The 72,089-nt window shown below is 37.7% G+C and overlaps 3 protein-coding genes and 2 pseudogenes across 3 annotated transcripts; 3 read left to right on the top strand and 2 right to left on the bottom strand.

Moving 5' to 3' along the window:
- Positions 1 to 6,859: 6,859 nt before the first annotated feature.
- On the bottom strand, positions 6,860 to 7,712 carry LOC113311837 (prostatic spermine-binding protein-like). The gene is made up of 3 exons (XM_026560640.1): positions 7,509 to 7,712; positions 6,916 to 7,418; positions 6,860 to 6,863 (listed from the first exon to the last, which is right to left on the bottom strand). The coding sequence occupies exons 1-3, from the start codon at positions 7,710 to 7,712 to the stop codon at positions 6,860 to 6,862; spliced, it is 711 nt and encodes a 236-aa protein (XP_026416425.1).
- Positions 7,713 to 20,402: 12,690 nt separating this feature from the next.
- LOC113308839 lies at positions 20,403 to 22,881 on the top strand (annotated as a pseudogene).
- Positions 22,882 to 32,337: 9,456 nt separating this feature from the next.
- Positions 32,338 to 32,437, top strand: LOC113314558 (annotated as a pseudogene).
- Positions 32,438 to 54,833: 22,396 nt separating this feature from the next.
- On the top strand, positions 54,834 to 57,586 carry LOC113309074 (heat shock cognate 70 kDa protein 2-like). Its single transcript, XM_026557503.1, has 2 exons — positions 54,834 to 55,255; positions 55,631 to 57,586. The coding sequence occupies exon 2, from the start codon at positions 55,657 to 55,659 to the stop codon at positions 57,310 to 57,312; it is 1,656 nt and encodes a 551-aa protein (XP_026413288.1). The 5' UTR covers positions 54,834 to 55,255; positions 55,631 to 55,656; the 3' UTR covers positions 57,313 to 57,586.
- Positions 57,587 to 58,094: 508 nt separating this feature from the next.
- LOC113314393 (elongation factor 1-alpha) lies at positions 58,095 to 60,874 on the bottom strand. The gene is made up of 3 exons (XM_026563191.1): positions 60,750 to 60,874; positions 59,403 to 59,884; positions 58,095 to 59,300 (listed from the first exon to the last, which is right to left on the bottom strand). The coding sequence occupies exons 2-3, from the start codon at positions 59,862 to 59,864 to the stop codon at positions 58,419 to 58,421; spliced, it is 1,344 nt and encodes a 447-aa protein (XP_026418976.1). The 5' UTR covers positions 59,865 to 59,884; positions 60,750 to 60,874; the 3' UTR covers positions 58,095 to 58,418.
- Between the last annotated feature and the right edge of the window lie 11,215 nt (positions 60,875 to 72,089).

The following is a 72,089-nucleotide window of genomic DNA, read 5'->3' as shown; positions in this document are numbered from 1 at the left end:
GGAATAATTCTCTTCATAACTCTTTTCAGCACTTTGTAGCTCCTTTTTGGATGATTCACCTATTAGAGGCAAATAAGAGAAAACAAGAGTAATAATAAGAAAACGTGCAAGAATAATAGGTTAAACAAGTATGGAATGGATGCTAAAATCATATGAATTATGCACTTATCGCTGATAGTGATTTTATTTTTATCAATGATGAGATTATGTTCTTCTCGAAACTGGTCAAAAATTTGTTTTGTACTTGCATTAAAAAACGCCAATCTGTCATTGATACATCGAAGACCCAACTTACTAGACAAGTTAAAAATTTTCTTCCATCCCAATTCAATTCGGTTCCATCCCGCATGTGAATTATGGACTTCTATTGGCAACGCCTTATTATAGAAATCCTTCTTATCTGATACCTCCTTCGTAACTTGAATTTGATATGATGTTGATGCATTCAACAGCAGAAAACTCTTTGATCTATAATGACATCAGAATTTAAACTGGAAGAAGCTTTAGAGGAACGGTTTAAATCCTCCCAAAACCTCTTCCATATTGATCCACCTCTACCATTAGGGATACATATAAAGTTTCCTGATGAAGATAATGATGGAGAGATTTCATCTACCCTTAGGAACTCCCCGAAACTTTTCTCTAACTAGTGAATCTTAATGACTGTTTCATTAAATATCTTAGACCAAATTTTACCCACTTCAAACTCTCCCTCAAAAGCCATCAAAAGCACCGACGAGAACCATGGTATTGCCGATCTAGTAAGAAAAACATTAGAAGATTTGTTTTTGAACCTTTAAATACATTTAAGACCCGAGAAAGTCCATGAAAAAGTGAATGATTTAGATAGAAAACTAAAGGAGCAATCTGTGTTAGTTTCATGATCGTAAAGAAAAAACTTCAAGGAGACAATGAAAAAAAAACTCTACTACCTATTAATCTCGGCCTCAAGGGTAAGGATCGTAGATCCATCCTTGAACAACGGAGAAGTTCGGAATAACACACTCCTAGACTGCACAGAGGATTGAAACGATGAGGAGGTTTAGTTTTGAAAAATCGTCATTAGAATGAACTCCGCGATTTTTGGCAAGAGAGAGAAAATGATTGTTTGATTGAAAAAACAAAAAAGGGTTTTCGCAACTGAAGTAGTAATACTGAGTAGTAAATCCCTGTCCTAGAAAATCGAAGACACAGTTTTGTGTAAACATCACGGATGAACTAAATCCCAATTAGTTCATCCGTGATGTTTACACAAAATTATGTCTTCGGTTTTCTGGGACAGAGATTTACTACTCAGTATTACTACTTCAGTTCTGATAATTCATTTGATATTTTGTACTGCTGGCAATTACCATTACTCCGACATGTCAAATGAAATGCTCGGCGATAATGAGAAGGGGTTACTTTGGTGGAGGAAAGGATTTATTTAGTTGAACCTCGGGAGGGATGGGATAATATGAACAAATTTGTGGTATGGATTCCATGACTGGAGGAGTTCATTCAGTGACTTGTATTATTTCAAGCAAATCGTTAGGCCGACCTAGCGAAGCGAGGGACGGTTCTATATACGGTGACTTTGTGTCAATATGGGACATGACTGTTTTTTTCCAATTTCACAAAAAATATTGGATTTGTTTCAACGATGAAAGGACCTCACTACCCTTCCTTGATTTTTTTTCCTTCTTTAAACAGATGTAGATAATTACAATGTTGAGGACACTTTTGTAAAATGAAAAAAAAAACAGAATAGATTTAGAGGTCCTGGGATCGAATCCTAGACTCCTCCAAAATTTTTATTTTTTCCTCACTTTTTCTTCTTCTCTTCTTCCTATCCCTAATCTATTCTTTCTACCAAACAGTATTCGAACAGCAGTAGAAATCTCTCTCGAATCCTTTCTTCTTCGCGTCGAAATCGAAATCCAGTTTCATCTTCATAAATTTCACACCCTAAATCTCCATTCATCTTTACTCAGTTTCGACTTTAGAGTATAGAGTTTGGATTTGGTTGATTGGATATTCAATCTTTTCTAACCTGTAACCCTAAATTCAAAGTTGGGTGAATTGATTGAACCACCATCACCAAATTCGTCCTTTGCTTTCTACACCACTACCATAAAATCACCATTAACGGTATGAGTTTTATCAACTGTAAATCTCTGCTTTCAATTCGATGCTTAAATTTGTATAAAACTATGGGTTGAAGAGTTAATTATGGGCTGACCCATAGGGAAATCAGGAAAAGGCGTCTTTGGGGCAGCAAAAGCCTGGTTTCATATTGTATTCATTAAATGAAAATTTGATGGTTGGTCCTAAGCCCATTAAGTTAGTTATACTAGGGTCCAACCGTATTTTAGACTTATCACTAGGTCCATAGTTATTTGAAACAAGCAAAATGACCACATTACCCTAGAGCTAAACACGTGTGGAGAATGCACCACATTCTTACGGTTTTATTTCCCGTACTAAAACCACTGAAATGGTCAGAAATTCATTAAATGAATTTTAACGTTACACTACAGAGAGAATTTATTCAGAGAAAACAGATCTCAAAATCCATTCTCAAAATAGAAAATAAAACCCAAAATCATTCAGAGATTTTGCTTAAACAACGATTCTGATTCAGAGAAAAACCCTAAAAACCCAGATTCTTTCCTTCTGATAATGGTTAAAATAAGGAAAATCACAAGAACAATCCAAGAAGAAGAAACTATAATGGATGACAGCACTGCTTCTAGGTCATCAGAAGACGATTCAAGAATTTCAAGACGAAAATCAAAGAGGAAAAAGAGTAAGAAGGTTGTAACACCAAAACCAAAGAAGAAAGCTGCTAAAAGTTCATCTGGCGATGAATCTCCAGATGTACTAAGCCGAAAAGGAAGAAGACTGAGTATAAAGGCACCAAAACAGACAAAAGGTATTATTTCTAAAACTTTCAATATGTTTTTTTATGTTTCTGGGACATAGATCCACTAGTACATATGTGATGTACTGATGAAAAATTGATGAATACCTATCATAGTTTACATGCAACTTCTATCTTGTGTTTCTAGCACTTAGATTTGGTAGTACATAACTATAAAACTGTAGAATAATAATCAAAAGTGATTTCCAATGTGATTTGTTTGTTTCTGATACATAGAACCACCAGTACATATGTGAAGTACTTGGTTTTTTTTTATGATTTAGGGTCTTTTTTGCCAGTAGATAAGTCCAATAGTGAATGGGTAACATTGTTTATGTGTCTCTTTATCGTTGTCATTAGATAGCTCAAAAACTGTTGAGGCAATAATCTTGGATTGTCAGTACATAATTCAAAAATTGTTGAATAACAGTGTATGACATGCCTATATTTGCAATTCTGAGACATAACAGTGTTTATGTACTCTAAATTCAATAATTTTTTCATTATGCATCAACCTTTTTTTTCCTTTATGAAATAATGAACTTTGGATATGCAGTACATAAGACCAATACTGATTGTTTCTGTTTTAGAGATGATGATTGTGCATAAATGCTATACTGAAACAAAACTAATTAAATTTTGCAGGTAAGGTTCTGCCAAAATCTGTTAGGAAGTTTTACAGGTCTGGTTTCACAGCATTACATAGCCTAGTTTCCAGAATGAAGGCGAGTAATTATACATTGAGTGAAGCCCAGTTACAAAAGATAGGTGAATCTTCTTATGGACAGATTTTCTTAATGTTCGGGCACACTAAGTACACAGAAAAACATTGGGAAAAGTTAGAAGGTGTTGTTAAAAAGTACTTAAAGTGTTACAGAAGGGGCCGAGTAAATAATAAGCTCATATTTGAGTTTGTTAGAAGAGGTTCAACGCACATTGTCAAGTCGACACCAGAAAAAATGGGTGTAATGTTTGGAATGCCAAGAATGGCAGGAAGAAGAACTGATGACACCTTTTTGATGAGAGGCGACGGTTGGAGAAAGAAAACATTCTACATCAGACACTTTGGCAAGAGCAAGAATGTTACAAGACCAATGCTACAGAATGCAATCTTGAAGCTGCTCAAGCGTACTGGAATCAATAAGAAGAATTCTGAATCTGAAGGTGGTGAAGACAATGATAAAGAAAGTGAAGATGATACCGAAGATGAACAAGTACCAGACAGTGAGGATGATGAAGATATTGAGTATACGGTACCAAGAGTAGAAACTGAACAAACTACGGAAGATATGGTCAGGCTACTATGTCTGTTTATGTGTATTACTTTATTTTTTAAAACAAAAGATGCTCATAAACTCAAAGAAAAGTATTTTGGTTTAGTTGATGATATCGAGAAGTCAAAGAATGTATCTTGGCCCGACCTGATACGTAGTTTCTTAGAGAAGAAAATCAATCAGAATTACAACACTCCCGAGGACATCACTGGTTGTTTCGTCTATTTGCTGGTATGATTGCTAGTACAAGTTTTTTTTCTCAAGTACATATTTCCTGTACTGTCAATTTAATATTCTGTATTTGATTCTATTAATGTTACTTTGTCACAGTTGTTGTATGCGGAGCATACTCACTTGGTGAAACCACTGGCGTTACCAGATGATCGATACCTGCCAAGAGCAGCAAGGTGGAACATCAAAGAAATATATGTCGAGTTTCTAAAGGATATGGAGACTTCGCAATACACAGTAAGCCCCCAACAAAAACCAGTACATCTTACTAGGATAAGTTTTACTCCCTCCGTCCCACTCCTAAGTGACCTATTTGATTTTAGATTTTTTCCCAATGATAAGTGACCTATATCACTAAACAATGAGATATTCCGGAATTATCCTTTTAGTTAATTATAAATAATATATGAAATATGTATAATTTGATAGGCATGTTTATATTCGTTACGTAGGTGTTTTAAAATGCTTTTCAATTGTATGAAATTTGCGAACATCCGTGGAGTATTTTGAGAGATAAACCATTTTTAAATTTCACTAGTTATTATTCATAAGGGTATAATTGTAAAAAATGATTAAAAATACTATTTTCCTTGCTTGCCTTAAAAATTGTGCAAATTTCAAATAGGTCACTTAGGAGTGGGACGGAGGGAGTATATCATTATGCTTTCTTGTCATTTTGGTTTAGGAGACAATGATGCACCAGTACATATTTCAAAAACTGATTAAAGTGGGTCCATTAAATATAATTATTTATGTTTTCATACATGAAATGATTTTTTGTTTTGACAGTATCAGAAAAGCATTTTTATGTTAGACCAAATGATTGTGTGTGTTATGTACTATTGATTTGAGTATATATATGTTATACTGATACAAAAACTGGTGAACTTTCATTGTCTTTTCCAGTTCTCCAAGGAATTGAAGGAACCATATACTCCGGATGAGAAGGAAATGTTGAATAAAATTGCTGAAAGGCTTCCAGTTGAAGACGTACCAGTGGAAGAAGATTGGAAAGAGAAGTTCGAGGATTTGGAAGAAACGCATGAAGATTTGAGGCTTACAATTGCTTCAAAATGGGGTGAGTTACAGAGCAGCAAAGAGGACGGCCTCCCCATGGATGCGATTAAACTAGAAGAGCTTTTGAGTGATATATATTACAGGGCTTACCAACCTCCAGAATCAAACTCTGAAGATGAAGAATACACACGACAACATTCCGTCAGCAATTACTCCCTTAGTAACAGAGGTTGAAAAGGAAATTCAAGTTGATGCACAAGAAACACCAAATGCATAGAATACTACTCCAACTATGCCTGTTATGGGGAGCTCTGAAAAAAATCTCACACAATTTGATTTTGAGGTTTCACAGTTTAAAATTTGGGCTCGAATTGATTTGGAGCGAAAGGTGAAAGAGCTGCAAGAGGAAAAGAGCATGTCAGAACCGTCACAGGTAAGTTATATTCCTTCTAGTATTAGTTTTGTTTGTAAAAAACAAAACTTGTCAGTACATATCTACTATATTGAAAAAACATACAAGTGCGTATCTGCATTACTGATTAAAAACATATCACCTTATGTTGAATAACAGACTGAAAAGGCTCAACTCCAACAAACAGCAGCGACACAAGTTCTTGGTAATATTGAAGCGGAAATTGGTTCTCTTAGAAATAGACAGGTGAGCAAATTGAACGTTACACTTCTTATGGTTCATTTTATCCTTTGTCGTACTGTAAGGTGACTTGGTTTGGCACTTCATATATGTAGGGTGCATCTATTGAAGAAATGTTGCTGAATATGCAGTTTATGCCCTTGGTTTGTGAGTTGCCGAGTCTCAAAGAACTGCATACTGTGCCGATGGAGAAACTGATTGACTTGGCCTTCCATGGCAAGGGTATTTATACCGACGAGTACTCAAAGTATCTAGAAGCTGATATGGGAGATCCTTATCCATCCTTAGGAAGTATTTCTCTGGAGTACCCGTCGACTGGTAGTTTACCAAGCTTGGAAAAAATGGAATCTTCTCAAATCTTTGAAAAATATTATGCTAAAGATCTGGATCCTCCATCACAAGTTTCAAGAACAACTTTTGACTTAGGTTTAGGACCAAATGATCAAAATGTTGAAAATTGAGAAGAAGTGAAGCAACCTGCAATTGATCTAGGTGCAACTGATCCACCTCAAACCCATCTTGCAGCTGTGCCTGCGCATAATGAAGCTCCAGTTGGTATAGGAGCATCAGATCAAGCTCAAATGGATCCCTCGGCTGAGAAAGCTCAAATCAATACTGCACATACTCTTAATGAAGCCTCTGAAATTGTTTTAGCCGCAGTCGTACAAGCTCGTATGAAAGATGATCTTCAGCAAACTCAATAAGAAGTATGAACATGTTAGAGGAGTGCTAAAATATTCAAGTTTATAGAAAGGGTATGAGTTATAACATACTGGTGTACAACTATCTACACACATAAAAATAAATGACTGCCACATTTAATAAGAGTGATTTTATACCTTCGCTTTTCAGATTTTCCACCCTCGTCATCACCACCTTTTCTACCCTCTTTGTCAATGTCATCACCGCGCATATCACCACCTTTGCCACATTGCAGATCATCATCATGAATATCACCACCTTTGCCACCACCCTCCTCCTCATCCTGCTGATCATCACCACCTTTGCCACCACCGTCCTCCTCATCCTGCTCCTCATCACCACCTTTGGCACCACCATCCTCCTCATCCTGCTCCTCATCACCACCTTTGGCACCACCATCCTTCTCATCCTCATCACCCTCCTCATCCTGCTCTTCATCACCACCTTTGCCACCACCATCCTCCTCATCCTCATCACCCTCCTCCTCCTGATCCTTATCACTATCATCCACATCATCAGCTTTGCCACTTCTATTGCCTTCCTGACCTTCCTCCTCATCATCATCACTATCATCATCATCACTGTCATCCACATCACCAGCTTTGCCACTTGTCTCACCTTTCTCACCTTGCTCCTCCTCCTGCTCATCATAAGCATGCTCATCCTCACTTTGTAATTATTTGTTTAATGAAATGATTTCTTGCAAGGTTTCAACAAATAAATCAACAACATCCTTATCATTTTGCACATTCCTCAGATCAGCTTCATAAATTTTCTTGGCTTTTTCTTCAATGAAGCTAACAAGCTTTTGATGTTTAACTTGCAAGTCTGAAAGCTCTTCCAATGCTTTATCTCTTTGATGTCGTGCTTCGTACAGCTTTTCCTTCAGTGCATCTGTGCTATGTTGTTGCATGTTCTTCATGTACTCTTCCATAACTTATTGCTGATCATCACTCCAAGGTTTTACCCATCCAGGTTGCATCTGAAAACATGCCAAAGTATCAACATGGATAACAGGTGTACATCTTTTTACATCTATGTTACAGGTGTATATTGTTGTACACATGACAAAATTTTGTCACCATTTTGTAAACCTTATCAAGGTGTATATCTAATGTACACATCTAGGAAGAAATCACTATCGTAAGAAAGTTATCGAGTTACCTTTTTCATAGCTTCATTAATGTCTTTCTCTATTGTATTGCTGATGTCACTTATCACCCACCTTAGAAACCTAGGAAAACCTCGTTCATTGCTTGGCGTCATGTTGTTGTTGTGTTCACCAAACCAATACTGCATTGACAAACAGGTAAAAGAGTTAGAAATATTAGGACCCAACAGATACAGTGAACAAAAGCATGTAAATTGGTACAACTTAAAACTTGTGTAAAACAATGTACACATGTAAACTCAGCAACAGGTAAACCATACAACCATTAACTTTAAGTGGTTCCTCAACATTTTTCCTTATGCTATCCATTAAATATTTATGTATATGCACTGGCCAGTTGGTTTTTTTTCATTCTTTCGAACGATTCAAAGTAGAGAGCAAATTTTCTCTTAGTAATCCCGCTTACATTTCCTGTGGTAAAAAAACAGTGATGCACAGATACATCGCAAACAACACTAACAAGTCTTCAGCATTCCTCTCAATCTAGATATCCAACTTTGGTTTTAACTTCATTATACGCAAGATTTCATTCTCGACATCTAGTTTCCCCAACTTGGATTTTTCCTTCAGTTTCAATCGGTTTATTAGTGAACCGAATCTCTGCTCAGCTCTAGTTTTGGTACATTCTCCTTCAAAAGGTTCTGATCCCACCATTTGTAATTCAAAAATGAAGAACAAATCTTCTGGCATACTCTCTACTTCCACAAACTTTTTCTCCTTGGCAGTATTGAAAACAAAGACATTTTTTCCTGAATGATCATGGCGGAACTGGTTCACAATCTTCAAGATTGATTCTGGATTTGTAGTTGCAGGAAATCCTACACTACACCCCTCACAAGATTTCATTAACATTCAACTCATTTTAGATGAACAATCTTAATTTTATTGATGAATCTTTGAACAATCTTACAAGAAAAGATAAAGGAATCAAGAACCACCACTACTCTAGATTTTCTCTCTCCTATTTACTTGTTTCTCAATTAGAAAAAGATCTCTTTTTCCTTTACAACTATTTATAGGAAAATACGTAGTTGATGACAGCTAATCTATCCTTTATTTTCGGATATGGTTTGCGACATTCTCGCAACCTCACAAATATTAATCTCGCAAACTCTCTAATTTTCGCAGGACTCTCACATCTTTCTCATGATTCTAGCTGACGTCATTTATTATATCATTTGTGAAATTATTCTGCGATGTTGTTGTGTTGTGTTGTTAATTTCGCTGAGGCATTATTGCTGCGAGATTCTGATCCTACATCTTGCCTCTTCTCATATCTTCTCTGCAAAGTATAGAATGATGTGAGAAATGCCGCAGCTGTTCATCTCTTCATATTCTGCATTTATCACACGCATCTTTTTTCTCATATGTATCTTGACACGTCTCTTATAATTGCTGCCTTTAACTGTTTATATCTTTCCGCATTAATCGTGTTTATCTTCTCGATAAAAAATTTCTTCTATATATATTATTTCTCATTCTCTTTTTCTCTCTTTTTATTTTCTCTGCAACTTCACCGTTCTTCTGCAAATTCCATTATTGCAATTTTTCTTCTTTCTTTCTTCTTTCAATCTTTTTAAGTTCTTCTTCATCTTCATATTGTTCCCTCTGTAGATCTTCATCATTTGTAATTTTCTTCGAAAGAATCTTCCTGCTACTGTTTTCCATGGATTCATCAAGGTTAGTTTTCTTTTTTCTTCCTTATGGGTTTTGCTGAAATTAATCTTGGTTACTGCCTTATTTGATGTTGTTTATGTGATTCCCATACTGTTGTTATTTCAGCAAAAGCGCCTCTAACACTAAATTCACGGTTCAGAACCCTAATATTCCCAAACCGCAGCATAAGATTGTTGTACATAAAAGAAAGTCTGCGAATCAGAAGGTAGTAAGAAACATGATTATTCTCTAATAACAATATCGTTGCCTCTGTTTCTTATCTGGATTGTAATTCGCAGGGTGATAAGGATGTCAACAGACCTCTCAAGAAATCTCGCCACCTTAAAACTGTTGAAACCTCTGTTTCATTTCACTCACTTATTCCTTCTAAATTTTCTGCAACATCTTCGCAAGTTAAACCATCATCTCCAATTCGCGAAAAAGCTGCCTCAGACTTCATTTCTTCAACTGATCTTTCAATGATTGAAACCCCCATTATTGATCCTTCTGCGAATGAAACTTTTTCTCTCCCTATTGATAATATTTCTCAACCTTCTATCATTACCAGTTCTCCACCTGAGCATCTTCCCTTTTCGAAAGAAACTTTGGAAGGAATAGATATCGCTTTTAAAATCTTGTCTGAAGTTCTAGATGATGGCAAGAAGTCCCCAACTGATCCTGTCAAGTCTGGTATTTGCAAAATTCTAAGTAAGTATTTCGGTTCTGATAGAGTTGCTTCGCAAACATCTTTGGAAAAAGAGTGTAATGCTCTTCGTCTCGAAAATCAGAAGCTTCAAAATGTTTTGCTGGATAGCGACAATCTTCGCAAGAAGAATGATGAATTCAGAGGTATGATTTCCTTATCTGTATCTTCAACTTGCCTTTCTAATGATTTTATCCTTCCCATATTTAATTATCCTTGAAATCCCTCTTTCGCATGTTAAGCCTTAAACCAGAAACGAATAATGGAGAGATACCAATTTGAATCTGTTGTTGAAGAAGCCCGTGTTGATAAAGAAATTTTGATGGATCAATATAACCAATTATATAACGTATATTCATATTCTGTTGATCATATAAATAATCTTACCAATGAAAATACCCAATTAGTTCAGAGGCAAGACTTATTAAGTAATGAAATATCTCGCCTTTCTTACTCTTTAACTAAAGCTAATTTAGGGATGAAAACTTTATCAGCTGAGAATAAAACCTTATCCCAAGAGAAGCGAACTTGTTTAAACAAGATGGAAATATCTTCGCAACAACTTAGCATTCTTCAGAAAGTATGTGATGACCAAGAACAATCTCTTCGCTCTTTGATAAATGAACTTAAAGAAGTAACAGAGTCATCTATCGCTGAAACAGATACACTCATTCAAGGTAGAATAACTTTAAGTGTAAAGGAGAATCAGCTTAAAGAATAATATTCCAAATTAGAAGAATCTTATTCTTCTCTTGCGAAGAAAAATTCCTTTCTTATTTCTAAAGAGAAAAATCTTCAGTCTCGACTTAAAGGTTTAGTTGGAGATAAATTTGATGACGCAATGGACCGTTGGGAGAATAGTTGTTTGTCCTTGATTCAACACCTTATTTCGCAAAAGGAATGTAGTCATAATAATTTGAATGCCTTTACTATTTTTTCTTTGTCATATCTTTTTGAGTTCTTCATCTTATTGAAATTTTGTATTCTACCTTTCGCAGAGTCTGAGAAAAATCTTCATTCTTCCATTTCTGATCTGGAGGCTAAATATGCCTAAATTCCCAAAGAAAATGCATTACTTGTCTCTGTCCTTACTGGTTCTCGCGACCGAGCAGAAAAAAGACTTGATTATCTTGCTTATTTTAAGGATATTCAAGATAGGAATCATCAGTGAGCACTTCTTCGCCAAGTTCATGTACAGGCTGAAGTCCTTGTAAATGATATTTTATTGTCTAAATCTGTTCCTCCTACATCAATCGAACCCTTGGAAGTAGATGATGATGAAGTTCCTCGTCCTGCTGATAGTGATTATGATTATGAAAGTGGTGCAGAGGATAGCTTTTTGGAGGATGGAGAAGAAATTCCTTCTAAGGAGGCAACTTCTGGTGTTAATGAAAAATAAATCTCTTCTGAAGAAGTAATCGCTGGCGATAATCAAGGTGCTAATCAAGGCGAAGATCAGAATAGAATTGAAGGAGAACATGGTGCTAATCAAGAGGCTGGCGATAATGAGAATATTGGTGAAGAACGTCTACTATCTCCTTCTATTGGAATTAATACTGAAGCATGAGCTTCTTGTCTAGTTCTATCTTCTTGAATTGTCTCATCTTTATTACTTTTTGCGAATAATATTCTTCAACCAACTTTGGAATTAATTTTCCCTTTTAGTATTTTGCTGGTGAGAAAGATAATGCCTCTTGTTTATTTATTCCCATACTTGCCTCTCATTATCTTTCTTGCGAAAAATAATCTGTTATGAATACTTATAAATATGTGGTCTTATTTTGCCTTCCTAATTAAAGGTCTTATTATGCCACCTCTTGTCATTGCTACAAAATCGCAGGATGTTCTTGCACTTTCATGCAAGAACCCATTGATCTTGCCTTAACTTTTTCTTTTGTATTATTGCCTCTTCAGGATTGTTGACATTTGCGTCTTAAGACACTTATCAGCTCCTTAATGGAGGGTGCCGCCCTTATCTTCCCTCTGGTTGCCCCTTCAAGGAGGCGTACTTCTACCATACAAGGTTAGCTCCTCCCATCCAGTCTTAACAACAACCAGTTGTTTTCGCAACCTCTTATCCCTTTTACCTTTAGGGCTTATGGTTACGATACTGCACCCTAAGTGGGGTTTTCTTCGGGCCGAGTGCAGTATAAGCCAAGACTTGTCAAGAATGGCAAGGTACGCTTCAAACGCCCCTGGCACTCTTGACTCAACCGTGTACCTCGGCGCCTTGATCAGATTCTGCACTCCTTGGGAGAGTCCTTATTACCTTAGTCGCCCAACCTAAGTCATATATGCTTAAGCTGAGAATCCAAGGTGCCTCTCCCGGATGGGCTTTATTGACCCCAAATCTCCATGACTCAGGTTCCGGTGGCGGTGTAGCCTTTCCCTGAGCCACGTAACAGGTACCCCCTTATATGACGTACTTTAGGTCTTACATTTGCCTCTTGCGAAATTTTATTCGCGAACTAGGGTGTACGCAATAAAGGTTCGCCCCTTTCTTTTATCTCATTGTTCTATAATTATCTCTGCGAAAGTTTCGCACACCATGATTTTGTTTCGATATGAATAATCTTGCAATTGTTCTTTCATAGTTCATAACTTCTCAAAGCTTCTTACGGATAATATCTTTTTAAGTACAAACTATGGTCTGTCAAGTCTATGACCAACATCTCTACCTTCTGGATCCATTAATTTATAAGCTCCTGTTCCAACTATCTCCTTAATGATGTAAGGTCCGTCCCATTTTTTCGCTAATTTTCCACCATTTTCTCGTTGATATATTGGTGTCTCTCGCAGAACTAAATATCCTGGTTGGAATTCACGTACTTTGACACGTTTATTATATTCTCGGGATAATCTTCGCTGATAGTTCTCCATATGTTGTAAAGCTCTTTCTCTTTTTTCTTCTAATTCATCAAGTTTGTTTAAGATCAAACCCGCACTAATATTTTTCTCCCAAGCTTCTCTCTTTGTTGTCGGAATAACAACTTCTGTTGGTAACACCGCTTCAACTCCATATGTTAAATAAAAAGGTGACATTCCAGTAGCTTCTCTTCTAGTTGTATTATAAGCCCACACTGCATTATGTACTTGTTCGCACCATGCTCTGTGATGTCCTTCCAATTTCTTCTTTAATATATCTGAAATTGTTTTGTTTGTTGCTTTTACCTGCCCATTAGCTTGTGGATACAAAGGAGTAGACTTTCCACATTTTATCTTAAATGCATTAAGTAATATTTCTATGTTCTGTCCTTCAAACTGTTTCCTATTATCAGATACCAACTGCGCAGGAATTCTGAATCTGCAAATGATATTTTCGAATATGAATGTAAAGATATCTTTGTCGCGAATATGTTGTACTGCCTTCACTTCTGTCCATTTGGTGAAATAATCTGTTGCGACTATTAAGTATCTTCTTTGTCCAGAACCTGGTAAAAATGGCCCCACAATATCTAAACCCCATTTTCCAAAAGGCCACACACTGGTTGAAGATGACAATGGTGCTTCAGGTGCATGTATTTTCTTTCCATGCCGTTCACAATCTTCGCAACGTCTTGATATTTGTTTTGCATCTTCGTGCATGTATGGCCAGTAATAGCCTTGCATTTTTGCTCTATGTGCCAAAGATCTTCCCCCGCTATGATTGCCAGCATCCCCACTATGTAACATTTTTAGCACTTTTTCTCCTTCCTCTCGTGTCAAACATCTGAGTGATGGTCCATTAAAGGATTTTCGGTACAGCAGCCCATCTCTTAATTCATAATTTGTTGCGCGGCTTTTTAACTTGTGTGTTTCCAATCTATTTTTTGGTGTTTCTCCTTTCGCCAAATATGCCTGAAGTTTTGTTCTCCAATCTGCGATATTGTTCGTTTGTTCTTCTTCTTCACCGTCTATTATCATCACGTCCACTTCTTCTTCTTTATTGATTGAAGGTAACATAAGTGTTTGTATTTTTTATGTATCTCGTAGTTGGATCTGTCATCATGCTTGAGATGAAAGCAAAAGCGTCTGCGAGTCTGTTATCCTTCCTTGAAATGTGCCTCCATTTTATTTTTGGGATTTTCGCTGACAATTCTTCAACGAGCTTCTTATTTCTTCAAGGATGGTTCATTTGTAGTATACTCCCTTTATTTGGCGAATAACTAGCTGCGAATCACTAGTGATCCTGGCATTTTCTAGTTTCATTTCTATTGCGAATTTTAAGGCATGTATCACAGCTTCATATTCCGTTTCGTTATTAGTGGATGAATTCCAATCTGAATGAAAAAGCCATCTTCACTCCTTCTGGCGAAATTAAAACAATTCCAACTCCATTGCCTTCTCCATTTGATGATCCATCTACCAATATCTCCCATCTATTTGGTTCTGTTAATAAATCTTTTGGATCTCCGTGTTCTTCTTCTATATCCATCATTTCTTCTACCGCTTCATCTTCTTCTAAAGGAAATTCTGCCAAGAAATCTGCAACAACTTGTGATTTTGGTGAAGACAAAATTTCATATTTAATATCAAAGTGGCCTACTTGTGCATTCCTCTCCACTCTTCCTGATCTTTTAGAATTCTTCATCACTGATTCAATTGGTACTTTTGTTAATACCTTTATCTTGTGCGCTTGAAAATATATGCGGAGCTTAAATGATGCATAAACTAATGCTAAGATTAACTTCTCAATCTTTGAGTAATTTTCTCGGCAGTATTAAAAGTTTTGCTAATGTAATAGATGGGTTTCTCCACTCCTGCGTCTATTCGCAATAAACAACACTTAATGCATGCGACGTCGTCGCAAGATAGATCAATAATTCTTCTCCTGATTCTGCTTTTGTAAAATAGTTGTATTCATAAGATGTTCTTTGATCCCTTGAAAAGATTTTTCGCATTCATCAGTCCATTTGAATTTCGCCCCTTCTTGAGTATATCGAAAAAATATTTGCATTTGTCTGATGATCGCGAAATGAATCTCCCCAGCGAAGCTAAAAGTCCATTCAACTTCTGTACATCTTTTATTGTTGGGTGTTGGCATGTCACGAACTGCTTGCACTTTTTCTGGATCAACCTGTATTCCTTCCTTTGATACAATGTAGCCTAAAAATTTTCCCGATGCAACTCCAATAGTACACTTCTCAGGATTCAGTTTAATGTTATACTGCCGCATTTGTTCAAAAATCTCCCTCAGGTCCTGTACATGGTCTTTGGCTTCTTTACTCTTTACTAACATGTCATCCACGTATACTTCTAATGTTTTGTGTATCCATTTCGCGAACACCTTCTCTACCATTCTTTGTATGTCGCGCATTTCGCAAACCAAATGGCATTTTCGTGTAACAATATAAACCTCTAGGGGCGAAGAAAGCAGTATGTTCTTGATCTTCTTCAGCGAGAGGGATTTGGTTATATCCTTTGTACCCATCTAAAGACGATACCCTATCATTTCCCGCTGCGGATTCCACCATTTGAGGAATATCTGGTAATGGAAAACTATCTTTAGGACAAGCTTTGTTTAAATCAGTGAAATCTATGCAAATCCTTATTCCTTTGTTTTTCTTTGGGACAATGACCATATTCGCTATCCATTCTGGGTATTTAGCTTCTCTTATGATTCCTGCATCAAGCATTTTCTGTAGTTCTTCTTCTATTTGGGAATGGTAAGCTGTTGCGATTTTTCTTATTCTTTGTTTAAATGGTCTCACATTCTTGTTAATCTCCAACTTGTGACATGCAATTGATGGATCTATTCCCGGTATCTCATCCATGCTCCTGCGAAAACGTCTTTATATTCTCGCAAAAGGTTAACAGTTCTTTCTTCTTCTTCTACATCCATCTTGGTTCCAATTCTCAATATTAGAGGTTCTTTATAGTCCCAACGTTTACTTCTTTTGTTGGTTCTGCGGCAGTGTAACTGGACTTGGATTCTCCCATTGGTGTTGGTTCTTTTATTGTTTTCACAGGTCCTTCTCCTTCTTCCGAAATTTCGCTGGGTATTCCCTGCCTTCTTTTCCCTTATCATGACTCTAAATTCTTCTTCTTTCTTTGCCTCCTTTGCCAACTTTCTGCGAAATTGTTTCCTTTTTGCTTGTTCATAATGCTTTACTTCAATTTGATGACATAATTTCGCATTGTCAACATCTCCTCTGATTTCACCTATTCCATTTGGTGTGGGGAATTTAATACATTGATGCAACGTTGATACTACACTTTTATCGCATGTATCCATGGTCTTCCTACAACATATTATATGGCGATTCCATATCCACCACGCATAGTGTCACGTGTGTTTCGATCTCTCCTAGTGGAATTCGTACTACTATTTCTCCTTTAGGTTTTGTTGTGGATTTTCCAAAGCCATGAACAAGATATGTTGAATTGGACATTTCTTCATCTTTAAATCCCATTCCCCTGAACGCATGATAAATATTATATCCACTGAACTTCCTGTATCGACTAAAGTTCTGTTCAATATCCATTCTTCCGTGGATTTTTTGTTGTCCCCTTCTCTTTTCGCGTAATAGGCACTGTAATAACCAATGGAGATGTGTGGTTCAAATTTTCTTTTGGTATTTCTGCCGCCATGAATGTGATTTTTTGCTTTTCCCAATCTTTCAAGGGTGATGTCTTTTCTACTGCCATAACCTTCCTTCCTTCAAAATTTCGTTTATGTATTCTTCCTTTGATGTTTTCATGGAATTCATTAATCATTGTTTTTGTTATCATATTACACTCCAATCTTTTGTCATCTTCATTGACTCTAATCATTTTCTTTTAACTGGTTCACTGATTTATTTAATCACTTTCTTGATTTGAAATTTCAACAACAATCTTCAACTTTCGATCTTCATCTCCCTGTTTCTAGCGCCATTATGTAGTTGCAGGAAATCCTACACTACACCCCTCACAAGATTTCATTAACATTCAACTCATTTTAGATGAACAATCTTAATTTTATTGATGAATCTTTGAACAATCTTACAAGAAAAGATAAAGGAATCAAGAACCACCACTACTCTAGATTTTCTCTCCTATTTACTTGTTTCTCAATTAGAAAAAGATCTCTTTTTCCTTTACAACTGAATGACTATTTATAGGAAAATACATAGTGGATGACAGCTAATCTATCTTTTATTTTCGGATATGGTTTGCGACATTCTCGCAACCTCACAAATATTAATCTCGAAAACTCTCTACTTTTCGCAGGACTCTCACATCTTTCTCATGATTCTAGCTGACGTCATTTATTATATCATTTCTGAAATTGTTTTGCGACGCTGTTGTGTTGTTGTTAATTCCGCTGAGGCATTATTGCTGTGAGATTCTGATCCTACAGGACTCTTGAACCACATATCTCTCTTCTTCTCCTTTTTCTTTTCTGAGTTTTCCTCCTCCTTCTTTTCAGCTTTCTTGTTAACAAACACATCTACTACAAGCCAAAAAGGGCTCTCATTTTGTTTCTCTAACTGAAATTCTGTGAACCATACTTTGTCACGTCTCTTTTTACGCACTTCTCCATCCTTTTCAAAGTTCTTGTTCATAAACTCGTTGATTGCATTAAAACCTGATCTATAAGGTTTGTTTGTATCTACGAAAATAGACAATTGGGAATAAGAAAAGAGAAGCATAACACATGATACTGATACAAAAATGCTGGTGTACACACCAGTACACTGGTACAGATAGTGAGTAAAAAAAAACAGACATAACATACAAAAATGCTGGTGTACAAACCAGTACACTGGTACAGATAGTGAGTACAAACCAGTACACTGATACAGATAGTGAGTACACTAGGAAAGATATGAGTAAAAAACACATAACATGCCATGAATCACATTTAACATGCTATTAAACATAACATCACTAACACTTAGATTTGGATATGTTTAACTGCCATTTAACCATTATTTACATGCCATGAAGCACTGCAACAGCATGGCGGTGTACCGGTATTTACACACAAACAACAATTCTTACAAAAATCGCTAAAAAACAGACAGAACATGAAATGAAGCACTGCAACAGCATGATGGTGTACCAGTATTTACACACAAACAACAATTCTTACAAAAATTGGTCTCAAACACACAGAACATGAAATGAAGCACTGCAACAACATGGCGGTGTACCAGTATTTACACACAAACAACAATTCTTACAAAAATCGCTAAAAAACAGACATAACATGAAATGAAGCACTGCAACAACATGATGGTGTACCAGTATTTACACACAAACAACAATTCTTACAAAAATTGGTCTAAAACACACAGAACATGAAATGAAGCACTGCAACAGCAAGGCGGTGTACCAGTATTTACACACAAACAACAATTCTTACAAAAATCGCTAAAAAACAGACAGAACATGAAATGAAGCACTGCAACAACATGATGGTGTACCAGTATTTACACACAAACAACAATTCTTACAAAAATTGGTCTGAAACACACAGAACTGGACATGAAGCACTGCAACAGCATGGTGGTGTACCAGTATTTACACACAAACAACAATTCTTACAAAAATTGGTCTCAAACACATAGAACTGGACATGAAACAGTACAACAACATGGCGGTGTACCAGTATTTACACACAAACAACAATTCTTACAAAAATTGGTCTAAAACACACAGAACATGAAATGAAGCACTACAACAGCATGGTGGTGTACCAGTATTTACACACAAACAACAATTCTTACAAAAATTGGTCTGAAACACACAGAACTGGACATGAAACAGTACAACAGCATGGCGGTGTACCAGTATTTACACACAAACAATAATTCTTACAAAAATTGGTCTAAAACACACAGAACATGAAATGAAGCACTGCAACAGCATGGTGGTGTACCAGTATTTACACACAAACAAAAATTCTTACAAAAATTGGTCTGAAACACACAGAACTGGACATGAAACAATACAACAGCATGGCGGTGTAAAAATCTGTACACACCAACAACAAAACTCATAAAATTGCTCAAAAATATGCAGAACTGGACATGAAACTCTGCAACAACATGGCGGTGTACAGATCTGTACACATATACAAGAAATATCATAAAAATTACTCAAAAACAGACAAAATTGGACTTGAATTGTCACCTTTTTTTTTTCCTGTTAACGGTTGTTGAAGCCTTCGAAGTCTTTGATTTCTTCTTATCTGGTGATGTTTCTGGTACTGAAATTGATTTTGAAGGCTTTGTTGTCTTTGATTTCTTCTTAATTGGTGATGTTCTTGAAGTTTCTGATACTGATTTTGATGTTGAAACTTCTAATCCTCTCTTAGATCTAGTTTTTGGACCTGTTGAATTTCGAATTTCTTCTGCAGTTGGGGATGAAATTTCTTTTGAATCCTTCAATGCTGACTTCGATCTCGTTGTTGGTGAAGTTGATTTCTGGATTTCTGCTACTTCAACTGTTGGATTTTCTTCTTCTGTTTCTTCTTCTGTTGATGTTGAAAATTCAACTGTTGGTGTGTTTGTCTTTGAAACTACTTTGTTGCCTTTCGCCATTATTTTTCAGATTGTTTAACAATCTAGTTGTTTTGATTAGGGTTTTAGTCTGTAATTTTTCTAGGGTTTGGACGCAAAATTTCTTCTGAAGTTTCTGATAAAGCAAAAATGGTGCAGCTGAAGATTTGTCCGTTACGCCGGTTTTAATCAGTTTTTAATGAATGCTAACGTGTCGCACCCACGTTGATTGTTTCAGTTAGAAAACTGAATCATTTCATTGCACGTGTGCTTTAATAAAAGCGTGCGAGGGATAACATAGACTTTATACAATTCTTGGATTAAATTGTACCTAGTCAACTAAGTCTGGACTAATCTGTTTCTTTTGGGGCGGTTTTGGACTGAAGCCTTTTTTTCCGTTCCGAAAATTCCCTTGGCCCATCCACATGCTCACCCAAATCTCTAAATTAGCAAAAACCCATAGGAATAGCCCAATACCGACAAATGTCTGTTAACCTTTTCGGTCTCAATAACTTCACAAGAATTTTCTCTCTTCGTCTTCCGTAACATTTTAGGGGTTTAGAAATCTTGGGGTTAAGCCCTTCTTGTTTGAAACTAGGGTTTCAACATTTTAAGTTACAAAATGGTTGGAACATCGATTAGGAATAGATTTGGGTACAACATATTCATGTGTGGCAATGTGGCAACATGATCATGTTGAGATTATTGCTAATGATCAAGGAAATCGTACCACTCCTTCATATGTTGCTTTTAATGATGAGGAACGGCTGATTGGTGAGGCTGCCAAGAATCAAGTTGCTGTTAATCCTACCAATACCGTTTTCGGTAAACCTTTTACCTGATTTCATGGCATTATAGGTCTAATTTACATCTCTGCTTGTCTAGTTCCTGTTATGCATTGTAGTTCTTTGATTCTGGTTATGCGCTTTCATGGTCTCATTTGGTAAAGTAGAGAAAAGAAAACAGAGATACTTGTTTTGTGTTGTTGATGTAATGCTGATCTCATTTGGTAAATTAGCCAAAAGAAAGTTGGGCAGATTAAGATTATTTAGAGCTTCCGCAAGTAATGGAGTTCAAATTGTTTCTTGTTTAGTTGATGAATTGATTATCATAGGCCTCAAAATGAGAATTGGTATTCAATTTCAAACTCTTATCCAATTTGATTGCTGAATTGTGTCTTGCCGACTGTGGGTGCTCCAAGGAGATTGTTCAGCCATCGTGTAATCTTGGCCTTAGATAATCGTAGTTACACTCTTGAGGAAATTTCAGCCATGGTTCTTGTTAAAATGAGAGAAACTGCGGAAGCTTATATTGGTTCAAGTGTTCAGGATGCTGTTATTACCGTCCCTGCTTACTTTAATGATTCGCAGCGTCAGGCTACCAGGGATGCTGGTACCATTGCTGGCCTTAATGTACTGCGAATCATCAGTGAACCAACAGCAGCTGCAATTGCTTATGGTCTTGATAAGAAGGCAACTAATATTGGTTTGAAGAATGTTCTTATCTTTGATCTTGGTGGTGGTACCTTTGATGTCTCGCTACTCACCATCAACAATGGTAACTTTGAAGTGAAGGCCACATCTGGAGATACCCATCTTGTAGGAGAGGATTTTGATAACAGGATGCTGAGTCACTTTGTTCAAGAGTTCAAGAAGAAGCACAAGAAGGACATTAGTGGAAACCCAAGAGCTCTTAGGAGGTTGAGAACAGCATGTGAGAAGGCAAAGAGGAACCTCTCATTTGCTACCATTACCAGGGCAACCATTGAGATTGATGCTTTATATGATGGGTTGATTTTCATGCATCCATCACTCGTGCTAAATTCGAAGAGTTAAACATGGATTTGTTTGCGAACTGTTTGGAACCTGTTGAGAAATGTTTGGCGGATGCTAAGATGGATAAGAGCACCATTCACGAAGTTGTCCTGGTTGGTGGGTCTACTAGAATTCCAAAGATTCAGTCGCTACTGAAGGATTTCTTCGATGGGAAGGAACTCTGCAAGAGCATTAACCCTGATGAGGCAGTGGCTTATGGTGCTGCAGTGCAAGCTGCTATTTTGAGTGGTGAGAGTAATGAGAAAGTGCAGGACTTGGTGTTTTTGGATGTAATCCCTCTTTCTCTTGGTACTGATTTAATTGGAGGTGTTGTGGATATATTGATCCCAAGGAACACAACCATTCCCACCAAGAGGGAAAAGGGCTACACTACTGGCCACGATGAACAAACTAGCGTACTGGTTCAGGTGTATGAGGGTGAGAGAACTCGATGCAGTGGCAATACCTTGCTTGCTGAGTTTGAGTTAGAAGGTATTCTTCCAGCACCTCGTGGTGTTCCTAAGTTGAGTGTATGCTTTGAATTGGATGCAGATGGTATATTAAATGTGTCTGCCATGGACGAGTCAACAGGGAACAAAAAAATGATCACAATTACAAATGACAAGGGGAGGTTGTCAAAGGCTGAGATCGACAGGTTGGTCCGAGAGGGTCTCAAATACAAGTCAGAAGATGCAGAGCACAAAAAGAAGGTGGAGTCGAGGAACTCCCTTGAGAACTACGCATACGACATGAGGAACACGATTAATAAGATCAGTGGGAAGCTTGCTTCACATGATAAGAAGAAGATTTCTGATGCAGTCAACAATGCCATTCGGTGGTTAGATAGCCATGTATTAGCTGACATTGACGATACCACCAACAAGATGAAGGCGTTAAAGCTTGTATGTGAACCTATCATTACTAGGATATACAAGTAAAGTGGTGCTGGTTCTGAGCCAAAAATTGAAGAAATTCTCTGAAGTGGGATTGTTGTGCTCCTTTCAGTTCAACCAAGCTCTTGCCTTGACAATCTCGAAGTCTTTTCCTTTTGTGTGATCAGGTTTTTAGCTTTATATTTCTGACATACTTGTAAGTAGCTTTAGAAGTAGGCTATAAAGTTTTTCAATTTTATACTTTTGAGTATGATCAAACCTTTTGTCTGTCACCAGTCGGTCCTAAGTCTAGCGCATATCTTATGCACATGTTACATGCACTTCTGCCAATCTTTTGTCAACTTAATGTAAAAACTGCGATGGGAAGAAGTCTGTAATTTTAAGTTTCTCATCTTCCATTCGTCTGAAAAAAGAAAGATTACCATTTTTTAAACTCGGCTCTCTGTTGTTTTCTGGCAATTTTGTTGCTAAAGTACTTCAAATTGTGTAAATGACGCTGTGAGAGAAATCCATTCTGAGCAAGAACAATAAAGCAAGGATTAGTTGAAGGTATATCAGTTGAAGGAATCCATCCTGACATTGAAGTGTATTCTGTAATAATCAGCGGCATGTGCATGAAGGTATATCAGTTGAAGGCTGAAATATTGATGTTCCAAATGGAAAAGAATGGTTGCACAGCAATTGCTGCCATGTATGATACCATTACAAAGATTTTTTCTGTAAGCTGGGATGTCAGCTTCTTTAGCCTGTGGAGCAACCCGACCCATGAACCAAATATTCGACCATATCAATTTTTGAGCTACAGATAAAACCCATTTTATGTAATAATTCAATTTGTACTTTCTTTTTTCTTCTAGTAATGGTGGTAGTCTACCACCATTACCACTGGTAGTACTGAGTGAGGTTGTTAAAGAAAAAAAAAAGGGTTATTTGATGAAGAAGATTATATTAAAGCTGGTGATTTGTTCAAATGCTACAGAAGAAACCCATTGGACAAACAAATTCAGATAAGGTATGATTCTATGTTTAGTTTTTAGTTTTCGATTTTTTATTGAAATGTTTTAAAGATGGGCATAGGGTAGAAAGAGTTAACAAATTGGAGATTGAGTAGATCATTTGCTTCCCAAAGTGTAAATGAAAGATACATGGAAATCAATTGGTAACAGCCCTGTGTTTAGGAGTTCAAATAGCAGTGACAGGGGAAATTTGAGATGCCACATAGAGAGTGTTTGATAAATTGTCTCTGATGATTTTTCACAGGGAATTGCTTTCTTCAAGGCAAATTAGAAAATAGTTCAGAAAATCAGTTAGCAGAACTTACTAGATACCCTGCTGAGGACAGCTATTAGGACACATTGATCGGTTTATGATACTAAAGAATGAAACTAATGCTGACTACACTGAAATTTTGAGGAGTTCATCCATATTGAATTAATATGATATGTGACACATTATAGTCGATAGTCTTAGGATTGTCATACTTCTTATCAAGCTACACTGAGATGGCATATGCACCAATTGTTAATTGGGCATGGCCACGAAAGAAAGCTACATCAATATGATCTTGTATAATCCTAAGGAAAGTATGGCATGATCCTGATTGATGCATCCTTGACACGATCAAGACAAGTGCATGTTCTCAGCAATGCCTAAGCTAAGTGAAGATGGGATATTAGGCCTTTAATGGCCTATGCGTAAGTTCAAGACATGCCTTATGCCTGGACAAGACTCGAAAGCCAGTGATCCATGTAAGGTGCATTGGCCATATCCTTCAAGTCTTTAAAACCTCAGCAGAATAAGGTTTAAAGAGTGGATTTTCTCGAGGTTCAAAATTAATTAATAGAAGATAGGAATAAGAAATTAGTTACTCTTGCAGCTTGCATCCTCTAGGACATCTGGAAAACAAGATCTGAAAAAGTATTTGAGAATGCATCATCTGATTCTTCCAACTAGCATCATATATTACGTTAACTGTGACGGACCAAAAAATCATGCCTAGCGCGCCAGGTGCGCGGGCCATAACTTCTCCGATGCGCCATGATGATGCGGCTTATCGTGCCTTAAAGATAGGAAAATGCACTTACCCTTGTTCTATGAAGGGTTTAAACCCTTGAAGGCTATGGACGATGCACCTTACATGCATCACTAGATTCCGAGTCTTGTTCAGGCATAAGGCATGCCTTAAACTTACGCATAGGCCATTGCAGACCTAATACCCCTTCTTCACTTAGCTTAATTAGGCATTGTTGAAAGCATGCACTTGTGTCGCTCGTTCTAAGGGTGCATCAATCAGGCTCATGCCGTACTTTCCTTAGGATTATGCAAGCTCCGCTAACTTGCATATCGATGTAGCTTACTTTCGAGGCCATGTCCAATGCGCCATTAATACATGCATAAGTCGAACTCTTTGATAGGAAGTATGATCATCCAAGGAATGGAATGAAACTTGCTTCATCTAATTTGTCCACAATCATCTCTTGCGTCGAACTGCCGAGCCAGATGATATGAGAGGACAGAATGTCGCAATCACATCTAAATTAGATGATATGAGCGACAAAGTGCTGGACCGGCAATGCTGCAACTCATTGCGTCTGCCTACGTATTATTCCATACTCTAAAGGGATCAAGCACATATCATAGTTCATCCTCGAAGGGACATAAGCTTAATCCAACTCGTTTGCAAGGCCGTGGCCAAGCAATAATGGTAATAGCCTAGTCCGTGTAAGCCGTTCCATCAAAATGCATCCAAGTGATGCGTATTTGTCCTACAGCATGGCATAATGATACCCATTATGAAGGAACAGAAAATTACGCCTGCCACGCCTAGGCGCGCAGGCCATAACTTCCCCGATGCGCCATGATGATGTATGATATGGGCCTTAAATCTAGGAAAATGCACGTTCATTCGCCTTTGCAAGCATGCTCGTGGAGCATGATACAACTAATTTAGCTTCCACACTGTTCCAAACGTACCCTTGTCCGCGAAAGGGTATAAGGCCATAAGGCCAAGGCCAAGGCCAACGCATATCGCATGCTTCACTGGCTTTGCCTCAACATAGGAAATTCAGTGATGAATTTCCTCTTCACTAAGCTTCGGCATTTATGAGAGAATGCACTTGTCTTTCTCATGCCAAGGGTGCATCAATCAGGCTCATGCCGTACTCTTCTTAGGCTTATGCAAGCTTCGCTAACTTGCATATAGATGTAGATTACCTCCGAGGCCATGCCCAACGCCGTTGGTACATGCCTAAGTCGAACGGATTGATAGGAAGTATGAGCATCCACTACCTGGAATGCAACTTGCCTCATCAAGTCTGGCCACAATCATCTCTTGCATCGAGCTACCGAGCTTAGATGATATGAGGGGCCAAAGTGCTGGACCGGCAATGCTGCAACTCATAACGGTTGCCTACATACCCTTCCCTACTCTAAAGGGATGATGCACAGACCGTAGTTCATCCTCGAAGGGACAGAAAACTTAAACCAACTCGTTTGTGAGGCTGTGGCCAAGCAACAATGGTAATAGCCTAGTCCGTGTAGGCCGTTTCATCAAAATGCATATAGGCTATGCATTATCGAGCCCGTGGCATGGTACAATAATGCCCATGCTTAACTTGTTTCAATGGAAAGTCTACGGAGCTATAAATGAGGCTTAGGCATCATTTATACTTTTCCGGCTAAGTTAGGAAGCTTACTTGGTGCATGGTCCGCATATGCACTTTCAACCAACTACCCCTCCCTATATATGTTGACTTGACATTTTTACAACTTTGATTAGGGGAGCAAAAATCATTCATCAACTCCCATTTTTACTATTCATGAGCAATGATTTCGCATAATGATTGCGTACCATGATAGCATACAAAGATCGCGCACAATGATTGTGCGACGTTCTCTCGACCAGCCCTCTCTGGCCTGATGCACACTGATTGTGCGATATTGGCTATAAGCCAATAGCTTTCATTATGCGCTGAGGATGCACCGCAATGCTCTACGCCATCAACCCAACTGGCCTAATGCATCATTTGATACGAGATTTGTCTCTTGGCCAAATGCCAAACATAATGCGTCATTTTCGCACGATATTGACCTTAAGCCAATCTAGCTCTTACCAAGCAACAGAAGCTTTGGATGAAGCTTCCACTCAAGGCCATGGCGCATCTCTTAGCATGTTTCGTGCTAAAAACACGGGGTGTTATACCCATGCTTAATATACTCCATTGGTAAGGCTATGCAGCTATAGATGAAGCATAGCATCATTCATACTCTTTCGGCTAAGCTATAAAGCTTACTTGGTGCATGGTCCGCATATGCACCTTCAACGAACTACCCTTCTTTATATAAGTATTAAAGACATTCTTAAAACTTATATTAGGGAGAAAAATTACTTCACTAAGTCCCAAGGCCGTGATGGATGCACATTACTACCCTGGACAACTGCAATGTAGGGATGTGATGGTTGTACATTAAGTTCTGGCTCACAAGCCAGTTCCAATGTCCGGCATGATGGCTGAACATTTTCTGGCCCAGGTCCACTAAAGAGCCATGATGGATGTATTTCCGGTTTTGTCCCATAGGCCACTTCAATGTCCAGCTATGATGTTTGCACTGGTGATGTGATTTGTAGATAGTGGTAAAAGTGGTTCGATTCTCAGACTTGCGAAGGATAAAATATAGACTTAAATTCGAAAACTAAAATAGAAAAAAAACTAAAAATTGTCACAAACTCAACCAAAGATGATATTAATATTAAAAGAACACTGAGGCTAAGATTCCACTTTTTTCCAAGTTCAAAGTGATTTAATCCCAATATTTATATTTATGCAATTTTCTCGTTCAAGTTGATTCTAACTATTGCAACAAGTAAATTCTCAAAATAAAAAGTGTCAATCCGAAGCATAGAAACATCAAAAACCTAGGTCCAAGTATGCTCTACCAAAAGAAATAACAATTGCTTAACAAAAATCATTCAAACAATTTTCAACCAAGGAAAATAATCATAAAATAATTGCAAATAAATAACAAAATAGAATATACCACTTCTTGTTGGAAAAATAGCTTCCTCTATCGCCTCAGCAATGGGGTTTATCTCCTCATATTAATCACTTGCTCAAAATATTTGTTTATGATTCAAAAGTTGATTAAAAGATGAAAAACTATAACACTGATTATTTGCAACGATGTAATGGTGTTGCAAAACAAAGGACTGACTGTTACAAAGAAGTCACTGTGGCAGCGTTACAAATTTGAGACGTTGTTCTTATTTGCAACTTTTGTTCTTCAGCAGCAGCAGCAGAAACACGGGTTTTCCTGCAACTTGATCAATTCAGCTCTGTAGTGCTACAAACTCCTCTGCGACTGCTCCAATAACTTCGTAACCTTTCCTGGAACTTGAACACACCTTTTATACTGCTCAGAAACCTAAAAATAGCGATTAAATCTCTCTTTTTCTTTTCGTGCAAGCCACGGAAATAATCTTCTCTGCCAACTTCCTTACGCGTTTCTAAGACTTCCAAATCATCCGAAACTCTTCCTTAGATAGAATCTCATCTTAGGAAACAATCTCACGCCTTTAGTCTCCCTGAAATTCCTAAAATAATTCCATACAGTTTCCTTTTACAAGTCAACCTCTGTTTTCTTCTTCCGAATTATCCAGCCCAATTTGATCGATTAAATCACCCATATCAGGCCTGTTTAGTTATATCACGTCCAGCCCAACAAAAATCCGAGGTTGAATCTCCCTAAAACTTCTCAAAATTTTGATTTCTTAAACTGCAGGCTCGCTGGTTTTGTTTCCCGCCAAAACCAGAATTCAAATGATGAGGATGACCTCCCCCTATCCTGTGCTGGTCTCCCTTTAGCAACTGCTTGGAAATGGATGCCCCTTAGTAATTGGTTACCCTTATCCATTTGAGGGGTCGAATAGCAAGTGTCCTCCGGGGGTGCCCCGCGAACTTTTCGAGCAGATTTTTCCAAAAATGTTTATTGGCCAAAAATACCTACACACACATAAAACACCATAATAAGTACAAAAATGAGCACTATCAATATATAGAATCGAGACAAATTAGACACAAAAATGTGTCTATCAAATACCCCCAAACCTATTATTTGCTAGTCCTCGAGCAAATAAAATAAAATAAAATCCTAACTCACTCGCAGGCATCGTCGATTGCATTTAGCGTATGCAATAAGCCTTTAAACCCCTAGTGCCCTAGTGGCGAGTTTGTCTCGGAGGGCTTACAAGAGGTATACCCACAAAACCTATACTCCAGACCTAGCTATCTACCAGAACCTTGGAAGCACTAAAGAATCTCCTTGGTTGGCATACTTATTGACTACAGGAGAAGTACCCTGATGCGAAATTCCAATTGTTGTACACGAGTTTGCACTCAAGCATACTAAAATTCATATAAAGTGACAGAGCTCTACTCAGATAGTTGCACTATGGACATCAATATTCGGAGTCAAACCAATCACATGGATAGATTAAGAGATGGATATAGAAAAATAGATGGTTTTGATGTTTACTAAGTGAACGGTGTTTCCCATATCTGTCTGAAGGCCTCCGCCAAAATGAACCTATCCTAATGGATTGAGATACTAGTCTGACTAATATCAACACACTGGCATATACAAGGGAACCAGTGATAACCTAACTCTAGGTCAACACACTGGCATATACAAGGGTACCAGTGGTCGACTTTATTGAATTTATTCCTTTTGGTCAAATGGTCTGGTCTCAATTTTTTTTTTTTCATCTTTTTTTTTCAACTTTTTTTTTCATGGTATCTCAATCACTCTAATTCACCCTAGCATTGGTAACAACTTGAATCGTGAGCCCCACCTAATCACTTAGAGAAACATAGTTTAAAAACAAAAAATAAAAATAGAAGTGAAAAGGACTCAACGAGATATGGTGAAACTATCATGTTATTCTAACACTGAGCTCTGTGCTTTTATGAATAGACTCTTTAGATGTTGCCATCTAATCAGATTGGTTCCTCAACTCCTACAACCAAAATGCTTCCATCCACTTAGATTAGTTAGTGCGATCCTTAATACATAAATTTCTGCTCTGGAGTTTATTAATGCAACTAAAAAGTTTCTCCCATACCCCCAAACTTAAATCTAACATTGTCCTCAATGTTCTAAAGATGAAATTAAAAGCATGAACAAGGAGAAACTGTTACCATTGAAGCAAAAGAGTTAAGGAAAGATATTACCGTGTTGCATGAGATTGGGTTACCTCCCAAGAAGTGCTAAGTTTAAAGTCTTCAGCCAGACATCAAGTTTCATAAATGGCTAGTTACCTTTCAAATCATATATCAGTAGTCGAAATAACTGTGGGTCATCAAAACCAAATAAAACTGCCACTAATATGAAACAACTGCACAGGATCAGAAAAAATAACATAAGGAGCACAACCTCATTGAAAGTTTCTTGCAAGACAACTGGATTTATTTGGGGCCCATTGGGCTTCATATGAGTGTCTTGAAAAACAGATTCATCCGAAAAACGGGACTTTAATAGCTGGATTTCCTCCTGGACAGTATCAGGAGGATCGGGTTGAGGAGTCTGAATAGACTCAAGTGATACCTCATATGCATAGGCTCGAGTCCCAAGTTAGGGACTTCTACTGGGGATAATTGACGATCACTACCCCAAACTTAGAATTTTGGGTGTCTCTAAATAGACTAGTCACAATATTCCTAATTTCTAGACCATCAGGTTCTGAAAAAGGTCAATTGCTTTCTCTGATTATAATCGGGTGGTTCATCCTCTAAATTCTTTTGAGGTATACTAGCTGTAGGACTTATATGTTTCATATCCTGTATGGTCAACCCTAGAGTTTCCTTATTGTCTTGAAGCGATTTCTGGCCTGCTGTCCTGATCGGATGCTATAATCACAGGCAAAGTCTTAGATGGCCCTAAGAATGCAGATTTAGGGTCCAACTTAGGAGGCTCTTCTGAACAAGGGATTAAGGTAGACTCAAAAGCTTGTAATGGTTCGAACCTAGCTTTCCATTTATCAGTATCTAACATAGGAATAGAATCCAACATAGCATTCACTTGTTCAATATTGCTATCTTCGTCGAAATCCATGTTAAAGTGGGCTAGACAACTCTCTAATGGATCTTCCGATGCGATATTTGGTAATGACTCCTGAACTAAGGTTCCTATCATGTTCACCTCTTCAATGCACGTGTCATCTAGCTCAGAATGTAGCTTATTGACATTAAAAATATTTAACTCAATAGTCATATTACCAAAAGATAGATTCATAATACCATTTCGACAGTTTATGATCGCATTAGACGTAGCTAAAAATGGGCGACCTAAAATCACAGGTATCTGGTTCTCTGGGTCAGGGACAGGTTGGGTATCTAAGACCACGAAATCCACAGGATAAATAAACTTGTCGACCTCAATAAGAACATCTTCTATCACACCACGAGGAATCTTGACAGACCTATCAGCTAACTGCAATGTTATCTTGGTAGGTTTCAATTCACCGAGCCTAGCTTTAAGTACACATGGTATGGGAGTAAGTTCACACTGGCTCCTAAGTCAAGTAAAGCTTTGTGTACCCTGTGTTTTCCTATCGTACAAGCAATGGTAGGCGCACCTGGGTCTTTATATTTAGGAGTTGTGGGGTTCTGAATGATCGAACTTACATGACTAGCTAAAAAGGCTTTTTTAGGGACACTAAGCTTTCGCTTTCGCGTACACATATCCTTAAGAAACTTGGCATAAGCTGGAAGTTGCCTAATTGCTTCTAGTAACGGAAGGTTTATGGTAACTTTCCTAAAAACCTCCATTATGTCATTAAAGTTGGATTCACTCTTTGTTGGTACTAATAGCTGTGGAAATGGGGCTCTAGGCATAAAATAGGGCCTCTCAACCGAATTGACATCATCAGAAACTTTATCAGTCTCCTCAGCTATGGTTGGTCCTGAGGGGTGAACTACAGTATGCTCACTATCGGGCATGGTTACCTGATTGTCTACTACTCTACCACTCCTAAGGGTTCTAACAGCATTCAATTGATTCGATTTTGCACCTACTTCATGAACTCCTCTAGGATTGGGATTAGTCTGACTAGGGAACCTTCCGTTATCTCTCTCACTTAAGGTCTTAGCTATTTGGCCGACTTGAAGCTCTAACTTAGCAAGAGTCTGAGCATTAGTTTGAAAGTTCTGCTTGGTTTCCTGTTGAAAACTAACTTGGCTCTTTAATAACATGTCCTGGCTCTGTGCTAACATATCCTGGCTCTTTCTTAATATACTAAGAGATTCCTCTAAGCTCGTTATTCTATTCTCTGAAGAGTTCTGAAACTGACCTGAAGAGTTCTTATCTGAACCAAAACCTGGGGGAGCATTAGAATTACTAAACTGACCTTGACTCTGGCCTTTAGACCAAAAGGTTCGGATGGTTTCTCCAACCAGGATTATAGGTTTCTGAATATGGGTCAAACTTCTGACGGTTATCGAATCTAGTGTTATTATAGAGAGCATTGGCTTGCTCTTCATTATTCTGGCCTTCCCAAAAAGGCTCAATCTACCACTAGTGTGACCCACTTCTAAAGCTTCTAACCTTTTCGCTATAGCAGCAATTTTGGCATCTGATTCAAACTTCCTTCTACCCTATTAATGTTTCCTCTGCCTAGAAGAATTGTTTTCTGGGGTCCCTATTACTTTCCCATTGTTGGGTCTTTTCGGCGATTTCATGCAATATGTCATCGCATCATCAACTGTTTGGTTTTCAAACCCACCTGTACACATAGATTCTACTGTGGTTGTAGTGGGATAATCTAAACCCTCATAAAGGATCTGAACTAACCTAACCTTTTCTAAACCATGATGAGGACATTGGGCTAATAGATCATTGAACCTTTCCAAATACCTATACAAGGATTCTCCCTCCTGTTGAGAAAATGTGCAGATTTGCGTCCTAATAGACGATGTTTTGTGCCTAGGGAAAAACTTGTTCAAAAAGGAAGATGTAAGTTGTTCATACGTTTCAATTGATCCGGAAGCCAAACTATATAACCACGATTTGGCTTTATCTTTCAAGGAAAAGGGGAATAACCTGAGTTTCAAAGCATCATCATCAAGGTTTCTGATTTTTAGGGTACTACAAATTTCCTCAAAGTCCCTAACATGGAAATAGGGGTTTTCATTTTCTTTCCCTAAAAATATTGGGAGAAACTGTAAGGTTCCAGGATTAAGTTCATAATTTGCTTCAGTTTCAGATAACCTGATACACGAGGGACGAGTAGTCCTAGTAGGGTTCAACAAAGCTTTCAAAGTTGCCATTTCTGGTACTATTAGAATATCAGGGATTTTCTTCTCAAACGTACGTTCAAAAACGGAATCTTCAAGAATCGGGCTTTCTAAATTGAGGTAATCGAGACGCTTAGAACTACTAGGTTTCTCTTTAACAAATCTACCTAGGGCGTCTCTTTTACGTTCAGGCATGCAAAAGAATAAGGCCGACTCAACCAAATCAAACCTATTGATTTCTAGCAAACAGAAAGCATGATGGCTCCACTTAGATTGTTTCTAGACCAGCTTCTATTCTTTCGAAAAGGAACTCGTTACAATCTGAGCAAACCCCTCTGGAATCAATCCGAGTCAAAGTAAGTTGAATCGAGGCGAGGGAAGCTCAGTGGAGCTTTGATACCCAAGGCCTCACCGGTTACAAGGCGGCGCAGTCACGCATTCAACTCACAGAAACCTTCAAGAACTTCGAAGTATGATCAAAAGAGTAACCAATATTTTTTGAAAGACTTTCCTATTAAGCTCGTTACCCTATAGGTCTCGTTCTAGTCAATATTTTAGGCTTAGGTTCGCGTTTGGTTTCGTTTTCCTAAGGCGGGCAAGAAGAGAACGGTGATGAAATCCGAACCCTTATCTTGTATGGACAGTTCTTACCCTTTACTAGGAAATTAAAGCAGCCGTTTTCAAGTCCTCAACATATATGCAAACGAAGGAATACAGTAAACCCGCTAACAGGGGATTCGCGGGTGTTTCGAAAAACTTACCTCCCGTACCAGACGGGTGAAGAACCGCTGAAGTCGACTAGGGCCACAACTCCTATGTCATGTACGAACCCGAGGGGCCGAGGAGATATCGTAATCACCGTCCTTCCCTGCACACAGTTTGTATTTAAACTAACCCTTCCTTAGGGTTTAAAAATAATAATGTCCAAAGTTTAATGTCCAAGTGTCCAAAAAGAAAAGAAAAATTACAAAAATAGCAAACCCTAATACAGTTCTCTTTTTTTTTTTAATAAAGAAAAATAAACAAAACCCTAAAAAAAATAATAAAAAAGAAAAGAAATTGTCTTCTTTTCCGTTCTTTTCGCTTTAATCTTTCCCTCCAAGTCTTTATGCTTTAAGATCCAATCTTTACGAAATCGCCAAACTCCTTGGCTCAATTCTCTTTATGATCCAAAACCTGTAGACAAAAGATAAGTACCCAAAAACGTAAAAAAAGAACAAAAATAATAAAAACCTAAAAAATAAAAGAAAAATAAGTCTAAAACCCTAAAAGCAAATCCGCGTCGGCGGTGCCAAAAATTGATGTGATTTGTAGATAGTGGTAAAAGTGGTTCGATTCTCAGACTTGCGAAGGATAAAATATAGACTTAAATTCTAAAACTAAAATAGAAAACAAACTAAAAATTGTTACAAAATCAACCAAAGATGATATCAATATTAAAAGAACACTGGGGCTAAGATTCCACTATTTTCCAAGTTCAAAGTGATTTAATCCCAATATTTATATTTATGCAATTTTCTCGTTCAAGTTGATTCTAACTATTGCAACAAGTAGATTCTCAAAATAACAAGTGTAAATCCGAAGCATAGAACACCAAAAACCTAGGTCCAAGTATGCTCTATCAAAAGAAATAACAATTGCTTAAAAAAAATTATTCAAACAATTTTCAACCAAGAAAATAATCATAAAATAATTGCAAAGAAACAAATAAAATAGAATATACCACTTCTTGTTGGAAAAATAGCTTCCTCTATCGCCTCAACAATGGGGTTTAGCTCCTCGTATTAATCACTTGCTCAAAATATTTGTTTATGGTTCAAAAGTTGATTAAAAGATGAAAAACTATAACACTGATTATTTGCAACGATGTGATGGCGTTGCAAAACAAAGGACTGACTGTTACAAAGAAGTCACTGTAGCAGCGTTACAAATTTGAGACGATGTTCTTATTTGCAACGTTTGTTCTTCAGCAGCAGCAGCAGAAACACGGGTTTTCCTGCAACTTGATCAATTCATCTCTGTAGTGCTACAAACTCCTCTGCGACTGCTCCAATAACTTCGTAACCTTCCCTGGAACTCGAACACACCTTTTATACTGCTCAGAAACCTAAAAATAACGATTAAATCTCTCTTTTTCTTTTCGTGCAAGCCACGGAAATAATTTTCTCTGCCAGCTTCCTTACGCGTTTCCAAGACTTCCAAATCATCCGACACTCTTCCTTAGATAGAATCTCATCTTTGGAAACAATCTCACGCCTTTAGTCTCCCTGAAATTCCTAAAATAATTCCATACAGTTTCCTTTTACAAGTCAACCTCTGTTTTCTTCTTCCGAATTATCCAACCCAATTTGATCGATTAAATCACCCATACCAGGCATGTTTAGTTATATCACGTCCATCCCAACAAAAATCTGAGGTTGAATCTCCCTAAAACTTCTCAAAATTTTGATTTCTTAAACTACAGGCTCGCTGGTTTTGTTTCCCGCCAAAACCAGAATTCAAATGATGAGGATGACCTCCCCCTATCCTGTGCTGGTCTCCCTTTAGCAGCTGCTTGGAAATGGATGCCCCTTAGTAATTGGTTACCCCTTATCCATTTGAGGGGTCCGAATAGCAAGTGTCCTCCGGGTGTGCCCCGCGCAACTTTTCGTGCAGATTTTTCCAAAAATGTTTATTGGTCAAAAATACCTACACACACATAAAACACCATAATAAGTACAAAAATGAGCACTATCAATATATAGAATCGAGAAAAATTAGACACAAAAATGTGTCTATCAACTGGCAAGGCCAGCCTGTTCTGGACTGATGCAACATAGTTATGCGATATTTTCTCTAGACCAATAATATGGTAGTGTGTTATGTTAGCACTAACTTTTCTCCAGACCATCTACCCCACTGGCCTAATGCATCCTTTGATGCGAGATTGGCCTTTGGGAAATATAGAGTACAACTTACACTTTCTTGATGCCGTATTGGCCTTGGCCAATATTCCCACGCAATATGCCATTTTTGACAGCGTATTGGCCTAGCTCAATGTTCCTTTTACTAAACAACGGAAGCTTTGGATGAAGCTTCATCTCAGGCCATGGCGCATCTTTAAGCATGCGACATGCTAAAATCACGGCGTGTTATAATATTCACCCCTTTAAAGAGTTTTGTCTCCGAATTTAAAAAAAATAATATTGTGGACAAGCCTTTCAGTTTGGATTTCCTGAGCAAAAGTCACATACCAAATGCTCAGAGATCACGCAACGTTTCTTCAGTTCGTTATGGAACGCCAATTAGGACCTTATGAACAAACAACCCATACCACATACTCATGAATCCAAAAAGAGTCCACAACGTTACCAAGAATCTCAATTTCCCAGTTTCCAAAAGGATATCTCAAGCATGTATCATAGGTGGGAGTCCCATACCACACACTCAAGAGTCCCTAAAGTTCATAAGGTTGGTGCCAACAACATGTAGTACTGTATGGAACAGGATCTGATTACCCATCGTCCCTGACGATCATCCAGGTTGCCACTCGTAAGTAGGATGCTAGTCGGCACGACAACGCACACCGTTGGCCAGTTTCCAACGTGTGGGGATGATCAGTTCCATTTTAAAAAGCGGGGGTCTAACAACACCACCTAATATTTCGCTTAGCAATCTGTATGGCCTAACTCCGAAATACTTTGCTAAAGAATCAACTAGACAGTCAGACTCAATCTAGCTAATAAGTATCTCAAGGAGTTATTATCTCAATCTCTCGATTTGATCTTTACTCAAGAAAATAGAAACCTGCGAGTCTTTATCAAAGAGAGATAACTTGGACGGTACCAAAGACCAATGTCCAATGATCAATCAATATCAATCAACAACCAAAGGTTGGATTTCCAATTGATGATCACGAACGCACAACTTGTATCATTTAAATTATATAAAATATAATGCGGAAAAGAAATAACACAGACACCAGAAATTTTGTTAACGAGGAAACCGCAAATGCAGAAACACCCCGGGACCTAGTACAGATTGAATACACATTGTATTAAGCCGCTACAGACACTAGCCTACTGCAAACTAACTTCGGACTGATCTATAGATGAACCTTTACCAATCTTCCACTGATACAAGGTACAATTGTACTCCTACGCCTCTGATCCCAGCATGACACTGCGTACTTGATTCCCTTAGCTGATCTCACACACAACTAAGAGTTGTTGCAACCCAAAATCACAGACTTGATAATAAACGAATCTGTCTCACACAGAAAAGTCTATCAAAAGGATAAATCTGTCTCCCACAGATAAACCCTAGGTTTTGTTCCGTCTTTAGATATAAAATCAAGGTAACAAGAACCAATTGATAATCCGGACTTATATTCCCGAAGAACAACCTAGATTAATCAATCACCTCCCTACAATCCTTCCTGACTACACAAGCGGATTGTCGAGGAATCAAAAACAGTGAGACGAAGATGTTTGTGACTTCTTTATCTTGCTTATCGGAGAACTCTCACAATCTCAAGCCAATCAATCGATTGTACTCGTACGATAGAAGATGCAAGATCAGATCACACAACTACGATAAAAAGTAGTATCGGTCTGGCTTCACAATCCCAATGAAGTCTTTAAGTCGTTAACCCGATTTTAGAGAAGAAAATCAAGGGTTAATGGAGATCGACTCTAGCGAGCGCACTAGTATCATAAAGACGTGTGGGGATTAAGTTTTGCTCTAGCTAGATGTCTCTTATATATAGCCTTTCAAATCAGGATTCTGCCTTAGGTACAAAGCAAACTCTATCCACCGTTAGATGAAAACCTGATTTAGATTCAAGCCAATATCTCTCAACCGTTAGATCGAAATACATAGCTTGTCACACACACTTGGGTACACGTTTACTGGGTTTGAGAAAACCATGCCCAAACGAATACATGTATGTTGGTTCAACATGATAACCCAAAAGGTCAACCATATGAGCATCTCATATTAATCATGTTCTTATTCACCATAACTAGTTCAATTGACTCAAATGAACTAGTTAAGAGTTGTTCAATTTCTATGAGATCTTATGTAACTACACAAGACACAATTAAAACAAAGATGATTCGATTCGATTCGATTAGAATCGGCTCATGAATATTATATCCACGGTTTGCATAATGCATTCCTTAATAATTAATGTTTCATGTTCAGAGCACATCTTTAGATCATAACCTCTTAAGCTTACAAACAAGTTCGCGAACTTAAGTTAATCGGTTGAGTTTTCCAAACTCAGCAGAAATTCTCGAGTCGGGAACTTCCGCCAGTTCGCGGACTTAGCACACAAACGAGTTCTGGAAATCCCAGCAGAAATTCTCGAAAGAGAACTTCCGTCAGTTCGCGGACTGGGTTCGCGGACTTGGAAAGCCAATTCCACAATCCTACCGATTTCTCTTGATCAACAAAGTTCGAAAACTTCTGTTCAAGGAATACATGGTTATATAATCGAAACTCTCATTCCAATCATTGAAACATTCTCAGAGGACGATATTCAGTCGTGAAGAACAACAGACCTTTCTCGTCAGAGCAATTTTCAAAGTGGTTGAAACTTTCATGACTTTCGTCACTAGGTGAAGATAAACCTGATAAAAGCGAAACGCTTTACCAACACATGATTTCGAGTAAAAGATAAGCAATGAATACTCAACTCGAAATCTCAAGTGTATATGATCTAGTCTATATAGCATACGACTTTTGTCTGATAAGAAGTAGGAGAAGAATAGATAGACTTTCGAGTGATAGATAAGTTCAAGTCTTCACATACCTTTTTGTTGATGAAGTTTCACGGTTCCTTGGTGTAGATCTTCGTCGTTGTCATTTAATCACCATGAAGTCCTTGAGCTCAACTACACTTTTCCTATCCTAGTTTGAGACTTAGCTAATAGGCTAGAAATCAAGACTTTATAGTTTTGATCACTAACATTGACAAACATGCTTGAGATAGCAACGCATGCGAGGTTGACCGAGCTATGCTCTAACAATCTCCCCCTTTGTCAATTTTAGTAACAAAACTATTAATACATATGGAATAAAAAAAAGATAAACTTTAGTGGCTCCTATTCCATATTCTAATCTTCAACGTTCCATGAAATCTTTGTCCTTCCGAGTACTCCAATGACCCCAAAGGTTGTAAGTTTAGTATCACCGTTTTTGAAGATCCGTAGCTATAATAATGAGAGAAATCGAGATTCTCGATCATTATTATACAGTGTCATAGTATTATTATGAACATCAAAGTCCAATTGCATCACGACTTTAACAATAGTACTATGGTGATATGTATCACTCCCCCTTAGTCAATACTCCATCTCGATCATGGAAACCACTCCCCCTTACACAATGATCCGAAAACCATATGTATTTGTAGTGTGACCTACAATATTTCTCCCCCTTTTTGTCAATAAAATTGCAAAAGTACAAGAATGGGTTCATAATGAAATTTCCACAAGAGACATTTCATGACTAAAAGAAAAATACATACCAACTTAATTTAGATGCAATCATAAAGCCGAAGCTAAATGCATTCATCAAGTAGTTTTAAGATACAAGATAACCCCTATAAAATTCCACAGTCGCACTCCCCGCAAGATATTACCATTAAGCACAAGTTCAAAAGAACTCTCCTCCATTTGATGTCATTCCCAAAGGAACAAGAACAGCGACCTTAATTTCGAAAGAAAAGAATGATTTTTATTTGGTCACCAAAAACCATGTGAATGATTTTTTATATCCAAAACTCAACCAAAATACTCACAAGTAAACCCATGAGTATTCTAATTGGAATACACAATTAAATCAAAACCACAAAAGTGATCAATTTAATTGAAAGTGCTCAACATAAGTAAACTTATGGAGGTATGACTAAGGTAATCGTTCACATACTCAACATAAGGAAAACCTTACGGAATATACGACTACATCAACCAATAGAACATGATTAGTATAGCCGTTCATATACTCAACACAAGAATTTGTGGAGTATATGAAAACTCAACTAGATTAATTACAAGAGAACCTATAATTAATCTAATTGGAATACAAACAACCAAACTAATCACCGAAGTAACCAATTTAATTTTTTTGGACTCAACACAAGAGAACTTATGGAACCCCGACTAAGTTCATCATAGAAAATGACAACCTTAACCGTACATGTACTCAACATAAGAAAGAAAACTTATGGAGTACAAACTAAATAACCAAACTAGTTGATTAATTTAGTTCCTAATGCTCAACATATAGCATCTTATGGAACAACCAACAAGTCAATAAGAAGAATCGACTTAGTTGTATCGTTCTCAACATAAGACACACAATGGAGCCTTCACGATAAAGCATAATGAAATGGATCAATGAAGATCAATACCGTGGATAACATACAAGGATCTATTCTATTTTCCATCGTAACAACATACTAGACTTTATCCTTTTTACACAAAAGATTTTATCCTATTTTCCATCAAATACATGACTGTATAGGCTTAACTTTTGTATTTGTCAAAAGTCCATTTGTCCTTTCATCAATACGAATATTAATTCATGAACGACTTTACTTTTGACCGCAATATGGGACCTTCAAGTTCACGGACGCAAACAATACATATCCCATAAAAATATTGTAATATTCAAAACAGATTAATACTGCAATAACATCATCCTCCAATTATTTTTTAGAATTTAAAACCAATAAACTTAAAAAATAAACATAAGTAGATGAAAAGTAGCTATGTGTAGTCGCAATCTTAGTTATTCAAAACACTAGTTATTCTTCCAACTAATCCAAAAAGAAAACATACTAGGCATCAAGACAAACTCGTAATGCACATATAAGATGATTTGTCCTTAGATGGTAGAATCAATCTTTTTCGCTCGGATTTATACCAAGAATAGCTACCAAAGGCGTATAAAAAGATTTTATTAACAATGAAGATCATACAAAGTCACTAACGACCATGTACCATAGTTCACATAAAGTGATTGTGAACATTCAAGAATTCCATAGTAATATGTACTACTGCCTATTCTTGAACTCCCTTCTTTGTGATTCACCAACAACATTCTTGTAAAAGCTATAAATTAGCTTAGAAGAGTAGTACTCCAAGAAACCAGGTGCCCAATTCCAAGAGAAGTGGAACAAGTGACGAAATGGAGCCAAAACACTCAAAAACAAGAGACAGGACAAATACCAATCTTAACTCATCCAAATTCAAGGTTTCTCATCTCCATTTTGAAGATAATTCAAAAAGAAAGAGAATGCAAAAAGAATGAGGTCATTCTGGCTTTTACCGAATATCGACGTCTACAAGCAATTATGCATACGGGTTTGCAAACGAATTTTCATGACTTTGAGTAGTTTGCAAACTGGCTTTGCGGACTTAAACCCCTGGATTTTGATTTTTAAAGATGTTATGCATACTTGATATGTCTACCATGAAGTCCAAACATCTCGAACTATTATTTTCAAACCTACACATATAAGAACCTTAAACACAGATCAAGTTAAGTAGAAATAAACGATAATCAAGGTACATGGATCATTATAAGTACTCAAACAAGTAATGAAATAAAACTTTCTCAAGTTTATAGACATACCTTTTTAGAAACGTCCAATAGAATTCTACAGCCTTATCGAATATAATCTGTGCGCCCCAGTTGTTGTGCTTCCCTCACCGTATACATAGCAGGGCATTTCTAGGTGAGGATGCACTTTCAACACAAACAATTTGTGTTGAAGTGAACAATGTCTTGCTCACCATGACACCAAGAAAGAGTTTCTTTCAAACAACTCTTAAATCTTGTAGTGCTGAGAAACACCCAAGGAACTGTTTTTATAAGTCTATCAAAGAACTTCAAGAGAACCCAAAAATATTTGTGTTTCTGGTTTCTTGTTTTCCAACTTATAAAAAACAGTTTCTGCATATAGTTTTTAGTACTGCGAAGGGGAACTCTTTTGATAAAAAGAGACGTCATAGATTCTTCATAAAAGAAGACAATACTACTATCTTGATAGGAAGTATCAGGAATTGAGCAACGAATAAATTCATGCTTTGAGGTGATACACTCAGAAGACTGAGATTTAAACTCCTCTTGTAATTCGTTTAATTTATCACAACTAATTGGATTACCCAGAGGAGGAGCATTGCTCTCACTGATTAGTAAATCAATATCAACCTCAACATGAATATTATTCATCATAACTTGATTTATCCTGTCAAGAGATTCTTGCTCTTTCTGGAGGTATAACTCAACATCAAGAGATAAGCTCTCAATCTTCTTTTCAAGCCCTGAAAACACTTCAAGGGATTTTAAACCTGGTGGAGGTTTAGATAGAATTTCTTCTACAGATTTTATCAAATCAGTCATGGAAGAGAATTCTGAAATCCCTGGATATGGTGGTGCATTTATTGAGATAACACTATTGTCCATAGAGTCCGATCGCTACAAACACAGACTTGTAAGGTCTTAAACGTGTTTGCCTGCTCTGATACCAATTGAAAAAGCGGGGGTCTAATAACACCACCCAATATTTCGTTTAGAAATTTGTATGGCCTAACTCCGAAATACTTTGCTAGAGAATCAACTAGACAGTCGGACTCAATCTAGATAAAAAGTATCTCAAGGAGTTATTATCTCAATCTCTTGATTTGATCTTTACTCAAGCAAATAGAAACCTACGAGTCTTTATCAAAGGGAGATAACTTGTACGGTACCAAATACCAATGTCCAATGATCAATCAATATCAATCAACAACCAAAGGTTGGATTTACAATTGATGATCACGAACGCATAACCTGTATCATTTCAATTATATAAAATATAATGCGAAAAAGAAATAACACAGACACCGGAAATTTTGTTAACGAGGAAACCACAAATGCAGAAAAACCCCGGGACCTAGTCCAGATTGAATACACACTGTATTAAGCCGCTACAGACACTAGCCTACTCCAAACTAACTTCGGACTGATCTATAGTTGAACCTTTACCAATCTCCACTAATACAAGGTACAGTTGTACTCCTACGCCTCTAATCCCAGCAGGACACTGCGTACTTGATTCCCTTAGCTGATCTCACCCACAACTAAGAGTTGCTGCAACCCAAAATCACAGACTTGATAATAAATGAATCTGTCTCACACAGAAAAGTCTATCAAAATGATAAATCTGTCTCCCACAGATAAACCCTAGGTTTTGTTCCGTCTTTAGATATAAAATCAAGGTAACAAGAACCAATTGATAATCCGGACTTATATTCCCTAAGAACATCCTAGATTAATCAATCACCTCTCTACAATCCTTCCTGAATAAACAAGCGGATTGTCGAGGAATCACAAACAGTGAGATGAAGATGTTTGTGACTTCTTTATATTGCCTATCGGAGAACTCTGACGATCTCAAGCCAATCAATCGATTGTACTCGTACGATAGAAGATGCAAGATCAGATTACACAACTACGATAAAAGTAGTATCGGTCTGGCTTCACAATCCCAATGAAGTCTTTAAGTCGTTAACCCGATTTTAGAGAATAAAATCAAGGGTTAATGGAGTTCGACTCTAGCGAGAGCACTAGTATCACACAGAGGTGTGGGGATTAAGTTTTGCTCTAGATATATGTCTCCTATATATAGCCTTTCAAATCAGTATTTTTCCTTAGGTACAAAGCAAAATCTATCCATCGTTAGATGAAAACCTGGTTTAGATTCAAGCCAATATATCTCAACCGTTAGATCGAAAGACATAGCTTTTCACACACACTTGGGTACACGTTTACTGGGTTTGAGAAAACCATGCCCAAACGAGTATACGTATGTTGGTTCAACATGATAACCCAAAAGGTCAACCATATGAGCATCTCATATTAATCATGTTCTTCTTCCCCATAACTAGTTCAATTGACTCAAATGAACTAGTTAAGAGTTGTTCAATTGCTATGAGATCGTATGTAACTACACAAGACACAATTGAAACAAAGATGATTCGATTCGATTAGAATCGGCTCATGAAAATTATAGCCACGGTTTGCATAAAGTATTCCTTAATAATTAATGTTTCATGTTCAGAGCACATCTTTAGATCATAGCCTCTTAAGCTCACAAACAAGTTCGCAGACTTAAGTTAATCGGTTGAGTTTTCCAAACTCAACAGAAATTATCGGATCGAGAAATTCCGCCAGTTGGCTGACTTAGCACACATATGAGTTTTGTAAATCCCAGCAGAAATTCTCGGTCAAGAACTTCCGTCAGTTCGCGGACTGGGTTCGCGGACTTGGAAAGCCAATTCCACAATCCTACCGATTTCTCTTGATCAACAAAGTTCGAAAACTTCGGTTCAAGGAATACATGTTTATATAATCTAAACTCTCATTCCAATCATTGAAACATTATCAGAGGGCGATATTCAGTCGTGAAGAATAACAAACCTTTCTCGTCAGACCAGTTTCCAAAGTGATTGAAACTTTCATGACTTTCGTCACTAGGTGAAGATAAACCTGATCAAAGCGAAACGCTTTACCAACACATGATTTCGAGTAAAAGATAAGCAATGAATACTCAGCTCGAAATATCAAGTGTATATGATCTAGTCTATATAGCATACGACTTTTGTCTCATAAAAAGTAAGAGAAGAATAGATAGACTTTCGAGTGATAGATAAGTTCAAGTCTTCACATACCTTTTTGTTGATGAAGTTCCACAGTTCCTTAGTGTAGATCTTCATCGTTGTCGTTGAATTACCATGAAGTCCTTGAGATGAACTACACTTTTCCTATCATTGTCTGAGACTTAGCGAATAGGCTAGAAATCAAGACTTTATAGTTTTGATCACTAACATTGACAAGCATGCTTGAGATAGCAACGCATGCAAGGTTGACCGAGCTATGCTCTAACACCATTTTCTACCTACCATTCCGAACGGTCTTCCGAATATCCACTCGTAAGTAGGATGCCACTTAGGCCAGTAAAACTCACAGTACTTAAACAAGCTCAACTCGATTTGCAAAGTATGTAGCGTAGCAGTTACAACTCTTTCCGCGCAAAATTTTCCTTAATCTCCAACTTTAAGTTTTTCCATTCAAGGAAAATACTCGCTAATGAGTTCACTCCACACAGTCCAAAGAGTTATCTCGGAACTTGCACTGACACCAAGTGTGATTGATGGGAAAATTACTCCTAGCCCGCCCAGGCCATAACTTCTCTGATGCGCCATGATAATGCTGCTTACCGGACATTAAAGCTAGGAAAATGCACGTACATTTTCCCTTGCAAGCATGCCTTTGGAGCATGATGCATCTAAATTAGCTTCCACACCTTTCCAACTTTCCCTTGTTTTGCGAAGGGTTTAAAGCCTTGAAAGGCTATGGCCGATGCACCTTGCATGATCACTGGATTCCGGGTCTTGTCCAGGCATAAGGCATTCCTTGGACTTACGCATAAGTCATCGCAGGCTTAATACCCCCTTTTTCACTTAGCTTAGTCATTGCTGAGAGATGCACTTGTCTTGCTCGTGCCAAGGGTGCATTAATCAGGATCATTCCGTATTTTCCTTAGTCTTATGCAAGCTCCGCTAACTTGCATATCGATGTAGCTTACTTTAGAGGCCATGTCAAATGTGTCATTGGTACATGCCTAAGTCGAACTTTTTGATATGAAGTATGATCATCCGAGGAATGGAATGAAACTTGCCTCATCAAGTTTATCCAAATCATCTCTTGCATCGAAATGCCGAGCCAGATGATATGAGAGGCCGATATGCCGCAATCATTGATGAGTGCTAAAAAGTGCATATTTCTATATCTTTTTGTTGGCATTTAACTCATCTTTTGTGCATTAATTCTACATTTTATCCCATATTCTGTATTTTCTTTGTTTTCAAGAATAAATATTTTTATTAACTAACTTTACATTTTTAGGTACCAAATAAAGTTTGGATGAATTGCGGAGCGAAAATAACAGAAAAGTGGTGAAAAGCCGGGAGGAATTACACAAGGAAGCCGCGAAGAATGTTGTGCACAAGACCAAAAGTCTAGAACTGGGCTTGAAGAGGAAGAATTGTCCTTAAAGAAGATATGGGCTTGGCATATCCAAGGCCCAAAACCCTTACCCAAACCCATTTCCAATATCCATACCCGCCTTCATCTTCAGCCGTCAGATTGGATCATCTCAGCATCCTACGGTCGTTTCATCGTCGTGCATCGAAGTCTGAAGCTCCTGTCTAACACTGCAGCACCTAACTTCATCTTGAGCCGTCAGTTTTGTTGTACTTCCGCATCCAACGGTCGCTCCTCGCTTCCTTCTATCTCGTCGTTAGATCGATCCATCATATCCACATCCCACGGCTCGGCTTCGCGAAACATCAAAAATCCTTATCCTCGCTCAACACCCTAGCACCTAAGTTTATATCCCACAAAACAAACACACCCTAGCCATCGAACCCATCTTCTTCTTCTCCCTTCTTCCCTCTGCAGAGAACAGCTCTGCCATCACCATCACCTTCTGCCATCGCCATCATCCCTACCAGCCACTACAACCACCCTACATCAAATCCAACCAAAACCCATCCTTCCCCCATCATCCTATGCTACCTATTTCACTGATTTCACACTCCCTCTCTCTGTTAGGGTTTTGAAATCGATGAACTAGGTTGATAGGCAGAGGAAGCTCGAGCTGGAGCGTAGCAGCATGGAAGACATGAAGAGGAGCAGGAAGAAGAGCAGCAGGAGTATGGGTGAGAATTGTCATGTCAATTTCTTTAATTTCAAAAACCCTAATTCACTGTTTTGGGAATTTGGGGGAAAGTGTAACCCTAATTCGAATTGTATAAATAGGAGCTGTGAGGGTGTTGTTGAGGTTATGCCTGGGCTAGCCAGAGCACCAATTGAGACTTGGGTTAGCCAAGCTGAAGGGTCCAGTTCAATTCCTTTTTTTGTTATCAGTACATGTTTATGATGTTACAATGTTCTAGTTTATGTTGTTAAGGTTTAGATGAAACCCTAGTAGATAAGAATCCCCTGTTTGATTCACTGTTGCTCCATGAACTAATAATGAAAAGCATGCTTTAACTTCTGAATTCACATCAATTTACTCTCACCTAGTATGTCATGCATCCTAGGTAGTTAGGTTAATACTTTGATGTATATTCAAGCTTGTAAACTGATTTTAGCTCAATTTGTGATTGCCCATGCTTTAAACAGATGGGTAATGCTAGGAATTGGCATTTGTAGTTTAATCTCTGCTTGGTTGTGCCTTAATCAGACAGCCAATTCTTAGATTTGACAGACTATTAGCTTAAGGTTAATTCATTCCATGACATTTTGGTGATTTATCACACCTTCAAGGTAGTTGAGGCTGGAACCTCTATACTCCTTGATTGAAGAAGAGAACTAGGGTATTACAACAGGGATTTCTATGAAACTAGGCTGTGGATTCAACAACCTAAACTCCAACTTCTCAGTTCTTTACAATCTTGCATATCAATTCACTATCTACACTGCCTTGCATGCTGTGCACTGAGCATTGAGCCACAGCATTGCCATTACTTCTAAATTCTTCTACCACTGCTGTTACACACTGTTTTTTTCATAGCTTAGAATAATTTCGCATTTCTTTAACTTGCACACTCCAAGTCTCTGTGGTTCGACCCTGCTTGCCCTGTTCTATACACTAGACCCTGTGCACTTGCAGGTATAGTTTGTGACTCTTTTAGAGAGCCACCAAGTTTTTGGCGCCGCTGCCGGGGACTTGGCGTTGTGTTTTCGAAGCATTCTTATTTGTTGTTCTCCTTGCATTTAGTTCATCTAGCCTCACTTGCATATTCATCTTGCATATTCTCTGCACTGCATATCTTGCATCATGCATTGCATTCTTGCATCTTAGATTAACTTGCTGTTTTAGTAGCTGCTGTGTAGTGCAGCTGAAAGAAACTGATCTTTGCTGAGTCCAGGTACCTGCTGTGAAGTGCTCCTGTGGAGCTGATGCTGCTGCTGACTGCTACCTTTCCTGCCAGTTGCCTTGTGCTGCTTGCCTGCAGCTCCTCTCTTGTGCCTTCCCTGCAACCTTCCAGCCTCCCCTAAGCTGCTGCTTCTGCTGCTGCCTGCTGAAGCTGGTGTAAGATAAAGCCCAACTGGGCTGTAAGCTGCAGAAGGAGAAGAAATTGAACCAAGCCCAACTGGGCTGTAAGCTGCAGAAGGAGAAGAAATTGAACCGAGCCCAACTGGGCCTTGAGTGTTGAAGCCAAAGCTAGGATGATCCAAAGCCCAACTGGGCTTTTGCAACCTAACTGAGCAGCTGGGCTGTGCTTAAGCAAGTAAGCCTAAACCCATTAAGAGAACCCAACCTGTGGGCTTCCATTTTTAATTTGTGGGCTTGTAATAATTTTTGTTTTTCTTTATTTTTTATTTGGGCTTGTAATAATTTTTCTTTTTCTTCTTTTTCTTTCTTTTATGGGTTTGTAATTATTATTGTTGTTTTTATTTTCTTTTATGGGTTGTGCTAATTTATGCTAGGATAATTAAAAAAAAAAAAAAAAAAAAATTTTACTTGCTCCCAGATTTTAAAACCAAATTTTATTTTGCTCCCACATTAACAACCAAATTTTCTTCTTCCTCCTTATCCCGACAAAACCAAAATTCGCCCATAAAAACCAAAAGTTTCCAAATCTTTCCCTAAAAAACCAAAATTTTTTTTCCCATCAAAACCAAATGTCTCCCGCCAAAACCAAATTTTTCCCAACAAAACCAAATTTTTCCAAAAAGTCCAATCCCTTAAAAACCAAATTTTGAGCTTTGTAAACTCTTTACTTAGCCTTTGAGCCCAGTCATGTCTAGATCTTTTTCTACAGTTGGGGAATACAACGAATCCCTTAGAAACTTGCGTGTGGACAAACTTCACGTTATGAACCTCCCATAGACCATGATGTCAATAGTTATAGGAATTATTATGGACATTTTCAAAGTCCCGAGCTTCAATACATGAACCCTACTGACTATTCGCACATGCATCGTTTGCCACAACGTGAAAATAAACATTTTGCTAGAGCCTCACTCACACAATCATCTCTTGTGGATCAATTAGAAGCTCGAATCGCAGCTTTAGAAATGCAATCACATGAGGAATCTGTCACATCTAATTTTCTTAGGCAACCTGAAATCTTGCATGTCCCGCATGTGGTAGTTTAGACCAACCTGTTGAGAATTGTCTTTGCATAATTTTAGGCAATCTAGAGAAAATCCAAGGTATGAAATGACCATAAATTGTGAGAATGGTAGTCATTGGGACCATAATCAATCCTTTGAGGGTTGCGATCAATCTTTTATAAACCCTAATGACCATGCACACATGTACCAATCACCACAATTTGAACATGAAGAATTTTGTACTCCCATGAATTTAGACTCCACCACAGAAGCTTTCAGACTCAGTGAGCAAAACTTCGATAGATCTACATCACGAATTCAGGCATATTTAGATCAGATTTTGCTTCACCTACAAAAGGAGGAAATTCATGAGGAAATGTATGTTGTCCCTAATGAAGTGTCTAGTCCCATTCATGTAAATGATGTTGAATATGAACCTAATTTAGAGGAACATGAATCGACTAACGACACCACCACTTTTAATGAGGACCAATATGCATGCTACCATGATGATGATTATGATGATGATGATATGTTAGAAGAACATGAAAATATTGTGGAACCTGTTGGTTCAATAACATATGGCTTCTCGCCCTCGACCTTCATGAATGTTGTTTTTCTAATACTCATTGTAATTCATATGATTTTGATATTGACATGGGATTCGTACAATTATTCTGTGAAGATGAGCATGACATAGGAATAGTTGAATCTTCTGTAGACACTAATATTGCATGAAAATGATGTGTCTGATTCTCTACCTAGGTCACATTGTGATATTTCTCCTGATTTGCCGATGCATGAGAATGAATCTGTTGATGATGTTGATGATTCTGATGTGAACTTGCTAAGATTGATGATTGTGAGCATGATGTGACATGTGTAGATGATTAGGAGATTTGATTTGATTAATAATGATGTGCCTATCCTCCTACATGAGTCACAATGATGGCCTTCCACCCAACCTAGATTTGGTTTGTACCAATATTGTAAAACCAATTTTTCTGAGAGTCCTAATCTAGGTTTGGAACTGTGTGCTTCCCAAGTCCTCTTGGACTATTTTGCTTCTAAGTATAATACATTTGAGGAACCACAGTTGGAATTAGCATGTTTGCCCGTCCCTAGCACAGTTCACTTTGAGCTAGACCTTGTACATGATGAACCCCCAAAACTGCGAGATTTTGTTTCCAAAATTTTATCCGTTGAAAAATCCAGGTTTGGGGGTAGCTCATTTTGTTTCACAGTTTCACTTGCGTTTTCCTTTATATTTGTGAAGCTGTTGAAACCTCTACACTTTGTCTTTTGGGTTGATCCTCAACTCTTTAGATTGTTAGTGTATGGTGAATTTTTTGTATATAATCCAGTAGATAAAATTTCTTAAAAACCCTTTTGTTCCTTTTGTATATATTTTGCTAATCCAATATGATCTCGGCTGAAATATGTTGGATTTTTGCCTTGAATAACGGAGTTTTAATTCTGCTTTCGCCGAAATCGGGTATTCTCTCTCCTTTTACTCTACTCAGCATGTCCCTTTCCATATGTTGCATTTTAATTCTTTCCATATTTTGAAACATTGAGGACAATGTTTAGTTTAGGTTTGGGGGTATAGAGTAGATACCATGATAATTTGCCATAATTGAAAACGAACTCCTTCTTCTTTTTGAAAATTGAAAAAAAAAAAAAAAAAAAAAAAAATTGAAAAATAAAAAAAAAAAATTAAAAAATTAAAAAATCATAAAAATGGAGCTCATTTACCTTGAAATGTTGACTCTTGTGCAAATATGTATTTTTATTAGGAGTCTTAGTCTAGATATTTAGGCACCCTGATTCTAGCACAATTCACATAGTGATAAGAAATTTGCACGCGCACGATCTACCAATACATGTATGGCCTCGATCTTCAAGGTGTTTGATAGGAAGTTACGATTGCCAATCACTTTAGAATACTGAACGAAACTTGACTAGCTTGTTCTTTGGTTGGTTGGGATAGAAGGTGGAGGTTACATTAAGAAAGACAACCATCGAATTTAACTGGGTGCATCAAAAAGGGCTACCTCTTGCAAAGTGTCATGTAATCTTTTGTTTCCTTTTGTTATGTATCAAAAGTGTTTCCTTGTTCAAAAAAAAAAAAAAAAAAAAAAAAAAAAAAAAAAAAAAAAAAAAAACGATGTATATATTCAGAAAAAAATCTCAGAAAAATACAAAAAAATCAAGTATTTATCAATTCCATTCTCTCTTGTTCCAAAAATAAAAAGAGAGTAGTCAATGTAAATAAGAGTCATGCAAATAGTCATTTTGTTGTTTCATTGTAATAAGCAAGGAGGGTGTATGTCATTGATGTACAACGCGAGTAATTGTGAAATACCTCCAACTCATTCACAATTCTCGTAAAGTCCGGACAGCTAGCTAGATTTCGACCTTGGTTCGTAGCCTGAGAAACTATCTCTTGGTGATTAGTAGTCATAACTTCAAATCTTTCTTTACACATGTGTAGATACACTTTACACTCTTATCACATGTCTTTTTTTGTTATCAGTGCTAGGATTGTGCCTTTGATAGCTAGATTGACATCTCCATTTTGATGTGAGCTTAAACTGTTTTGCACATGTCACATTTGATAGAATCTGAGCTTATATTTTGACCTAGAACTTTGTAGGTACGTTCTAAGCAAACCTTCACGAGACTTCAACTCGTCCACTAGGGACACTTAGTGGTTTAAAAGGCTTAGTGCATACGCTAAATGCATTCGAGAGACCAGCGACAATCATCTCTAAATTAGATGATATGAGCGACAAAGTGCTTGACCGGCAATGCTTCAAGTCATTGCGGATGCCTACGTACACTTCCCTACTCTAAAGGGTTCAAGCACAGACCATAGTTCATCCTCGAAGATACAGAAGCTTAAGCAAACTCGTTTGCAATGCTGTGGCCAAGCAATAATGGCCTAGTCCGTGTAAGTCGTTCCGTCAAAATGCATCCAAGTGATGCATATTTGTCCCACGACATGGCATAATGATGCACATGCTTAACATTCTCTATTGGCAAGGCTATGCAGCTACAAATGAGGCATAAGCATCATTCATACTCTTTCGGCTAAGTTATAAAGCTTACTTGGCGCATGGTCTGCATATGCACCTTCAACCAACTACCCAAACCAAAACCAATACCAAAGCCTTTTTCCAGTAGAAAGTACCGGGTAGGCTAGAGATTATCTCATAAATTTATAACATAGTTTTTACGGCGGTCTGTCAGAGCCTTGCACAATCCGCACTATGGCAGGAAAATACTTGACGCTACCCGCTCCACGTTCGTTTTTGTTTTGGGGACCAGATGAAGAATTACGGTGTTTATGGGAATACAAATTATTGACCATTAATGTGGATATAATCACACCCTACCCATGTTGCTAAAGCTACGGGGATTCCCCTTCACAATCTTGCCAACTGCAGCGCTACAGGGGGAACCCCCCCCCCCCCCCCCCCCCCCCCCCCCCCCCCCCACACACACCACCACACACACACAATCTGCAAGGTTGCATTTACGTGTTCTCTTATTGAGGTGCAGAGATATTAACAAGAGAAAGAGGGGGGTCGTCAGTCTAAGTACAGAAATCCTACCTCTTCCACGTGGATCGCCGCTCTACATGTCTGTCCTTCTAGCGCTTGCTCCTGTAATAAGTTTTGCTTGGTCATGTCCCGCTTTACGGGCTCGTCCCATGCCAGCTTCGGTCGGCCTTTGCGTTTTATCCTTCCTTCAGCGCGCCTGATGCGACCTACTCGAACTGATGCATCATGCGGTATTCGTTGTAGATGCCCAAACCTAAGCAACCGATGATGGGTGAGCATCTCCTCGATTGGTGCTACCACAAGTTTCTTACGTACTTTCTCATTCCTGATCCGACCATGTCTCGTATGCCAGCATGCCCACCTCAAAAATATGTCCCGACTACTCGACGCCCAGCATTCCGCACCATACAACATTGCAGGCCTAATCGCCGATTTGTAAAACTTACCTTTAAGGTTTAATGGAACTTTGCGATCGCAAAGGACGTCAGATGCCAGACGCCATTTCTCCCAGACGGTTAGAGCTCGATGTCGAAAATCCTCCTCGATTCCTCCATCACTTTGGATCATCGATCTTAAATAGCGAAAGGAATCTTTCCTTGGTACAATTTGTCCATCTAGCAGAATGTCCCCCTTATCTGCCCCGGAGTCGCTGAAATCGCACCTCAAATACTTAGTCTTGGCCCTACTAAGTTTGAAGCCCTTCGATTCTAGAGTCTGCACCACAGCTCTAGCTTTTCCTCTACCTCTTTCTTTGACTCGTCGATAAGCGCCACATCGTCCGCGAAGAGCATAAACCAGGGGATCTCACACTGGATGTCCCTCGTAACTTGATCTATCACTAGAGCAAAAATTATGGGCTCAATGCTGATCCCTGCTGTAGCCCTATCTTGATCGAGAAAGCGCTCGAGACTTCGCCGCTCGTCTGGACACCGGTAACTGCGCCCTCGTACATATCCTTGATTAAGTTTATGTACTTCGGTGATACGCTAAGCCAACTACCCTCCCTATATATGTTTTAAAGACATTTTTACAACTTAGATTAGGGGAGAAAAATGACTTCACCAAGTCCCAAGGCCGTGATGGCTGCACATTACTACCCTGGCCAGCTGCAATGTATGGTCGTGATGGTTGTACATTCAGTTTTGGCTCATGGGCTAGTTCCAATGTCTAGACATGATGGATGAACATTTCCTAAGCCGGGTCCACTGAAGAGACGTGATGGTTGTATTTCCGGCTTCGTCCCATATGCCACTCCAATGTCCAGCCGTGATGGATGCACATTGGCAAGACCAACCTGCTCTGGCATGGTGCAACATAGTGATGCGATATTGGCCCAAGGCCAATGACATGGTAGTGTGCTATGTTAGCACTAACTTTTCTCAAGGCCATCTACCTAATTGGCCTAATGCATCCTTTGATGCGAGATTGTCCTTTGGCCTATATACCTTACAACTTACACTCTCTTGGTGTCATATTGGCCTTAACCAATATGCCCACGCAATATGCCATTTTTGGCAGCGTATTAGCCTAGGCCAATGTTCCTTTTACTACAATACGAAAGTTTTGGATGAAGCTTCATCTCAGGCCATGGCGCATCTTTGAACATGCGCCATGTTAAAAACACAGGGTGTTACATTAACGTTTTTGACTTTTGTTTGGCCCACCATCAGAAACAAACGAATAGATGGTAAAGATTATTACCATATCAAAACTATATTTGGAAAAATAAAACGATTCTCTTGCATTTGATGATAGAAAAATTAAGTTTAGATTTGTAAAACTTAAATAATCAGATCCTCCAATTAATCTTTAGTTTTAAAAAAAAATAAAAATGTATTGGCGTAGGTCCACCAACCTGGTTAGTTTCAACTCACCATCACCCTAGGAGTTAAAGTGAGGTTGTGGGCAAATATCATTTCTAAAAGAAGTGATTTTTCGTGTAAAGCCTGAAGTTAGAATATAATTTATGGCCGATTTTTAGAGGCAAAAAAATCAATTTTAATAAATGTTCGGCTATTTTTAGAAAAGTGCTTCTACTTCTCTAGAAGTAGAAGTCGATTCCCAAAGACAAATGCAGAAAAAATATTTCTTCAGAAAGAGTAGGTTTTTCCGCTTCTAAAAGTTATTCTAATTTTTAGTGTCTGGCTTTTAAAATCCAAAAGTGACTTCTCAAAATATATCCAAACACCGTTTAGCAAATTGTTTGTACTTCCGATCGGACAAAATTGTTTTGCTTCTGGTATCCAAACTAAAATGTGTACATACGAGCACCTTCATTTATAAATCCAGCACCCCAAACACCATTTGGACCAGTAAGTCCGGCCTTGACAACAAAATCTCCTAGGAGTCGCTTTTTTTGTCATACTTCTTCGCCTTGTCTTCCTCTGCTGGTTTCTTCACTAAGAGACTCATTTTTCCCTTTTACAATAGCAAAAATCATCGCTATTTGAAACTAGGGTTTAGCTCAATTGGTTTGAAACTAGGGTTTTAACATTTTGAGTTACAAAATGGTTGGAACATCAATAGGAATAGATTTGGGTACAACATATTCATGTGTAGCGATGTGGCAACATAATCATATTGAGATTATTGCTAATGATCAAGGAAATCGTACCACTCCTTCATATGTTGCTTTCAAGGCTGAGGAACGGCTGATTGGTGAAGCTGCTAAGAATCAAGTTGCTGCTAATCCATCCAACACAGTCTTCGGCCCTTTTCAACATTTTTAATTTTGAAGCCTTGTTGTTGGACAGCTTTTTGGTAAACCCTTTTCAACATTATGTCTAATTTCATGTCTTAGTCGTAGCTTATTGTTCATCATTACTTGTCTAGTATCCTGCAATGCTATTGTTCTTTGATTTTGGTTATACGCCTCACTTGTTATATGCTGTGGTTAGCTGCAAAATTTCCGTAAATTTTGATATCTAAAATTCATGGTAACGCTGGCCTTAAATCACAATGGTTGCACTTGAGACATAGGATTACCAGATTATCATTATCTGCGAACATTCTTCCAGGCGTTATTGTGTGGTTTTAGGATGTACTGAAATCTCATCAATTTGATGAACTGCTTTTGTTTTATGCAAATAACAATCGCACTCTTTATCGTTTATGAGTCTGTCTTCTGTATTGCAGATGTGAAATGTTTGATTGGTAGGAAAATGAGTGATCGCTTCGTTCAGAGTGATATCAAGCTATGGCCGTTCAAAGTTGTTGCTGGCGTAGACGAGAAACCTATGGTTGAAGTCACTTACAAGGGCAAAGATATACAGCTCTCAGCTGAGGAAATTTCAGCCATGGTTCTTCTTAAAATGAGAGAAACTGCAGAAGCTTATATCAGTTCAAGTGTTAAGGATGCTGTTATTACAGTCCCTGCTTACTTTAACGATTCACAGCGTCATGCTACCAGGGATGCTGGTACCATTGCTGGCCTTAATGTACTGCGAATTATCAGTGAACCAACAGCAGCTGCTATTGCTTATGGTCTTGATAAGAAGGCGACTAGTATGGACTTGAAGAATGTTCTCATCTTTGATCTTGGTGGTGGTACTTTTGATGTCTCTCTACTCACCATTAACAAGGGTAACTTTGAAGTGAAGGCTACATCTGGAGATACCCATCTTGGAGGAGAGGATTTTGATAACAGGATGTTGAATCACTTTGTTCAAGCATTCCAGAAGAAGCACAAGGAAGACATTAGTGGAAACCCAAGAGCTCTTAGGAGGCTGAGAACAGCGTGTGAGAGGGCAAAGAGGAACCTCTCATTTACAACCGACACAGCCGTTGAGATTGATGCTTTGTATAAAGGAGTTGATTTTCATGCATCCATCACTCGTGCTAAATTTGAAGAGTTGAACATGGACTTGTTCACAAACTGTATGGAACCTGTTGAGAAATGTTCGACGGATGCTAAGATGGATAAGAGCACCATTCACGAAGTTGTCCTGGTTGGTGGGTCCACTAGAATTCCAATGATTCAGTCTTTACTGCAGGATTTCTTCAACGGGAAGGAGCTCTGCAAGAGCATTAACCCTGATGAGGCTGTGGCTTATGGTGCTGCAGTGCAAGCTGCTATTTTGAGTGGTGAGGGTGATGAGAAGGTGAAGGACCTGGTGCTTTTAGATGTAACCCCTCTTTCTCTTGGTGTTGATGAAGATTCAGGTATTATGAATATATTCATCCCAAGGAACACAACCATTCCCACCAAGATGGAAAAGGGCTTTACTACTGTCTTCGACGAACAAACTAGTGTATCGTTTCCGGTGTATGAGGGTGAGAGAACTCGAAGCAGTGACAATAACTTGCTGGGTGAGTTCGTGTTAGAAGGTATTCCTCCAGCACCTCGTGGCGTTGCTAACTTGAGTGTATGTTTTGATTTGGATGCAAATGGTATTTTAAATGTGTCTGCCGTGGACAAGTCAACAGGGAATAAAAATATGATCACCATCACAAATGAAAAGGGGAGGTTATCCAAGGCTGAGATTGACAGGTTGGTCCGAGAGGCTCTCAAATACAAGTCAGAAGATGACGAACACAGAAACAAGGTGGAGTCAAGGAACGCCTTTGAGAAATATGCGTACAGCATGAGGAACACAATTTATAATGCCAGTGGGAAGCTAGAGGAATACCATGATAAGAAGAAGATTTCAGATGCAGTCAGCAATGCCATTCAGTGGTTAGATAGCCATGAACTAGCTGACATTGACGATACCACAAACAAGATGGAGGAGTTAAAGTGTGTATGCAATCCAATCATTGCTAAGATGTACAAGCAAAGTGGTATTGGTTCTGAACCAAAAATTGAAGAAATTCTCTGAAGTGGGATTGTAGCGGTACTTTTAGTTCAACCAAGTTCCCGCCTTGGTTGCCTTGGCAATCTCAAAGTCTTTTCCTTTTGTGTGATCAGGTTGTTAGCTTTATATTTCAATTTCAACTAGGTTATAAGTTTTTCTATTTTATGTGTACTTTTTGAGTATAATCAAACCTTTTGTCTGTCACCAGGTGGTGCTAAGTCTAGCGCATATGATATGCACATGTTAGGTGCACTTTTGTCGATCTTAATGTAATTTGAAGTCTCTCAGCTTCCATTCGTCCGACAAAAAGACAGATAATCTTTTTTTAAGGCATCTCTCTGTTGTTTTCTGTTGCTGAAGTACTGTATTGATGTTGTGAAATGTTCATGAATCTAAAGAGGAATCCACTCTGAGTTGAAGCATATTCTGTAATAATCAGCGTCATGTTCATGAAGGTATATCAGTTGAAGGCTGAAATATTGATCTTCCAAATGGAAAAGAATAGTTGCACAGCATACCTGCCATGTACAATACGATTACAATATGCACTACAAAATGGAAGAGTAACAAAATAGTTTTTTCTTGAAGCTAAGATGTTTCGAGCTATTGTGCTCCTTCAAAGAATAATATGCACTGCAAATTAAGGGAAACATGAGTTCTACCAAGACCCCATGGATTGAAAAGACTTCTATCAATTCACACAGCTTCTTCAAAGCTTTCAATGACTGAAGATTCAAAAGATACTACTCATCTCCACCAAATGCTAAACTGAAAGAGATTCAGAGCAGAGCCACTGACAAAAGATATGATGAGAAAACATTTCTGCAGACACTATTTTCATTAAACTGGGAAAGAGATACGCAAATAAAAAGTTGTTAACAGCAACTTACAAACCAAAATCCATAACAAGTTTTCAATTAACTGAACAGCCCAAACTCATGTTGCCACCGCCTATCAAGCACCCAGGTTTGCATCTGGATGCTCAACAAAACAAAGGCAACAAAAGATATAAAACTGCAATGATAGCTAACCAAAGCAAACAAGAAACAAAAATGACTACTACTGAAGTAAACAAGACAAAACCCTTCTGCAGACCCTCTTAGCACCATCCCTGTACTTACTGGAGTACTTTACTTCTTCTTGACAGCAGACTTGGTAACCTTGGCTCCTGTTGGATCCTTCTTCTCAACTCCCTTGATGACACCAACAGCAACTGTCTGCCTCATGTCCCTAACAGCAAAACGTCCAAGAGGTGGGTACTGAGCGAAGGTTTCTACAACCATGGGCTTGGTTGGAATCATCTTAATAATACCAGCATCACCGTTCTTCAAGAACTTGGGCTCCTTCTCAAGCTCCTTTCCAGATCGCCTATCTATCTTGGTTTGGATCTCAGCAAACTTAACAGCAATGTGAGATGTGTGACAGTCAAGAACTGGAGCATAACCATTACCGATCTGACCAGGATGGTTCATGATGATGACCTGGGAGGTGAAGTTGGCAGCTTCCCTGGCAGGATCGTCCTTGGAGTTGGAGGCGACGAAACCACGCTTGAGATCCTTCACTGCAACATTCTTGACATTGAACCCAACATTGTCTCCTGGAAGAGCTTCTAGAAGGGCTTCGTGGTGCATCTCCACAGACTTAACTTCAGTGGTCAAACCGGTGGGTCCAAAAGTAACAACCATACCAGGCTTGATGACTCCAGTTTCAACACGTCCCACTGGCACAGTTCCAATACCTCCAATCTTGTAAACATCCTGAAGGGGAAGACGAAGGGGCTTGTCTGATGGTCTCTTTGGCTCAGAGATGTTGTCAAGAGCCTCAAGGAGAGTTGGTCCCTTGTACCAGTCAAGGTTGGTGGACCTTTCAATCATGTTATCTCCCTCGAATCCAGAGATAGGAACGAAGGCAATTTTTTCTGGGTTGTATCCAACCTTCTTCAAGTAAGATGAGACCTCCTTCACAATTTCATCGTACCTGGCCTTTGAGTACTTGGGGGTGGTGGCATCCATCTACAAACACAAACACAAAATAACAGTTAGCCACATGAAGGATATACAGCATTAGACAGTTTTAGTTTCATAGATGGAAAAAGAATTGCAAGAAAGGTCTACCTTGTTACAACAACAGATCATCTGCTTGACACCAAGGGTGAAAGCAAGAAGAGCGTGCTCACGAGTCTGACCATCCTTTGAGATACCAGCCTCAAAACCTCCAGTGGTAGAATCGATAATGAGGACGGCACAATCAGCCTGAGAAGTACCAGTGATCATGTTTTTGATAAAGTCACGATGTCCAGGAGCATCAATAACTGTGCAGTAGTACTTGGTGGTCTCAAACTTCCACAAGGCAATATCAATGGTAATACCACGCTCACGTTCAGCCTTAAGCTTGTCAAGAACCCAAGCGTACTTGAATGACCTCTTGTTCATCTCAGCAGCCTCCTTCTCGAATCTTTCAATAACACGCTTGTCAATACCTCCAAGCTTGTAGATCAAGTGACCAGTGGTGGTCGATTTACCAGAGTCGACATGTCCAATGACAACAATATTGATGTGAACCTTCTCTTTACCCATATTGAATTCTTAGAAAATAACTGCATATCAACAAACCAAACACATTAGTTAAACAATTTGACTTAGATGAATATAGAAAATCACATTCACTAAAAAATCAACTGTAGAAAAACACAAATTAAACAAACAAACATTTGAATTCAACCAGAACAACACAGCTTCTAACTCAGATTTTCAGAACATCATTCAAATACTACTCCCTAAGCGTATTACTAAGCTCAGATTAGTCAATGTTAATATGAACCGTTCAGTAACATAAGAGATCATTTTTACGAAAGCACAGACTAGTCAATGTTAACATGAACCTTTCAATAACATAAGAGATCATGTTTTACAAAAGCAAAAGCAATCCGAATCGCTTTATACAAAAGCAAAATCAATCCAAATCACGCTATAAGAAAAGCATACTAGATCATGCAACCAAGCTTATCCCATCTGCATCTCACAAGTGATACCCTAAAAAAATTGCACAGCAAGAGAAGAAGAGAAAAACTACAGATCTGAAATTACACCAAAAATAAAAACTAAAATTCAATAAAATCGAAATAAGTTACCTGAACATGATACTAATCATACAAAACGAAAATAAAATCATACAAAACAAACAGAAAATATTCCAAACATGATATTGAACAGATCTACGACTACTTGTAACAGAATCTAACCTAGTAAGACTAAGATCATCATACAAAACAATCAATCGATTCACTGATTCAAGTAATAGATTAACTAAACATGATATCATACAAAACAATCGGAGAAGAATTACTAAACAAGATCTTCATACTTAACAAAACGAAACGATGAGAAACTACAAACATGAAGATGATCTACAAGCATAGAAGAAAAGATGATAATAATCAAAGAAGAGGAGAAAGAATTTACCAGAAACGGCGATTAGAAAAGCTCCGCAGCACAGAGCTTCTTCGGAAAAGTAGTAGTAGAGAGACTGAAAATTGTGAGGCCTCTTTCTTTATAAACCCTATAATGCGATTAGGGTTTCATTCTCTATCGTTGGATGATGTTCCGAAGATTAATGTTCCACCGTTGATTTTATTCGCTTATGTGGACCGCCACCTACTGACGGAATGACTTTAATAACCTCTTTAAATTATTAAAATGCCGATATTGTTTGTTTCATTTGATTCTGGAATGTTCTATCGTGTGTGGACGTGCTTTATTGTTTCGGATACTTTCACCCACTTGATGACCTTCTGTTTTACACACACTTAATTCTGACTCGCGATCTGAGTTGTCCGAGCCATCTGAATTGTCCCAGGCATATGATGGTAAATGATGTTTTCTGGATGGAGAAGTGCCATCTGAGCTACCTACATCCCCAACTTGCACAACTATCAACTATTGAAAATGCACCATGCATGCATGTAAATGTAATTTCCAATGTTGGTAGTATGTTTATTTTGTTGGTCCTATGATGAGGAATTCTTGAAGGAAACTTGTGAAATGGTAATTATGCTGCATTATTGATCAATAAGTTAATAAATTCAACACTAGTGAGTTTTAATGAGACATCCATCAGATGATTACAGAGATGGAAAATGTTGTTGCCATTTTGTTCCCGATAGATAGTCTGTCGAGAATAGGTATATAGATGTGGATGAAATGGTTTCTTGACTATGGTAGTCCTCACCTAGAAATTATGATGCACGAATACAATAAGAGACAACTCATAGGACAGTTAAATATTCACCCATGTAATGCTCTCACATGTTCATATGAGAGGAACAACAGATAACACTTTTTCTTCTTCTTCTTTTTTCCACTTGTCCATTTTGTTGCAAGAGGTGCTGATGAGTATGGAAGGAGCCAACTTAAAAAACCGACACAAGTTTTACCATTATGGCTACTCAACTCTTTCTATAACTCTCAACTACAATTTTCGTAGCGTCAACCTCATCGATAAGCATCCGTTTCCGTTGGCTATCGCTGAATTTATATATGCAACCTGACATATATGGATTTATATTGAATTTTGCTTTTATTGAAACAACACATGCAGTACAAGCAGTCAAGCACAAACGAAGAGAGCTGCAAACTCTGACATTTGCTTGGTTAACTTATCTAAAACTCAAACAGCTCATTCTCCGGATCAGTTTAGTTTGTGTTAAACTACAGATTTATGCCTCAAACAACAGATAAGAAATGATAATGACTCATAGAAATGTAGAATCAATGTTGAGTAACAACTAAACCAATCTCAAAAGCTTGCCTTTATTTGAATCTTAGTCGCACTTTTTTATATGAACTTTACAATGAATGGTACTGTTTTTTTTTTTTTATGCTAGCTCTCATTGAATACTATTGTCAGAACTTTACATTTCAGACAAAACCTTTGTAAGTTCTAAAGAATGAGTTAAATCTGACTAGAGATTTAAGCTGCACAAGTATAGGTTCTGTTCTTCCAGCTGAGGAGTCACCTCTGCAAATATCTGAAAGGGGACAATTTTTCATGTCAGGACCAGATTGTTATTGCTCAAAAGTAACTATCAGAGACTGAATGAAAAAGAGATTTGAGGCAAAGTATTATTACCTCAAATCCTATCTTTCTGTATAGTGCCAATGCTGGTTCGTTATCCCGAACGACTTGTAAGAATATCTTCTTTACACCTCCTGACACACACCAAATCCAAGATTATTGGTTGCATACTTGCAGTAGTTTTCCTCCTTGCAATTTGGATGCCTGGAAGAGAACTTAAGCAGTCAAAGGGGGGAGGGATAGTTTTACCTTTTCCTTTTGCAGCTTCAATTGCAAACTTGAGCATGCTGCTTCCAACGCCTTGCTGACGTGCACTTTCAGCAACAGTTACGTTCGTTATTATGCCACATTTCTCTGATCCTCTTTTTTTGAAGGCATTATACAGATTCCCGAGCTTCACAAGTTCCTGGGAAATCAAGGAATTCAAATCTTAGGTGATTCTCATTCTCAACATCAAATTGCTAACTTAAAATTGTTCAAGTATAATGCACCTCAGGATAAGTCTCCCCCTCTAACAGATACTTGACACGAAGATCCAGAGTTCCAATAACACTTTGAAGCAGATTCTCGCCTTCCTTTCTTACAGCAATAATGCACATGAACGGTTCTAAATAATGCATCGCATATCGCTTCATTATCACATCAAACTCCTGCGTAGAGAGTCAGACAGTAAGCCAGTAAGCAGCACCATTCTCATGTGATGCATTTACTAATTTTCAGTAGTGTAAGTATAATTTTACCTTATCTGCGCGATCATTCTTTATGTATCTACTCACAAACGGGTTGTGCGACCGATATTCATAAAGTCCTTCAGCTTTCAACATTGCTGATGCCTACTCAAAAAAAAACAACCCACCTTCAAAATCTAATTAGAAAAAACAAATTAAAGCAGAATTTCAAAATTACTTAAAAATTTACCTTAAACTCTTCCTCAAGTTCGGCTTCTCTAACCACATACTCTCCGTAATCTGACAAAATCGTCGATGCACCACATACTCTAAATCTGACAAACTCTTCTTGAATTATGGGTTCTTCTTCTTCATTGTCAGATGAAAATTCTTCATTGTCTCTTGGCAATGCATATAGTACTGGACGAAATTTCCTATATCATGTAAACAATTAAACAACTAAGAGCACAGAACAATCTGTAGCAAGATTCATCAAGAACCCTAAGAATGAATTCTGAATGGAATTATGATGATGAACTCACTTTGTTGCAGGAGAAACAAGAACAGATTTACTAGCAGAATGCAAGAACTTGGGATTGAATTCCCTGTATGAAATGAACAAAACCCAACTAAGAATTCATGAAAAAAGAAAAACCCAGAGATTAAGAATAGAAGATGATGAAGTAGTTCTACTACTCACATTGTTGCAGGACAAGAAACAAGAACAGATTTTCTAGAAGAATGCAAGAACTTGGGATTGAATTCCCTGTAGGTAGCAAATTAACAAAACCCAACTAAGAATTCATGAAAAAGGAAGAACCTTGAGAGATTAAGAATAGATGAAGATGATGGAGTACTTACGTTTTTGCAGGAAAAGAAACAAGAACAGGTGGTTTGTGTGGAATTCTTCTTCCATGGCAAGAAGAAGGGAAATGCAAGAACTTGGGTCGTGTTGTTTGATGATGAAACGCATTCATTGACAGCAACATTTTGTTTTCTTCTTCTTCAATGGAGTGAGTGTTTTTGTTTTGGGTCTGTAAGATTGAATGAATGGGTTTTTGATTCCTTCATCTGGCTTTTATAGGCGCAGAAAGAAGAAGATCAAGGAAAAACAAGAATCAAGAAAAGCTGTCAATTTTTGGCAAATCTACCGCCTCTATTATGACCATTGGATCATTCTATAATCTGTTATGATCAAGAGCTCTGTACTTTTGGTGTTCTCATTTTATTCCTCGCGCTGGGGAGAACCAAATTGACTAGGGCCAGGGGGTTGTTATTTTGCTTCCAGACACGAATTGGGTGGTTCGGCTAGAGACTTGCCACACCAAAAGAAAATTGGTTTGTGTAAGGGAGTGTTTGGCAAGTACAAGATTTGTTTCCTTAACCCCGAAGGAGCAAAGATGTCCTACAATCACGTTGCCAAACTAGGCATTGGCCCTTACTGAGATGGATGTTATGGGGAAGAGTAATTCTGGGCAGACCGGCCAAAAAACAACATGAAAACCGTCGTGTGAGTGGAAAGGGTGGGACCCACCCAACGGAGTTAGCAGGGAGAGCCATTAAAGGGTGAGCTGGGACCACCAGCTGAGTCTAAGCGGTTTTCATGTGGTTTTTTTTGGGACGGTCAGTTTAGAATTTTTGTATGGGGAAAACCAAATTCTTTGTGCGGAGAAGTATTAGCTAACGTTTGGTCCTACTTGGCATTTTGCTCATTTATCTGGTGGTAACGTAGTCGAATAGTGACTTGCTAAGACTGGTTTTTATGCACTATAGCATTTGTACCATCAGAGCCAGTACCGGAAAAGCAATCATAGAAATAAGTTTTTGTCACTGGCGATAGAGATTTTGAGCAAAAAAATTCACAATTCTTTTAGATACCAAATCTCATGTCCCTAATATAATGAAGATATCATCCTTCCACTTGAGGAATGCTGATACTGACTTGACTTGTTTCCATTCCCATCATTGCTTTCGAGTCGTTTAAGATTGAAAACATAACATGCGAGGTTATATTTATAAGTGTTATACTTGGTCATTTTATTATGATCAAAGTGTCAAGGAATAATATTTGGTTACGGAGTATAACATTTATCTTTTGAACTTCGTAAATGTGACACCAACATAATCTATGTAACTCGCTACTTGATTGTGTGTTGGATATAGGTGTAATTTCATCCTAGGAAACTATATGTTTAAAGGAAGTACATATACGAGAGTTGTTTCGTAATCGAAAGGAAATCAATAGGCGTTTTGGTCCGTTTTTCATTGAAGATCTATTGGATGACCAATTCGAACCTAGGTAATAACTTTGGTATAACCAATTTTGACTTATGTTGAGAGCTATGGTAGAACCTATATTTACCTAGTTTGGGATATGCGGTAGAACCGATCTTGACTTATGTTGAGAGTCTTGGTATAACCGATCATCACCTATTTTTGGATATGCGGTAGAACCAATCCCAGCTATTGTTGGGAGTCATGGTAGAACTGATCCTTATCTATATTGGGATACTTGGTATAACCGATCCTAGCTATTGTTGGGAGTCATGGTATAACCGATCCCTACCTATATTTGGAGACTTGGTAAAACCGATCTTAACCTATGACATGTGACATGGTAGAACCGGTCCCAAGAGAAAACCGATTCTTCGTATTCACATATTACTTTACGGTTTTGTGCGAGTTTGGAATTAGGGTTTACTAAATAGGAAAGCCTAGATGTCGACATAATTTGGACATGAACACAAATCTTATCTTTTATTGTCCAAAGATATTCCTTGATACTCAAGGTGATACCAATCCAAAATATTGAGAATCTTTTAATTAAGATTTTTAATTATATGCTTTTGATTTTCCAGCAAACCAAAACATATCTTTTGTAAAGTTATATTAGTTAAGTGATAAACTAATACTAGATATTTTCTAATGAGAGATTTCGAAATTACACGTTGGATATTAGTTGGAAATAGGAGAACCGAAATTAGGTAGTTATTGCATATGTTGAGGATATTTTTGGTACTAGAATTTCCTTGTTGTCCAAACAACCTTGGTCTATAAATAGTTGAGTTTGCATTTCTTTCAGAATATCCTAAGAGCCACGAACTTCATTCGTGTTGTTTCTGGTGGAGCCGTCTATTCAGAGAGGAAAGTACCCTAATTAGGTGAAATCTCTTACGAACGCTTGTTTAAAGACTTATGGTGGGCAACTAGATAATTGAATTATTACTTTAGTTTTCGGTTATTTATTTGATTGGCTAACGGTTGTTGAAACTTTGATTGCTCCTAGTTTGGTTATTCTTGAGAGCTTTCTCTTCTGACATAAGGGTCACTCAAACTAGATCAAAATTTTAACGAGATCTTTAGAATTATTTTTAGATCTGAACACAGCTTGTGATCGTCCATTGTTAATAAACTCCCCTTATGTGCGTGATTGATCGGCTTCCTCGTTAACAAAATATTATTGTGTCATTTATTTTTACTTTCCAAAATTATAATTGTTTTATTATAATTAAAAGTGAATTACACTTGTACGTTAATCCTAATCACTAGTATTGATCCTATAATAAATCGATTTTAAACGGTAACTATTATCAATTGGATACATAGTTATTGTATCGTCTCGATTGTTGTCCATAGACGAGATCACACTTGGTATCAGACTTATAGGCTGAAAAGAAAAACGTGGTGTACTTGGATACCCTCATCATTTCACCCCAACAATTTAACGGATCGGTCAATCGTTATATGGTATTGGATATTTTTGGGACTTCATGGTATTGGTGGTCACTTTAATATGAATTAAAAGAAATAAAACCTTATTATTTTCTACTGGTTAGTTATGTGGTAAGGGAACACTATATACGTGTTTTTAGCTTGCAGAGAATCAAAAACTAATAAAAAGAAAAGAAAACAAGTTTAGAGGTGACATTGTACTCTAAAAGAAAAGGTTTTAAGAATATTCATCTAGAGATGCAAAAAATGAAGCCATGAGGAAAAGAATGGATATGCAGAGGAAAAGCTTTTTACCAAATTTTATTGAATGCGTAGTCAAAGTTAAATACAATGACAATAATTTTTCAATACCGACCCTACATGTTACCACTGCCTTAATAACCTTACTTTTCTCAATCCGTGACTTACAAGAATACTTCATGCTAGTGTTTATCTTACTTGGACAGTAAAAAATGGTAATCCTTCGTACTAATGTTTATCATTAATACTACAAGCAAGGATGCACAATCTTTGGAATTACCAAACTGATAAATTTTTTGACACTCATCTAAAAACTCCACGCTAATACTACTAGAAAATCATACAACTAATCTTGCTTTTTGGGCCTTCTTTATGGGTGTTTTACGATCGACGAAGAGCCAACCTTGCTAAGAGGTGGAATCTAAGCAAGTTAAAGTCGCAGAGCCAACCTTACTAAGAGGTTGTATCTAAGGAAGTTAAAGTCAATTTGTAGCTTGATTTTGTCATATTACTCTCTTGATTACAAACATGAAATAGTGAGTCGCATCATGTAAATTTTGTAAAGATTGGTCGTTGGGAGGAAGACAAAGAACTTTCTACAGTTTTCATTTTTGGTTGGGACTTGTTTGGCTTGCAAACCTAACTATAAATTATACTCCCTCCGTCCCACTATTAAGTGACCTAGTTTAAGTTTGCACAATTTTTAAGGCAAGCAAGAAAAAGAATACTTTTAAGCATTTTTTACAATTATACCCTTATGGATAATAACTCGTGAAATTTAGAAATGATTTATCTCTTAAACTATTCCACGGATGTTCTCAAACTTCATACCATTGAAAAGCATTTTAAAACACCTACGTAATGATATAAACATGCCTATCGAATTATGCATATTTCTTATATTTTTTATAATTAACTAAAAGGATAATTTTAGAAATATCTCCTTGTTTAGTGATGTAGGTCACTTATTAGTGGGACAAAATCTAAAATCAAATAGGTCACTCAATGGTGGGACGGAGGGAGTAATTAGTTAAGAATTATAAAGCCCCAACCTAATCACCTCTTAGCTAAAAATATTACAATCTAATTGAAGCATCAAACCTATATTGTCGATTTTAATAATCATAATTACATAAAGTGATGATAACAAAATCCAAACTCTTTGATATATATAAATAAAAGCATCTCGAGTGATATAATTATATTAACATGTTGTTTTACAGCGATAGAAAGAATACTTATATAAAAGATAAAGAAACATCTTCAATTCGCTAAAACTTTAAGCTGCGAAAACATATATATTCACGTGCATTATTTCTTCCCATAACTAAAACTAGGGTTGAAAAAAGTGAGCACATCATTCCAAAGGGGTTCCAAATGGAAATAAATAACTTTTAAGTAATTGATAGGGTTTAAACATATATGAATAATAACCGTGATCGCACGGTGTCTAACTAGTAGACAGAGACAAGTACGGGTCAAGCCCACAGGGAGAGTTGGAAATTAATGTAACCAATATTCCTCATCGACTAACCAATCAATATATGAATTTCTGTTTTTTTAAAGAATAAAAAAAATGAAAGTAACGAAATTAATAGAATGAATCCAATGGAAAAATACAGTAACCGGGGTTTATAGTATCCACCACTACATTTATGCAATTACTGAAATGAAACATAATTCATGAATTATTTATTATTTGTTCTATTGACATCACTTATTATACGTATTAGAATCGCAAATATCAATGGGACACCCTAGACTTGGTATGTCAAGAGACTAAATCGAAGCATGCACCATCAAATTGCATTAGTAAGAAAGTTATGCGAAACTAAATATAGGTTCACAAATAATACCTGGCTATCTAAGCATACCCCATTAAAGTATTTAACCAAAGCATGAAATATCAAAATAAGTAGACAATTATATTTGCAATCCTATAAATTAAACATATAGGTTACCATATTATACATAATTGGTGAAGAAACAACTAATCTCATAATTAAATCAATATATAAAATCAAAAAATTAATTTATTCAAATCATAATAGTCTTTTGTTCAATTTTATTTAACTCATAAGAGCCTTAAACTCCAAGTGATTTCAATCATAAACCTTAGTTACAAAGGAATCTTACAAGGCATGGTTTTCTCAAAATCCATAAATAAATCTCAGTAAGAACGACAAGCAATCAAATTGAAATGATTAAAACAACAAACCCTTTTTTCTCTTCAGGCCTGTATCGTCGTCACCTCTTCTTTTTTCTCTATCCTAGGCTCTATAGTCATATTTGTTCAAATATACTGATGCGAAGGGATGAAATTGTGAGTGTGTGACCTAGCCGATTTCTGTGGAAGGCCGGTCCAATACCCATGTACATTCAAACCATCACCGAAGTTCGGCCACTGCCAATTTGTAGATCCAACTCTCTTCGTCCATTGGATTTCAATTCAATCCACTACTTCTGAAATCCCACCATGTCCATCTAACCACTGACTGCACATCTCTCCATCGCACCACAATTTCATCTATCTCCGTCTAGGCATTCAGCTCAACCAAGATTTTATACACATCTATGGATCGCACGAAAATCTATTAGCATCAAATTAAGACAATTAGCTTAGCCATTATCAACCCAAACATCTCAATTTCCTTGTCTTCTTAATATCATCATCACTGATTATACAAGTTAACCAATTACCCTCAATTGGATCAATCATGCCGATGACCATCATAATCAATTAATGTTGTTGTAAATGTTAGAGCACTGCTCGGTCGAACTCGCAACTGTTGCTATCTCAAGCTTGTTGGTCAATTTTAGTGGCGAAAACTATAAGTTTTGATTTCTAGTCTACTTATAGCTAAGTCTCGGATTAGGATAGAAAGTATAGTTGATCTTTAGACTTCATGACGTTCATCGATTGAAGACGCAGAACTACTAATGGGAGATTGTGAAACTTCATCAACAAAAGGTTTGTGGAGACTTGAACTCATCTATCACTCAAAAGTCTATCTATTCTATCTCCTATTTTGAGATAAAAGTCGTATATCTACATAGACTTCAATTAAGCACATTTGATATTTCGAGTTGAGTTTAACTCGCTTAAATATTTCTCGAAATATGTGTTGGTAAGCTTTCGCTTTAACCAAGTTCATCTTATATTCTTGACGAAAGTCAAAAGATGATCATGTGAAAATCGCCTGGTAACATCTTACATGATTTGTGTGAGACAGTCATTTGATGTAGACTCGTAATGTTTCGTATTGATCATTCAATCACTTAAAAATTGCTTCGAAGCAAATAGTTTGTGTGAGACAGTTATTGTCGTCTTCCGAGAACGTTTCAATGGTTGAAATGAGACTTTAGAACCATTAGATATAAGCACGGTATGCGTACTTGCATATGTGTAATCCAAGTCCGGGAACCATGGTATGCATACCCGTACGCGTACTAATTGGTTTAGTTTAGGTCCGGGAACTAAGTCCGCATACCCGGTACGCGTACTGGCGTGAGGTTCAAGTTCTGGGACTTTGTTGAGTTTGGTGGTATGCATACACGTCCGCATACTGGTGTACCCAAACTTAGTCCGGCCACTAAGGTATGCGTACCCGTTTGCATACTTGAGTGGATTATGTTCTAAAATCGGTTTGTTCATGAACTAATACATTTATATTTATATAATAAGGAATGCAATCTTTTGCAAAGAGTGGCTATAATGTTCATAACTTGATTCGAGTGAATCAAAATCGATTTTGCTTCAATTGTGTCTTTATACTTGTATGAGAATATAAACAATTGAACAACTCTAGAACTAGTTTCATTTTGAGTCATTTGAACTAGTTATAGTTAAGATGAATGAGGTTGATATGAAATTGTTCATATGGCTAACTTCGGTTAACTATTATTAAGCCAAAAAAGGTGTACACGTTTAGGTACGGTTACTCATATCTAAACAAAAGCACTTTTCATTTGTGTGTAACAAGCTAAGTTCGATCTAACGGTTGAAAGATATTAGCTTGAGTCTAATAAGCTTTTCATCTAACGGTGAATATTGAATGCTTTGTTACCAAGGTAGCATTGATTGCAAACCCTGATTTGAAAACCATATAAGGGAGAAACCTAGCAACTGGGAAACCTAATCCCCATATTTCTTGTGTGATACTAGTTGCGACTAGAGTCGATTCTCCTTTAACCTTAGGTTTTTCCAAAACCCTGTAGGTTAACGACTTGAAGACTTCATTGGGATTGTGAAGCCAGACACAACTATTTTTTCTGTAGTTGCGTGTTCTGATCTTGCTTTTTCTATCGTGATTGAGTACTATCTTCTCTAAGATTTGCTCGATAATCTTCGATAGGCAAGATAAAAATTAGTGACAAACATCTTCGTCTCATCGTTTGTGATTCCACAATACAATTAAGATTATTGTGAGGTGATTGATATTTCTAGGATGTTCTTCTGGAATATAAGTCTGATATATCAATTGGTTCATGTTCACTTTGATTTATCAAAATACGGAAAAAAAATCATAGGTTTATCTGTGGGAGACAAATTTATCGATTCAATAGACTTTTCTGTGTGAGACAGATTGGTTTATCAAGTCTTCGACTTTGGATCGTAGCAACTCTTAGTTGTGGGTGAGATTAACTAAGGGAATCAAGTGCGTAGAGTCCTGCTGGGATTCAGAGACGTAAGGAGCGCAACTGTACCTTGATCAGTGTTAGATTGGTAGGGCTCAACTACATTCCAGTCTGAAGTTAACTTGGAGTAGGCTAGTGTCTGTAGCGGCTTAATACAGTGTGGTTTTCAAATCTGGACTAGGTCTCGGGGTTTTTCAGCATTTGCGGTTTCCTCGTTAACAAAACTTCTGGTGTCTGTGTTATTTCTTTTCCGCATTATATTTGTTTATATAATTGAAATATCACAGGTTGTGCGTAAATTCAATCAATTGCGAATCCAACCTTTGGTTTTTGATTAAATTGATTGACACTTGGATATTGGTTTTTGATACCATCCAAGTTATTTCTTTTACTCAATTGGGCTCGCATATTCCTATTTGTTTGATTGCAAATTGAATTGAGAAATTGAGA

The sequence above is a fragment of the Papaver somniferum genome, chromosome 9 (genome assembly GCF_003573695.1).
Source record: "Papaver somniferum cultivar HN1 chromosome 9, ASM357369v1, whole genome shotgun sequence".
Lineage (NCBI taxonomy): Eukaryota > Viridiplantae > Streptophyta > Magnoliopsida > Ranunculales > Papaveraceae > Papaver > Papaver somniferum.
This window is presented reverse-complemented; position numbering and strand designations above follow the sequence as displayed.

Coding starts and splice junctions, on each gene's coding strand:
- LOC113311837 (XM_026560640.1), bottom strand. CDS start 7,712: ATGGAAGAGTACATGAAGAACATGCAACAACATAGCACAGATGCACTG. Junction 7,419..7,508: donor ATGTGCAAAATGATAAGGAT/GTTGTTGATTTA, acceptor TATGATGAGCAG/GAGGAGGAGCAAGGTGAGAA.
- LOC113309074 (XM_026557503.1), top strand. CDS start 55,657: ATGAGTGATCGCTTCGTTCAGAGTGATATCAAGCTATGGCCGTTCAAA.
- LOC113314393 (XM_026563191.1), bottom strand. CDS start 59,864: ATGGGTAAAGAGAAGGTTCACATCAATATTGTTGTCATTGGACATGTC. Junction 59,301..59,402: donor TGATCTGTTGTTGTAACAAG/GTAGACCTTTCT, acceptor TTGTGTTTGTAG/ATGGATGCCACCACCCCCAA.